The 72,089-nt window shown below is 32.5% G+C and overlaps 2 protein-coding genes and 1 pseudogene across 3 annotated transcripts; 2 read left to right on the plus strand and 1 right to left on the minus strand.

Annotated features, from left to right (window-relative positions):
- The first annotated feature begins 8,758 nt into the window (after positions 1-8,758).
- Positions 8,759-11,742, plus strand: LOC107959769 (transcription factor TCP5). Of its 2 annotated transcripts, XR_001700927.2 has the most exons (3): positions 8,759-9,014; positions 9,357-10,454; positions 11,467-11,742. XR_001700927.2 is itself a non-coding variant. In XM_016895906.2 (2 exons), the coding sequence occupies exon 2, from the start codon at positions 9,472-9,474 to the stop codon at positions 10,399-10,401; it is 930 nt and encodes a 309-aa protein (XP_016751395.1). In that variant the 5' UTR covers positions 8,759-9,014; positions 9,357-9,471; the 3' UTR covers positions 10,402-10,663. The 2 variants fall into 2 exon arrangements, 1 of the variants encoding a protein (XP_016751395.1); XM_016895906.2 differs by lacking the exon at positions 11,467-11,742 and having other exon boundaries at positions 9,357-10,663.
- A 10,120-nt stretch (positions 11,743-21,862) lies between these two features.
- On the plus strand, positions 21,863-23,513 carry LOC107959770 (transcription initiation factor TFIID subunit 8-like; annotated as a pseudogene).
- Positions 23,514-24,608: 1,095 nt separating this feature from the next.
- On the minus strand, positions 24,609-30,963 carry LOC107959772 (protein LONGIFOLIA 1). The gene is made up of 6 exons (XM_041114335.1): positions 30,677-30,963; positions 30,193-30,575; positions 29,681-29,733; positions 27,623-29,596; positions 27,396-27,546; positions 24,609-25,535 (listed from the first exon to the last, which is right to left on the minus strand). The coding sequence occupies exons 2-6, from the start codon at positions 30,344-30,346 to the stop codon at positions 24,745-24,747; spliced, it is 3,123 nt and encodes a 1,040-aa protein (XP_040970269.1). The 5' UTR covers positions 30,347-30,575; positions 30,677-30,963; the 3' UTR covers positions 24,609-24,744.
- Between the last annotated feature and the right edge of the window lie 41,126 nt (positions 30,964-72,089).

The following is a 72,089-nucleotide window of genomic DNA, read 5'->3' on the forward strand; positions in this document are numbered from 1 at the left end:
TTGAATTTATTAAAATATTTGTATGTGAAGGATCTTCCATTGACCTTCCGAATTCATGATATATTGAGTCCTTCTAAGTACAGTAATCCCTGCCTCCTCTATTCCCTTATCAGTCAAGGCTTGGACTACTTTAGGGCAATCAGTCTGAATTATGGCCCGTCTATAACCTTTATTAAGTAACAAAAAGATCCCATCTAGGATGCTTCAAACTTCAGCCTCAAATGGTGAACAAACACCTAAATAGCGACCGAATCCCATAATTCAATTTCCATCCCTGTCTCGTACCACGCCTCCTGTAGCTGCATGACCAGAATCTCTCGCCACCGCACCATCAGTAGATAAAAGCACCCGTGTACTCTCGAAAATATTAGCATGGTTCAAGTAGGAAACATTGCTCTTGTATCCACTAAGGTATAATTCAAATTGACGAGCCCAACTAATAGAGACTTTCACCACTTCAGTTGTCGACCAAGAGATATTTTGAAAAGTAAAAAGCTTCCTATTCTTCTAGATACGCCAAGCAATTAATCCAAAAAGGCACGACCAAGTGACTCCACTATCCTACAATCTCACATGACAACAAAGATTAGATGAAATCCAAACCTGGAATGAGTCAAAAAAGAACCTTTGCTTAAGTTGATTTGAAAACACGTGCATCCACACATCCTTTGCCGCTGGACAATCACGAAGAACATGGACCATGTCCTTAAACTCATGATCACATATAGTGCATGAATTACTTTGACCGATTCCCCTCCTCGTACGCTACGAATTTGTAAGAAGTTTCTGTTTAAAGATAAGCCAGAGAAAAAATCTCACTCTCTGTGGACCCTGATATTTCCAAATAGTCTTTTAATTCTTGTCCCGAGAACTCCAAGTGTCTTCTTTTAAAGTCCATAAAGCACTACGAACCAAAAAAGTGCCTGATGTCAATCAAGCTTATATCACTTTGTCCGATCCTGAGTCAGGATGAGGAGGAGGGATACTAATGATCATATTAATCACATCTTCAGGCAACCAGACACGAAACAAATCCAAATTCCAGCTACATCAGAGTTGACCAACTCCCTAACAAAACAATCCAAATCAAGGTTGGAAGAAGATGAAATTTTCAAAAGTAGAGGACCCATACCTAAGATCTAAGAGTCCTTCCAACAACGAACACTTGTACCATCTCCAATGGCCAAAGCTAAGTTTTCACGGAGTAATAGCCATATCTTAGCAAGAGACCACCATAAATGCGAGCACTAACTCCTATTAATAGATTCTGAGATCTACTTTTTCCATCCATACTTAGCTTGAAGGATGCGAACCCATAAGGCATTACTCTTTGAAACTAAACTGAATCCAATCTTCATGAGAAAAGACATGTTCTTGTCACTCAAATGCTAAAAACCAAGCCCATCTCGAGACCGTGGTTGACATATAGAGTCCCAACCCACTAACAAAATTTTTGGTCGACTATCAACACAACCCCAAATAAACTGTCTGACCAATCTTTCAATTTCTGCACGAACACCTTTAGGTATCAGTATCGACTGCATAAAATAAGTAGGAATAGAAAGAAGAACAGACTGGGCCAAGGTGATTCTCCCTACTATGGACAACTTTCTCGCATCCCAATTATGAAGCTTACATCTTGCCTTATCAACCACAAAACTAAAGGTACTTTTAGTTACCCTATTATGCAGGAGAGGGATGCCTAAATAATAGCCAAGATTCTGAAATTCCTGAAAGCCGAACATTTGAACAATCTTGTTACGCTTATTATTAATACCTTTAGAAAAGTAAATATTACTTTTCTTAGTGCTAATTCTATGACCCAGAACTTCATAAAACCGATTAAAAATGCTCTTCAGTAAACGCGCTTGATCAAATTGAGCTTTACAAAAAGTCACCAAGTCATCGGTAAAAAAAAAGATGGGAGATTACTGGACCTACTATTGAAAACTATTACTGAACCTGCTCTTGAAAGCTGAATAGGTTTCCACCTACCACTATCAATACCGACCTAATAAGATACCCCAACCAATCCATGCATAGCACAAAAAGGTAAAGTGATAAAGGACACCCTTGACGGATTCCTCTAGCTGGCTTAAACTTATGGGTAGGCACACCGTGCCAAAAAATTTGCATAGAAGAAAAAGGTATAGCCGACATAATCACTTTTTGCAAGAACTCAGGCATCCCAACAGCCGTCAACGAAGCACTTATAAAGTCTCAACTAACTCTATCATACGCTTTCTCCAAGTCCAACTTGATAGCCATCTAATTTTTCCCATTCCACTTGCAACACATAGAATGTATGACTTTTTGTGCTAGAATGATATTATCAGATATGTTCCAGCCAGCTATGAACCCAGCCTGTTCCTAAGAAATAAGGTTAGGGAAAACTAACTTAAGTCGATTAGCAATCACTTTCATAACCAATTTATACATAACAGAACACAAACTAATAGGCCGAAACTGACTAAAATTATTGGGACAGTCCTTTTTTGGAATTAAGACGATCATCGTATTATTCAAGTTCTGCTCAATCGGTTGCCAATGAAAACTCCCTTCACCTAGTTGCAAATATCATTACCAAGAATATCTCACTGGCTTTGAAAGAAATAAGCATGATAGCCATCACTTTCGGGAGCTTTTAAAGGTGCCATATCAAATAAAGCCTTTTTGATCTCATCATTTGTGATTAACTCCTTCAAAAAAGTAATCTCTGAAGGATTCAAACGAGGAAAACTAATATTGGGTAAGTTCCACAAGGCTTGAGGTACTTCACCATAAAGTTTCTCAAAGAACCCCACTGCTTCAGTTTGTAAAATATACTGATTAAAACACCACTCCCCATTGTTGATACGTAAGACTGTAATACGGTTAAATTTCCTTCTCTTAATCGCACGAATATGAAAAAATTTAGTATTTTTATCTTTCAAATTAATCCAGTCACACCGAGCCTTTTGTCTCTAAAGTAAATCTTCATGATTAAAAATGTTTTCCAACTCATCCTGAACTTTCATCTCTTGTTTAGCTAAAAACTTGAGTCGGACTTGTCTAGGGCGTTTTGAATGTTGTTGAGTGATCTCATGAGATGTCACTACGAGAACCTAAGAAACCATAGACGTTCTTGTTCCAATCTTTGACATAAGAGGTAATATTATTCAAAGAATCTGACATATTGCCGCAAAGTTCCACTTTCTTTGACAAAGGCAAGAAAATTATTATACTTAGTCCAACTAACTGAAAACCTGAAAGGTCTACCTTTAGCCAAATTCAAATCTGGTCTTGTAAACAGAAGAAGAGGCCGATGGTAAAATTTAATGCGTAGAAGATACGAGACTAAACACTGTGGAAAAAATATCATCCATGCATCATTCGCTAGAGCTCGATCAAGTCTGACAAAGGACCGCAAAATCCCAAATCCTACAATTCACAAGAGTCAACAAAATTACCAAATAAACCACATCTCTTATCCATGGTACAAGGACTTTGCTTATCCTTAGAAGATAAGATGGAATTAAAATCACCCATCAATAACCAAAGGATCGATTAAAGAGGTATTGTAGATTTTAGCCCACCCCAAATGAGCTTTCGTTTTGACCTATCTAGACTGCTATAAACAAAGGAAATAAGAAATGAATTATTGGGAACTTGGAACACGAAGAATAATAAATTGAGAGTGATTTCGAAGGATTTGAATTCACATAGAATCTTTCCATCCTACTCAGATACCACTTGAAAAACCAATTGCCTCAACTCGGTGAGAAAAATTAAAACCCAATTAATCAATAATATAATTTGCTTTTTTATCGCTCACTTTTGGTTCTAATAAGCAAACAATGTCAAGATGGTGCTCCACATTATACTCTCGAAAAACTCAGATAAAATTCCTACTAGTGCACCCTTGACAGTTCCAAGTAAAAATATTCAAATTTGAATTCATATCAATTATAAAATAATATATAATAAAACTTATAAAAAATAACTCAACCACCAAATAGCAAATAAAAACATAAACATGCGAAAACTAATAAACTCATCTTTACTATCCAAGGAGTTCACCTCCCCTTTGCTGTTCTCCACCTCCGGGAGATCCATTTGAACTAGGTTTTTCCTTTATTAAATTTGAAATACTTTTAGCCAATTGAACCATAGAGTCCTTTAGCAACACACGTTGGCTGCCATTAATTTTGAATCTGCTACTGCTACTTGAATACATTTTATTTAATTTCTTTGTGAAACCCCTACCTCTGGCTTTCACAACGCTCTCACGATCGGATAACGTCACTTGATTCAAGACCATATCGACCTTTGAGGACGGGGGAGTGTTGCTATTTTTCTTGTTTTTCGAAAAGACCATCGTCGAATATTTGTCTGAGTCAAGGCTACCCACCTCCACAACCACTTCATCAGTCGAGAGTCCTTCCATAGTTGAACCAAGAACTGCAAGATTCACCGAAGGCCTATTGTTAACAGGGATTGAATCCCAAATTTCTTGGCCACTCAAATCTCCTACCACCGTTGGTTTACCAGTGCTACTGGTTGTACCAACCATCAACTTTTGGGCCATCATATCTTGTCATAAATGATCCAACGTAGATCGAGCCTAGTCAGATGAAGAATTACCAATACCCAAACTTTTATTAGCCAAGCTAGACACGACATTCGGCCCAGCATTATCAAGTTCTTTAGTGACTGAACCCAAACCATTTTTAGAGCCCAGCACTTTAGACTTCCCTTTGTTCTTTGAATCCATTACTTGCCGACTGTTAGCAGAATATAAACTTTCCTTGCTTTGTTGATTTTTAATAGTAATATCTTTTCCTTTATTGCTCCTATAAGCTGTTATATTTCTGTCATTTATTTCTTAATTTAAATCCCTATTATTCAGTGCCCTAAATCGAGAACCTTCCTTTTCCCTCTCTGAATTTCCATAAGAGTGTTGCACATTATACCTAAATTTCTGCCTTGGTCTCCTTTCAACTATCATCCACAGCCCGTAATTTTCTTCTTCCTTCACCTGTCTACCCTCGACCATGCTGTGATTTTCCGATGGCTTTTCCTATGAAGCTGTTTCCTTTTCCATGATGATTACAATATAAAAGAGCAATTATCCTTCACATGACCATACCTCTCGCAGTGAAAGCAAATGGTCGGAAGAGATCCATACTCTACCCTTTGTGAACGCCCGTTGATTAAAATTTGGGACACCAATGGCCTCTCCAAATTAATAAAGACTGTCATTCGAGCAAACTCCACCTCTCACCCTGCTATCAGTGTTCATATATAACTTGACAACGTTTCCAACCATTTCTCCTATCTCTGCCAAAATTTTATGCTTATACAGATATCCAAGTAACTCAGGAAATCTGATCCACATTATAACCACATTTGGATAAGCCTGGAAAGGTTCAAAAGCCATCGTCTAGGGTTGCACAGTTAAGTATTGGCAAAATATGGTCCAAGGACCTTCAGAGAGAGCCTTCTCACAATCTAGCTTGTTCTGGAATTTAACAAGGAAATACCCATTTTCAATATCCATCATGTGCAGAGGTGCCGAGGGCTTCCACAAGCTATAAATTTTATTCTACAAAATCGAAAATCCAATATTACAACCCAAAAGTTTTAAAACTACTGTGTTATCTATACCTTGAATGAGGATTTGATTGATCTTTTTCGAGAAAGAGATAGAAAACACTCCATTCACAAAGGATTTATGGATATCCCCTTCCAAAATATCAAAATCCTTCTTTCCATCCGATTCTTTATAACCAAATTTGGAAGAATGGCCTACAAGTTTATCTCTCCAAGAGATTGGTTGATCCATTGACTGATCGACCATGATATCATTGTGCATATTATCATATTTATCCTTGAATCGAACCTTTTTGGGGATCAATTCTTCCACAAGATTAGTTTTAGAATTCTTGTTTTCACAGAGAGAAAACATTGTTGTTAAGTTATTTTGATAATACAAGTTGTATTTCATTTTAAAGTATAATGATTTATTTGGCCCTACAACTTAAAAAAAAAGAAGTTTTTTTAGCCCTCTATTTAATTTTTCGCCTTTTTTACCCCTTGAACTTGCATTTTTTTGTCAAATCACCCAAAATAGATGGAAAAATTAATGTTTGTTACCAGGTTTGTTAACTTTGCTGCCACACGTGGATTATCACATAGTTGACATGTCATCATTTAATTAAATTTTAAAATATTAAAAAATATTTTTTATAATTTTTATACATTTTTAATAATTTTAATGATTTTAAATTTTTAAAAAAAATTAAATTTTTGAAATTTTCCATAATTGTGTGATAGCTAGTATGCGAACTTAGATAAGGATCATTCAATCGATTCATGTGACAAGGAGGTAGCATTTAGGAATGACTTGCAACGCAAGTGATCCTCACACAATTGTTCGCTCAATCTAGTTATCTTATATACTTGATTAGACTATATTATTTTAATCATCATCTTCTTCAATATTCGTTTTGCCTTGGTCCAGTCTATAAAGTAAGGATCTTTGGCATTCTGATTGGTCTGCTTGTTGAACAAAAAATTGGGTAAACTATAGATGGGAGTAGATAAGGAAGTTGTTGGTGTTGAGTCTGTTTTGGTTGTTATGATGTGATTGTTATTGTTATTGTCATGTTATATGAGAAGTATATGTCCTACTAATAATGAAGTTGCTTATGTTTCCAAAAGATGTTGTTGATATTGAAGATGAATCAAACCTTATTGTGATGATGACTTCTTTTTCATTTGAATTCTTATTTGATCTAGTCTGTATAATTGAGATGATGGTACTCAGTTGATGATGTTGATACTGATTTTGTTGTGATATTGGAATTGATTTGGAACTATGATATTATGTTATGGTGTATGCTTTATTTTGATGCACTTTACTTTATTTGTTGTTTACTTAGTTATAATTTAGTATTTTTATTGTTGGTGCGAAACTTAGACATAACATTGATAGTTAAAACTACTATATTATGTTCTAAGTTGAACTAAGTAGAGTAAGGATTGTGCTGAGGAAGAGTTATTGTTGATTATGGTAGTTAGCTTCCTATATTGTTTGGTTTTCTTCAATAAATTGCCAAATTGGGAGATTGGTGAGGTAAGATAAGTTGATTGATGTTGAGTGACACTCGACAATGCCAACCGCAGACTACCACTGAGGTGGTGTAAATACTTGTCTTATTTCATTTGGTAATTTAATAAAGAAAATCTTTTGAACCTGTTAATGTGTTGTGTTATTGAAGATGTTTTGGTCCATCTATGGAAATCAATCATTAGCTTTTGAAGATTGGATTGGATTTGAGTGAATTAAATCAACCCTTGGAACATGGTGGATCAATCGAGACTGTGTTGCTATTTAGGAAATCATATCTTCGATTGATTGTACTTTTGATAGTTGTAATTGTAATAGCTATTTTTAAGGAGTTACTTTGTATTCATTAGATTCTATGTTAACAAGTCGAAATTGAATATATGCTTTGAGGCTTGTCTGAGTTTTGTATGAGAGATTATTGAGTGCATTCTAATATGTTCATTGTGGAATTGCTTTGTGAGAGAGTGCAAACCGTTATTGTAAATATTATTGATTGTTTACTATCCAAATTGTTAAGGGAATGATTTGGAGGTGAGTCTTCTAGTTTTTAGATACAAATGTGAGATCTCTATTATTGGGGAGTGATAGAGTGTGAACCACTTGTATTTATGAACAAAGATAGTATAATTACTCCCTGAGCTAGACTCCGTTTGTATTTTTGCTTACATAATTTTTATAGTGCCAAACCGTAATGACCACAACAGTTTAACACTTCCACTGTAATTTTCATTTTAAACAAACAATCAACTTTAAGTTAACAACAAAAATATATATCCAAATTCTATTATTATTCATTTATAAAATAAACAACAAAATTATAAAATCTCAAACTTATTAAACACCATTTTCTTAAAAATGACCATATCAACCCCGTTTGATTTGAAGACAGCCTTAGATATCAATTTTACTGATATATGTCGATCATTAACTATGTGACAGCGATTCAACGACTTTGCTTCTTTTCTTTTTCCCCAAGTGTTTTTAATATTTTAAAAAAAATTCAGTTAATTTAGCTTCTACTTCTGACACATTTCGCAATCGATTGCAAGAAATGGGAAGTGGCAAACCTGACAAACAAAACCTTAAATTAAAGCATGCTTAATTTCTTTTTCTTTAAAAAAACCTTTCCCTTTTCGACTATTTAAGAACAAAGAAATCAAGTCGAATTTTAAGCCTAACATCTATTTTTTTCTATTCATTCAAATCATATTATTAGATCCAACAAACATTAGTCCACTTGAAAATAAAAATAAAAAACCTTCCATAAAAGAGTAGGCGTGCATTGATTCAACCCCATGTGGTAGAGAGATTCAGTCACCAATGTCCTTTTGTAGTTGTCGATAAAAGCATGCCTCATCGAAATGTACAGCATGGTCCCCTATTACATACTTGCATTAATATTATAGATTTTGTTTTTTGGCATTTGAATTGTAAATTGCAATCATTGCTGATGTTGTTCGGTATATGATCCACTCACACTAAGAGCATTAGAGGAATCACTTTGATGCAATCATTTCATTAAGCCTCCAATATAATATATATTGAATTTACAAAGCTTTTGGTTAAAGCTCTTATGAATCTTATTGACGCAATGATTGCTTAAAATATGCTTAAGTGTAGGAAATGATAAGATATGGACTTTAGCATACTTGTTTGACAGATATGGCAAAATTAGTCCACGCGGCAACCCTACTGCCTTTGCTTTATTTTTTTTTTCTCCTATTCTTCCATTCCATGGACAATGGTCGGTTCAACTCCAGCATCTTCCTTTTTTTCTCTCTAATGAATGAACTTCATCAATAATAACTTATATTCTCTTGCAAGGCAATATATATACATATCTTTCAATATATATGTATATATACAGGAGGGTTGATTGAATCTAGAAATCAAAAGTTTCAAGGTGTGCATTCATCTTTCAATATATATGTATATATGAATTTAAGTTAGGAAATACCTAATATTTCAAAGAATATTTGGTCTTTCTTCTTCTGTATATAATTACCCTATAGATCTTCCTTAGATCCTTATATCTGTTTTCTGTTTTCTCTACTAAAGCAACCCATATTTGAGCTGAATCAGCTTCTATATGATTAGCGTATAGAATTTAAGGTTTTGCTTGTTTCTCAAGAAGAAAAATGGGATCTGTTTTGTTTTAGTGTGGGATTATTTGCTTTGTTCATATGTGGTTTAATTGATCAACTTTCCGTCTTTGTTTGTTCTTTGTTTTCATGCAATTTTGAAGCTTTTTTTGGAAAGCGAATTAAAGGAAAAAGATTCACTTCAAGTGGTGAAAAGGATCGATCCAATACTGGGTTTTTTTAAGCTGCTGCTTATGCTTCAATAATGAGCGACATAAGATGATTCCAGGTTCAGAAGAAGCGGGTTCTCCCATACAAGAAGGCAAAGAAGATGAAAGCAGCAATAAGGTGCGTAAAGGTGCATCGACTTCTTCGCCATTGTTGAGACTGAAAGATCCTCGAATCGTACGTGTTTCGCGAGCCTTTGGTGGAAAAGACAGGCACAGTAAAGTTTTCACCATTAGAGGATTGAGGGACCGGAGGGTGAGGCTTTCAGTCCCTACTGCAATTCAATTGTATGATCTTCAAGACAGACTTGGACTTAACCAGCCAAGTAAAGTTGTCGATTGGTTGCTTAATGAAGCTAAACATGAAATTGAGGAACTCCCACCACTCCCAATACCACAAGGTAACTTTGCCCTTAACCCTCAAATGCCCCTAAATGCTTCTCAGCAACCAAACAAACAAGATCCTACGGGAGGGTTTTGGAGAGCTAAATCCAAAGATATTGTGAGGGAATCAAGCAAAGGGAGCAAAAGAGATGAAGATGCAAGTGAAGGTCATCAAGTTCAAACAGATTATGGTTTACAAAGATCCAATCATTCTCCTATGCCAGCGCTGTTAAACAATGCAGTGTCAATGCCAATGCCAATGCCGATGCCATATGGTTCTTATTATCATTTTGAACCTTCCAATTTTCCTTTACCACATTTAGGAAGCCATGGATTTGTAGCACCCCAGACTGAAGAAGTACACAATTTCAATGTTGTGCCATTGTCATCCACCTTATCTCTATCATCTGGTTCTCAAAACCATTTCCAAATGCTGAGCTCAGGTGCTCAAAACCCTTTTGCTAACCCTCCACAATACTCAATCACCCAACCTGATCTCAGACCCTTTCATTTGAGTATCGCTCCAAGGCTTCTTCCCCATTCTCTCAACATCAATGGAAGTCAGCCTGGTAAAGAAGATGAGTTTCCTTCTAAGTGACAAGAAAGGAGGAACCCCTTGGCTTGCCTGAGGATATTTATATGAAGAAAAAGGTACTGTTTGAATCCATATATTTACATATAATTTCAAAGAAATTCTACTTCCTGGAAATGAGAAGCAGACAATTGAGTTTTATAGGTTTGATTTCATTTAACTTTTTTTTTTTTTGGGGTGATTGGAAAAGATCATATCTTCATATATTTGAAAGCAAATGTTAAAAATAATTTAACTATAAATATGAGCTGTATGTGTAGTTTGATAATATATATTGGGATATAATTAACGCCCCAAAGTGTTCATATAGTTCTTGATTTGATTTTGGGACTGAATGATGAATGAAATGCAATAGAATTATGTTGAAATGTTGCACAAGATGTATGCATGTCACAAATATATTGTCAAAAGAGAGATCAGCTATTTTCTTATTATCTTTGGCAAATTTAAGATATATTTTCATTTTTATAGGAAGGATTGGTAATTAAACCTTTTATATCATTCTTCTTCATATTCTATATATGTATAGTGAGATTATGTATAAAACTATCCAAAAATTAGATTATGTTACATCATTTAGTTCATTTAGATAGATGAAGGGATTTTAGGCAGTACTTCTTTGCACAAGATCTAATTACATTAAGGTAAAAGTAGGGTTGATAAGGACCACATTTGAGGGACTGTCACGAAATGGAAAGATAGGTTGTGATCCTTAATTAACACAGATATAAGAGAAAATACATTGAAAGAAATAAAAAATAAGAAAAGCTAAACATTTAGTAGTTTCAGAAACCAGAAAGTTAATTTATTCTCTGGTCCTTCATTGACCTTGAAACAAAAAATAAAAGCCTGATATGGATGTATACTAACCAGCTGCCCTCACATCTAATTCAAGTCAAAAGTTGCTCTATTGCGACATTTACCTTGGACTAGCTATATTATTCTGATTTTTTTTTTGAAGAATTATATTTTGTATCTGTGTTTTCTTATGTGTTTATATCCAACACATATATGTATCTGGAACTTACACTCAGTTCAAATTTCTGAAATTGCTGGCGGTGCTGCTTACAGCTTGCTTTCTAGGGTTTTGTACAGTGAAATGGAAAGCTGCAGATAGCTCAGCATATAATATGGCAGGAGAAATTGAAATTTTAGCTATAGATTAATGCTTTATTGGTCTCTTTCAGTTCTAATAAAGAAGATGACTTAAGATTAAGGCTTTTGCTAATGCTAATGTAATTAAGTAAGATGATGGTGATATTTGGAATGTTCATAGTTTTGGAACATATAGATATGTATGGTAAAAGTGGTTCTTGAAAAAGATTAATAAAAAAAGATTTATTTCCAATTAACGAAGAATAGCAATTGAGATATTCATATCTTTTCAGTTCAGTTGTGACTTGTGAGTGTTTGAGTATGTTTGCATGCAGTATCTTTGATTAGCTCTTTCGTTATATTACTATAAACAGTCCTTTTGTCTTTTTTTTCATTATTTATATAATATAATTTATTACAGAAAAGTGAAAATAAGATTATCACAAAAATATATATTATTTATCTTTAGGGTTTTAATTTTAAAGGATATTAGTTTTTAAGTAGTAGGTTAGAGATCAGGGGCAAAGTTAGAAATTTTTTTTTAGGGAGCTAAAATTAAATTGTAATTTTTTCAATAGTAAAAATACAATTTCATCATTTTAATAGGGTTTATTTTTATGATTTTTAAAGGATTAAATCAATTTTTTATCATATTTAAGGGGCCAAAGTGTAATTTTACTTTTATTAATTTAAAATTTTAAAAATTTTAAAGAGCTTGAATAGAAAATTTTCCATTTTAGGGGGGTCGGGCCCCTGCCAACCCCCTGGTTTAGCCCCCTGCTAGAGATCACTCCTATTTCTTTTAAGATTTTATATCTATGCTATATTTAAAACTTTTTATTATTTATTACAAAAAAAGTATTGAGTTTGTGTCACGAGTTACTCAAGTATAACCTTTTTTATCGAAACTCAAGCACCAATTTAATTAGAAAATAATAATAGAGTAAAATCCGAGCAACAAATACAATTAGCGAGACTCAAACCTAAGTAACATCTAAAGCAGTGAATATCCTAACTATCATGCCATCATATAAGATTCAACTAAAATTACTATTGATTTTTATATAAATTTTCAATAAATATATTTTCTATTTAATTTTTTTCACAAATTGTGTCTATCTAGTAAACTATTAAAAGAATAAACATGCTTATAACAACATTTTATTTTTTAAAATAATTTTTAAAATTTTTATAATTGAATTAGTTTCCAATACTAATTTAATAAACATTTTACTATTAATATTGATAAGAAAGTATTATACATTATTACTTTGAATAAAAACTTATCATATATATTTATACATATATATATATATAGGGGTAGAGTTAAGGGGTGTTGGCAGGGGCATCGAACCCCTTAACACTTTTAATTCTTTTATAATTTTAAAATTTTGAAATTAGTATATGATAAAATTATACTTTGACCTCTCCAAAAATAAGAAAATATTAATTTAATCCTTTAAAAATTTTAAAGATATAGGCTATTAAAATGATGAATTTTCACTTTTACTGTCATAAAAATATACAACTTAATTCCGATACCCTCAAAAAAAATTTTCTAACTTTACTACTCTATATATATAAAAAAAATTATATTTTTAGATTCAAAAAATATACAAAGTAGTTTTTGGGCTGAAATAAACTATTAAGAAATATATGTAGAATGATTATGATTTATGATTCTACAAGTTTTTTTTTTCTTCATGCAACATTTTCTTTAATGAATATGTAGTCTTGTTTGTGTCTTTTCCATCAAAATAATAATTTTATTAAAGATAAATCATTACCAAATTTATTTACAAGTTATTGGAAAAAGGGGAAGAAAATTAGATTCAAACTATAAACAAAGGAAGATAACCTAAGTGCCCTGCAATTCAGCCTCAAACATAACCCACTATCACAAATCTTTAGCTTGTTAATGTCACCTTAACTATGAGAACTTGAATTATATCATAATTCCAAGGGAATAAAGAAGGCAACACATCAAAGTCCCTTTTTTTTCTATAAAAAATCAATTTTATTAGAAGTAACCATAAATTCGTTAAAGTTTCCTGTGAAAAACATAAATATTCCCTTCATTCCAACCAAACATTAAAAAAAGGAAACTTTACTAACACGTAGTTTGTATTTGGTTCTTACATAACTACTACGGTATATATATATATATATCCTTAAGGTCTATCAATAATATTGAGGAGATTACCCTATTATTATCAAGTTTAGCCAGGAACCGAAATCCTCGCCTCCAAAACCCTGCCCCCTTCAAATTTACACCATGTTTTTTTTTGTTAAAATATCCCATAGGTCCCTATATTTGTTCACAAATTTAGAATTTAATTTCTATACTTTTATTTCTAAGAATTTAGTTTTTCTATATTTTAGATTTCAAAATGCATGTTAATACTCTTAACTTTTTTTTGTTAAATTTGTTAGTATGACATTTTGAAATTAAAAAAAAAAACACTCACTTTGAGGTGTTACCGGACTTAAACTCAACCAACTACATAAAATCGAGCAGTAAAATTTTGATCAATTTAAAACTTTTCATTTCACATACATTTTGTCCCTTAAACAGGCTCACGAGGCCCAAAACATGCATTAGAGACTGTTCGGGACTAAATCGAGAACTTAAGAAAAACTTGGAAAAATTTCATGCTTTAAGGCTCCACACACCCTTGTGAGTATAGAGCACACACCCGTGTGCTAGGGACACGCCCGTGTCCTGAACCTGTATCCAAAAACCTAGACATTCTGCCAATTTGGTCATGAACAAATTGAAGCCACACGGCCAAGGCACACGCCCGTGTCCTTCACACGACTGAGACATATGGTCGTTTCTCTTGCCCGTGTGCATACTACCATGCATACTGACTTGAAAAACTTAGGTGCAGGGGACACACGGCTGGACAACACGCCCATGGGGGCAGACCATGTGTCACAAACGGCCTAGACACATGCCGTCCTTTTGGCTCTATCTCACACAACTTCAGATATCTTATTATAGAAAATTCTTTTGCTTACATGGTTTCTTTTATAAGAAAATAAACTCAATAAGCTTTAACTCCATATTTTATTCAGCCTCTAATTCACTTTTTGGTGTATTTTCAAATTTACACCACTGTAGTAGCCCAAAACTGTCCAGGCTAATTTACTCTTCCACAATTATTGTTCACCAAATTAATACATCATCATTTCATCTATCATGGTAAGAACACATAGCTATGCATCATAAGCATGGACCCATAATCTCAAGGTCATTACAAAATCATTCTCATAAACATGACTTACTTATTTGCAACCTTACCAAAGGTGCATCATAGACCGAATCATTTCTCATGAGTTTTGCGTACATACCTGTACTACTTCATAACATAACCATTCCTTATCACAACTTTGTTAAAATCTTTGAATTTCCCATTGAACCACTTGGAATACAAAAGCGTATTCGAGGAAATTCGTACACATAGTAAGATGCCAATGCCATATCCCAGATATGGTCTTACATGGGTTCACACACATCGATGCCAATGCCATGTCCCAGACATGGTCTTACATGGAATCTCATAGCGAAACTTTATCGAATGTCATCGAGACATCATGAATCCATTTCATAAAGAAAAATACATGTAAATATACATTTTATGCAATATTTGAACATTAGACATATAATAATAACAGCATGTTGCATTATTTTCATACAACTTACCTCGATACCAAATTGGTAAAAAAGGCCTAAACATCAATTGGTAACAAAAAAATGATGTTGTAATTAACTTAAATTTATAACAAAATAATTTAACAATTATCATTTGGTGAGGACTAAAATTTTATAATTCGAAAAGTATAGGAATTAATAATTGACAATTTAAAGTATAGAGATTAAATCCACAATAACTAATAATATAATTTAACCTTATAACTATTTTGTTAATAAAATAAAAGTGTTTTTCTTAAAATCTTGTTAAAATTGTAATTAAAATTTCAAATTAAATATTGATGGGAGAAAATTTAAAATAAATAAAAGAAGAGTTGAAAGAAGCATATCCGACCTCCCCGTCCATATGATCGTCCACCAAATCATCATCATCAAGAGGGTCATCTTCCTTTAATCCGAGCGTCTACCCCTCAATTGTTAGAATGAGATTAGAGGTATTGAGAGGCTAGGTAGGTTGAGTTCGGATTAGACCTATTAATGTATTTTATATTTGTCTAAACTTGGTCCGACCTAAAATTTTATCTAAATTCGCTCATATTTGTAAAAAGTTAATCCAAACCTATTTAAGCCTGACTATATTATTTTTTAATTTCTTTTAAAAATATTTATATTATTTTAATTTAATATTTAATATTTTTATATATTATTTTATTTATTAAAAATTTTTATATAGTCATCTTAACATGATTTTAATGTTTACATTAGAGTGATATTATATATTTAGTATATATTTATTTTTTTATCTGTTATATGTTACATAATATAAAGTATTATAAACTTTAAAACGGATCGTGATGCAGTCGTAAATCAACTAAAAATTCGACAAAGGCAAGTGCACCTATCAATTAATAGTATAGCTATGGTGAGCAAAGATATTGTTCTCACGAAGACTAAAAGTGCTAGTAATTACTGTATTTATACTATTTAACTGATAAATTGGAGTGATTATTTAAAACTAAAGTTAACTAAAGAACATGTCAAAAAACAAATCAGGAAACTAAATTATTAACAACCAATGAGGGAGACAATACCTAAGAAAGTAGCCACCTAGACTTCATCTGTCATTATCGATCTAAATTACACTTAATCCTTAAAAATCCCTAAATTATGCTAATATCTCTCTTCAAGGCTAAAAATAACTAAGCTAATATCTCTCTTCAAGGTTAAAAATAACTAACTCTAGGTTGATTAATTGAAATTTCTTTCTAATTAAAACTCTTATTGTCACATTAATTCGATCTATGGATTCTATTCTTAGAATATTTGACTCTAATTCGGTAGATTTATGCCGTCCTATTTTTAGGATTACATGCAACTCCAATCAATTATGCTAGATCTACTCTTAAATAAGGTCTATTCCTCCTTTTATTTAAGTACATCAAACATGGATTACTAATCTAGAATTATCAAACCAAGAATTAAGCACACATAATTGAGAACAAGATCCAATTATTTATTATGTAAAAATAGAGATCAAATAACAGAATTCATCCTAAGGTTTATCTCCCTAGGTATTTAGAAAATTAGTTCATGATGGCAAATAAAAACATCCCAAAGGCAATATAACCACAAGAAATAAAGAAACTCATAATAAATTTCAAAGAAATCAAAAGGAGATATTCAATCTTGATGGAAATCTGTTTCAGATTAGGCTTCAATGATGTTTTCCGAGTTGTTTTCTTGAGTATTCTATGACGATTCACACCCCTCTTCTTATCTTTATTATATATAGGTCTTAGAATGCCTGAAAAACCAAAAAAATGCGTTTTCCCACAGGTTTAGAGTGTGATTCATGATTTTCACACGGTTTGGCACATGGCCGTGTGTCCAACCCATGTGGCTCACACGGTTGTGTGTCTAGCCTGTGTGGCTCCTGAAACTTGTTCCGACGTTTGCTCCTTTTGCTCCCAAATGCTCTCCTAAGTATAAAAACATGAATTTAAAGGATTAGGAGTATAAAATTCACCATTTTACATCAAATAATCATCCAAAAACTTATTAAAAAAATGAGATTAAAACATGTTACTTTTAAAACTTATCAGATCAGGTTAAGCCAAGCTCAAACCTTAAATTTTCAAGCCCGAGCTTTACCTATATTTTAAACGGGCCTAATTTTTTTGTCTAAACCCATTTTTTAAGTCTAATATTTTTGCCCAATTTCGAACGGATCTTTGAACCTAGATGAATAGTCCAACCCATGAACAAATCTAGATCAAACGAATCAGTGGCATTACCGCTAGTGTAGGCGAAAGATAACATCTTTTTTAAAAGAACTAGACCTTTTTTCTTAATTCCCCTCTCATTTGATTATAATTTATTTAATAATTTTTATTCGTTGAATAAATTAGGGAGTAGCAAGTGGCTAATAACCTTTGGTCAGGTATATTTAAAAATTTTCAATTAATATGAATATGCTAAAAGAAAAATTAATTTAGAAACCACGCTGATTTTTTAAAAATTTACTAATCTACGCTGTTTTTGAAGAGAGAAAGGAAAATGTGTCCTATAAAGCGTGTTTTCACTATCATATCAATGAAAACACTAGTGAAAACATACCTTGTAAGATGCATTTTTTTAGGAGAAGAATAAAAACGCTCCCTATAGAACATGTTTTCTGGCCAACGGTAACAATTCCCCAATGAGCAGAATTCCACTGGGTATAAAATACCAACAACCATATTATTTCCTATATAAACCCCTCCAAACCTCATTCTTTTCAACTTAATTATAAATTCTAAATTCTCACTTTTTGATTCTCAATTGTCAATTCTTGATTTTTTATTCTAAATTCTCATTTTCTTTTAATTTTTTTTAGTCCTCCGATTTTATTTTATTCCTTATAATTTGTTATACCACAAATCAGCTTATTCGTTTAGACGACTAGTACATCTTCGACGTTCAATTACAAATGGCAAAAAAATATTATTAAATTATTTAATTTTAAATAGTTAATTATTATGTTGTTTTGATTATTAATTTTTAATGTTTATATACTTAGCCCGACGATCAGATTTTGGAGACATACATAAACAATTTAAGTGAAAGTGCATCAAATGTCATTCATGGACACTTGCAAGATGTAAGATTTTTATATGTGGCTCAAATGCTCGGGCGGACTAAATTGATCCCCTACTTATCAATGTTTTGATTGAAAGATAAAGACATGAGACACACACATTCCATCTTCCCTACGACAAGTGTACAATTACCCTCGAGGACATTAGTTTACAGCTTAGTTTACCGGTCGATGGGGATGTCGTTACAGGGCCATCTATTAGTGTCGATTAGAGTGCAACATGCAAACAACTTCTAGGGAAGGTGTCAAACAAGTTTAGGGGTAGCCAGATCGATATGAGATGGTTGGAGGACAACTTTCAAACTATTGAGGCTTCTGTGAGTGATGTTGAAAATAACCAATTCACGCACGCATTCATCTTGAAGTTGATCAGGGGTCTGCTAATGCCAGATAAATCTCGTAATTTGATACATTTAAGGTGGCTACTACTACTAAACGACTTGAAAGAATCAGGACGATTTAGTTAAGGATCAGCGGTGCTAACAACATTGTATCGAAAAATGTGTCAAGCGACTATACTGGATAAAGTTAAAATCGACAGTTGCATGCTCCTTCTTCAATCGTGGACATGGTATCGACTACCATTTTTACTCCCTCGAGTGGAACTCCCTTATGAATTCTCACTCGTCATTTGGTAAAATTCATTTGATAATATTATTACCGTTTTTATTTTAGATTTAATGTAATTTTGAAATAACATATTATTTGAATAGGTGGAATAACTCCACGAGGCACAGCAGTACACCGACTGAGCTCGAGGATATTCGACGAGATTTAGATCAAGAAACCGAAAAGAAGGTTAGTTTATGAATTTCAAAGTTACATAATATGTATTACGACACTTGAAATTAAATATTATGCACGTGCTAAAAATTATAAATTCGTACTACAGTTTATATGGATGCCATATGTGGATACAAGGATTCAAGAATGCGTCCCGGTCAAATTTTGGCCAATCGCAACATCTGGCACGTCAAAGTGCTATTGGTCATTTTGTAATTATCAAGATTCACAAATCCGACCGAGTGATGCGACAGTTCAGGTGTACACAACGTATTCCGCCGCCATCCCAGGAGCTCGATGGCCTGCACAAGATCGACTTGCGGGGGAGACTCGAAGGAAATTAGCCAACATTCCATAAAAAGTATATTGATATGTGGTAGCGTAGGTATGGTTACTTGCCAACGTGTGAACCATTTCTCACACCATATTTGACGACATCTCCAGATTACATGGATTGGTTCAAACATAACGACAAGTTGTATCTACTGCCAACTTCAGAAAGAAGTAGGCAACATTGTCGTAGAAGGCCAAGACAAGGGCCCATTAATCCTAGGTCAGAGAAAATGTCGCAGCGAGATCAACATCTGCGATATCTGCACCGAAAGACCCGATTGTCATGCAACCTCCCGGTCAGTATGGTTTATTTATTTTTTTTCTTCTAAGCTAATTTTTTTGTCACAAACATCACAGCACACACACTTATTCCCCACATCATCACCTTCACATCCGATTTATTTTACACAACCACCACAGCACACACAATCATTCCTTGCATCAACACATTTAGTACCAGTTTATTTTACACAAGCACCACAACACGCACAATCATTCCTTACATTAACACCTTCTCTAAAGATATATTTTGCACGACTGCCACCCATTATGCTATATTACATGCTAATTCTGCCAACAACATGGACGCATCTGCATCACTAACAATTCCTACCTTCTATCCGCAATCAAGCAATTCGACACCATATAATGGCCTGTCGATAGTGTCGCAAACACTCTCAGCATTGTTGTTCTACCGAGGTGGGTCATCCTCGCAATTGCCAACTCAAATAGGGGAGATTTACGATGGGCACTAGGACATGGTTGTAGTCAACCACAGAGGACGAAGATGAAGTCAGCGATCAACCCCGATGTACACATCAAGATGAAGCTGAAGTCAACGAGGAGTCGCCAAACCAAATAGTGCAACGGAACCCTAAGTGTGCCCGATACCCATCCGGTTATGACACACATTCGGAATGTCGATGATTGTGTTATTTTTTAATTTTGTAATTTTTTGTATACTTTGTTTTACATCCTAAATGTACACTTATTTACAATATACGAAACAAATTTACTAAATTGGTTTAATTTGTACACAATCGTATTGTGAGTTTAAATTTTACAATTATTTATGTTACTCTTTCATTTAAGTTTTTATCCGTCCATTTGTTAAGTACAATATTTTCAAAATTCAAAGAATTGCTCAAAAGGTTCGAAAAAAATTAAAACTTTGACTTGCGTATTGTATTATATCTTACTTTAATAATTACTATTAACTTACCCTTTACAAAAAAAATTAATGAATGAATATGTTACTGTTTTCACTGCATGAGTTACTGTTTTAATTAGCTATTCTACACTTGAATAATTAATATTAACTTTGGCATGCGAATTCTACACGTCCGTTTTCTACATTTTCCCCAAATTTTTTTCTTAGGAATCCCAAATTGCAAGGGCACAAAAGCAATAAAGTTTGGTGGGTGAAACACCTAGAGAATGCTCCTTACAGGGAGCGTTGTCTCTCTGACCATTTTAACTAACCCAACTTGATTGCTTCTGAGCCCTGCAACCTGGGATTCCCAAGAAAAAAATTTTCCTTTATACCCAGTCCCATGCCTTATATAAATGCTCATTCTTCATCCCCTATTCACCCACATCTCAGACTCCTCTAAATTGTTTTTTTCTTTTTCTTGCATGTTGAAATTTTCTGGTTTAAAGATTTATTTCTCTCTCACTTTGATAGAGACATAGTCATAGTTTTAAGTTGTATTTAGATTCACGATGATGTCATGAAGCTCAGTAACCTACAAATTTCACCTATTGTGTGAGTATGGAGCCAACACTTGAGAAGCTAGGATTGCTTTGCAACTTGAGGTCAAAGTTGGCAATGATTATACCGTCTTGGGTTAAATTGTAACTAAAGCTTCAAATTTACAAAGGTTATGCTGTCAAAGGATGGGGCATAACCGGGGTTGTAGTTGATGGTCATTGCATTTTTCTTCCTCGTGTTTATGTTTGAGTTTTATAAAGCATCATTTCTGGTGAGAAGAACTCGTTGTCGTGCCCTTCTAACCACTGTCAACTACGATCCCATTTATGTTTCATCCATTGACATTATAACCTTTGTAAACTTAAAACCCTAGTTACACATCAACCCCAAACTGTATAATTACCATCAACTGGATCTTGAGTTGCAACACGATCCAGCTCCCTAGGTGATGGCTTCATACTCAAATGGCAGATGAAATTTGTAGGTCACCCAGCTCCACGGAACCACCACTGTAAAACTTTTAATTTCTAACCGTAAAAAAAATAATTTTTAACAAAATAAAAACACATCTTATAGGAGGCCTTTTTTTCTGTTTGTGACAGTGAAAATGCGTCCCACAATCTTCAAGAAAGAGAAAAAAAAAAGAACATATATTGATAAATTTTTAAAAAATCAACATAATTTCTCTTTTTTTTTCAGGACAACAGTATTCATATAACAATTGCGGTTTTGAGTTTTCAATTTATGGGGAAGAATACGAAAGCCGTAATAGGCGAGATATCGAATATGCTACAAATAATTTTTAACCATTTATTCTTAAAATTTTACTTAGGCAAGTGGGAGCGTAACATTTCCCTTATTCAAAGTAAGGCTTTCCATCGATGTAACTAACTCACCAGTTGAAGATTTATCTAGGGTTTAAATCAAATCTAAAGTTTCCCAATTTTCAGAACTCTGGATTTAGAATTTCTCCAAATCTCCAATCCTAATTCCCTTATTTCTTCCTCAAATGCTTGCATCCGTTCTTCAACCGCAATAAAAGAAGGTAAGTTTTCAGCCTTCAATTCTCTCTGTTCTTTTCTATTGATATGAAGAGCAATTGAACATGAAAGATGGTGGTTTCGAGAATAAAAAAGAACTAGAAAATTCGAAAAATCAATCAAAGTCTTCCAAATTCTATATCAAAAGTGATGACTTTGCCCTTGCAATCGCGAAGGTTGCCGTTGCACAAGTATGCGAAAGCGTCGGGTTTCAGAGTTTCCAACACTCTGCTTTAGAAGCATTATCAGACATTATTGTTTGGTACATTTATAACCTAGGGAAAACTTCGAATTTTAATGCTAATTTGGCCGGGAGAGTGGAAGCGAATGTGTTTGATGTTATTCAAGGGTTGGAAGAGTTAGAATCAGGTTTAGGATTTGCTGGTGCATCTGATGTTAATCGTTGTGTTGCCAATTTGGGGATTGTTAGGGATATTGTTCACTTTTTCGGTGATGGGGGTGATATAACATTTGCTTATGAAGTTCCGTGGTTTCCGGTTGTTAAAGAGTGGAAGAGAATTGGGAGTTTTTGGGAAAAAGGGGAAGACCCTCATGGGGAGCATATTCCTAGTTGGTTGCCAGCCTTTCCTGATCCTGATACTTATGCTACTCAATCGAGTGTAGGGAATGGTACAATGAGTGCTTCCAATGAAGTGAAGAATGGGAGGGTTGAGAGGAAGATAGAGCGACCATTGCTGAATTTTCAGCAGCAATTTGCTCATAATGGTAACGAAGGGGGTTCTTCTCATGTTGGTGGAGGTAAAGGGTAAAGCAAAGGAAGCTTCTAATAGCAATCCTTATCTTGCTGCACCTCTGCACTTTGGGGAAAAAGAAGTACATGTATCACCAGTTCTTCTTCCGGCTAAGCTTTCAAATGAAGTGAATTTGAGAAACCTTGTTCCAGAAAATTGTTTTGTAGGAAATCAAGTTTCTGTGCTGGAGACATTTGCTCCTGCTATTGAAGCAATGAAGAGTGGGATATGTGAATATGGCAATGGACAGAAAAATGTCCTTTATAGCCAGAGGCCTATGGTGCATTTTAAAATTGGAATTGGAAAGAAGCCTTTAGGCACTGCACCAGATTTCAATTCCAAGAACAAGGATCTTGAGAAGATCGTTTGAAAATGATAATGAAAAGGAAGACAGGAAGAGAAGAGCAGAAAAAATTCTGAAAGAATCTATAGAATTCTCTCACGAACTAGGTCAGTTGTAGCTTTAAAATAGGTTTGTTACCATTCTCTGTTGACTTTCCAAAGCTGGATAAGTCTCCTACTTTGGCAACTTTCTTGAGTATGCTCGGAAAGTAGCCAGGATAGAAATTTGTGAGGGCATGAATTTTTTTTTAATTGAAATTCTTGTTTCTTCTTTTGTTGTCTTAAACTGATCGTGGATTTATCAGTTTCTGTTTCAATGTCAACTCTATATGTACACTATGCTCACCATTGTTGAAGCTTTACAATATTGTATCAACATTTGTTATTAATGAAGTCAGGTTAATTTCAAATCACATGCATATCTACATTTGTTATTAATGAAGTCAGGTTAATTTCAAGTCACATGCTTTCTATCCTGGCATCTTTTAAGGCCAAACTTGGAGAACAAGTATGATTTGCTGTGACCTACCATTATGAATAATATTGAAACAATATTTATTGGTTGACAATTTGATTTAAATGGTATATACTCTAGGATTGATCTCTATTCCATGTTCAATGACCTCAATAGGAATTAGCTTCATGTAACATAGGATTATAATGCGCGAAAACAACTGTCTTGGATTTTCAAATTGAAATATAAATTATTTAACATTTAAAGTTCACTAACTGAAAATAGAGTTGAAAGTAACTTCTAGTCTATTGCAGAAATTGTTAGCAGTAACAATATGTAAAGATCAGTTACTGCTCCCATTTTCGGTTTCATCCTTCTATGTTAAATGCTCCCCTCCCCTTCCCCTCCTTCCCTTAGCTTAGCATTTAGATATACCTGTTGATGTTTTTCCTTTTATTGCTGATTGAAGATGTATTTGCATGACAGTTTTCATCCCTAAACTGAAGTTCTTTACCCAGAGCCTATCTTCCTCTCTCCATGGGAGTCGGAATTTATGGTGTTCACTAAGAACCTTAAATCAAATTTGAAGGAGCAAAAATCTTGCAAATATATCATTGCTAGGAGGGTATACAAATAAATAAATAAATTGTTTTTTTGTGTGCTGCTTTTATTTTGGGTTGATGGGATCTTGTTTAACAGTGAACTCTTATATAACCACTCAAAATGATGTATGAATTGTCGTTTTGGTGCTAATGGTAAGCTGTGCCATAGAGTCAATGTATGCTATACTATACCTCTGGACCAACTCTTACGACTGGAAGCTTATTAAATTCTTTGCTGGCAGTTGAACAATGAATGTTATATGTACACCCTAAACGAAAACTTCAAAGTGGAGAACACTTATATCAAGTATATGCATAAGATTGCAATTTACGTGTATTTCACAGGCTTTTTAATTTACAACGTGTCATTAAGGTAAGTTTCATTCAAGGTTTATTTGCAACCATAGCCCTTCATCCATTGACAAATTATTAATACATATCAGATCCTACTTCAAAAACAGTCGCCTGCAATGCCCTCGATGCTGCTGTTGTAGAGTTGTTACTTCACCACTGATAACTTCACATATTAAGTCTTTGAAGATCAACCTCTCCACATCTAGAGCTATCCATGGAATTTCGCTCTTGAATTCTGTCCAGTCCATTGATCCAAGCATCAAATCTCCGCATACGATGCTGTTGAGATTTTTATCCTCTATATTTGATGTAGTTTGCATTTTATCTATATCTGAACATAAATCCCTTACCACCTGATGTCTTTTTTGTCTTGTATCCTCCACTGTACTCGGTAAGATCCAGTGCTTGTAAGAGCCTTTCTTCACTGATTTTATGATTAGAATTTCATTAATTGCATCAAATATTAGCAGCCTATGGTTCTTCTCGATGGGGTCCAGCTGGCTGACCTTTCTGCCGTTGTGTTTTCTATTTAGAAGCCAAATGCTTGCTCTGATCTGTTCTAGGGCAGGGAACAAGTTAGGGTTGATTAGATGTCCTGATGGATGAAGCTGGCAGGCCATGAAGCTGGAGTCAAGGTCGCTGAGGAGGCCTGATGCCAACATTACTTCTGCAATGTATTCATGGTCTGGATTTGGAAGAATTTCATTTGTAATGGCCCACTCATCGATAGAATCCAAATTCATGAATTTCTGGACCAAGCGCTGGATGTTTTCTGCTTTCCTGCTGTCTGTCTTGAACCTTGGACTGGTTTCTCTGCAGGTGGGTAAGTGATTTAGACCTATGGAACTCCAGTCTGCACCATTAGGGGTAAGACCCTCATCACCTGTTATAGAAAAATGTGACCTCAATAATTAACTGGAAGAGCCTTCTGTAACAAATAGTACCTTCCTCAGATTCTTGTTTCATATAGATTCTATCCTTACGCAATGTTTAAATTGTTACATTATGGTCCCCACATGTATTATGTGATTACTAGTAAGTATGAGTTAATTTACTGGTTCTTTTGGTGGATATATAGTTTTTGAAGCTTTCATGCTGATCATGGATAAACCTTACTTCAAAGTTTCTTAATGAATTTTCTTGACTTTCTAAACTTGGAGTGCGCAATACAGAATTGGCATAACATCCCCCATTGATCCTTGAGGGGACTATTACTTTGAGTGCAGCAGGTTGTTAATCTCGTAATAGATTTTGAAAAATTGAAGGTGGAAGATGGTGAACAGTTATGCAGTATTCATCGAGTATCATGACTATTGCCAACAGCATCAGGTTGCTTGGAAATGCATTCTCATCCAAGAGGATTCTAAAGAAAGTTATTATCACTTCCTAAAAAATGAGTCTAAAGTTTCATCCTTCGAAGATTAAAATACTTGTTTACGATATCTTCATTAGAAAGCAGAGAAGATTAAGCTAACAAGAAGAAGTTACTGGGGGTGCTTTTCAAGCCAAGAACAAAGAAAAGACTGATTTAGGTGTAAGAGCTGAAACTTTGGTGGCAAAAGAGAGAAGGAAAGACAGGGAAAGAAGTAAAGCTGGTGGAAAAGTAGTTATCCAGCATGCTCAACACTATAAGAAAAAAACTCTTTTGGAAATTTACTGTTGGTAAAGAGCTAACATTCAGTTTAGATCATGCAAGCAAATGGAGCATATTGAACACCAATGTGGTGCATAAACTCAGATTGCTGAAAACGGTCAACTACTAGAGGGGCATATGCCTGCTGCAACATGTTATGCAAGCATCAACAACCACAGACTCCATTAGTTTGATAAACAGTGGTTGCATATATAACATGGTTTCTGATGAAGACATATTTGAGGTTCTTAATAGAACCTACACTTCAAAAATCGAAATTGGCCGTGGAGATTTTGTGGAGGACAACTTACTTGACAGAAGAAACACACGTGGAGAAACCTAAAGTTTTGCTTCAAAAGGCAAAGAAGATAAGGTTTACCAAGCCAAGAAGCCCTTGTATGGATTGAAGCAGGCGTTTTGAAGACTAGCGTGGTAGAATTGACAAATGCTTGGACTCAAAAGTCTTATTGAACTAACTTTGTTTGTGAAGAAATCTAAAAATGAGGATATGTTCATTCTTTTTCTATATTTGGATGATTTACTTGTATTAGAGCAGCCTAATCTTGGTGTAAGAAATAAAGAAGATTTTTTAGACGACATATTTCTTTGGATACAAATTCTTCAATCTTAGTTTGGTATTTTAATTGGGCTGCAGAAGTACTCAATAGAAGTGCTAAAGAAGCATTATATGGAGAGTGAGCAAACCAATGCTCAAGGTAGAAAACTTGTCAAAGATGTTTTCAAGAAATTTGGTGCAAGACTTATAGAAGCTTGGTTGATCGTCTGTTGTATCTGACAGCAACAAGGCTTAACATTATACATGCTATTAGTTTCCTCCCTAGATTCATGCATTGTGGAAGTGTGATGCACTTTTGAGTTAAGAGGGTGCTTAGGTATGTCAAAGACTTAGATGCTTTGAATGAAAACTTACTGAGCATGAACTTGTAAGCTTTCCAGCTCCCTCTCCTAGTGTTAAATGTACATTTTTGTGTTTGGGTTGATTTAAGATCAACATATAATTTGTTTTCATAATGAAATGATTATAGAACCCATTTTAATTTGAAGTTTCAGTTGAGCACAATTAATGCATAAAGGATACATGAATTTTACCTTCAAAAGCTTTTGATGTTTTCTTCACAGGAGACGGTGATTCATCTCCGTAAAATGCAGCATCTAGAACAGAGACAGGACTAGGCTGTTCCGGGGCAGTTCTTGGAGGTTCTGCTTTTGGATCACCTTCAATTAACCTTGCTGCTGGATTCTGAATGACAGAATTTTAAGCTGGTTTAGAACATTGTCAAAATACTATATGAATGAAATGAAGGAAGAAGGCTTACTTTCTGCTTCGTTTCCTGTTCTTGGGAGAATGTACCCTCTATCTTGCCATAACTTTGAGCAGTGACTTCAGTGTCACCATAGGAGGCCATGCTCATATTGCTCTCAGATTGCATCGAACTATCATCTCCTTGGTGATTCAAATCTCTCATGTCACTACTGATATCACTCAATTGGTCATCACTTTGCCTCAAATTGTGAGATTTATGCCTGGGCTTCTGACGTGGCAAGCCTGATTCTGCTTGTAGACTGCTTGATTGTCTTCTGCTTTTTCTCTGGTCTGATGCTGGATCGGTGCGACGAGACTGTTTTTCCATTTCAAGCTTCTTCTGGTGCAGTTTAAGGCATGTGGTCTCTGAGCTTACTGCAATGTTAGTATTTTCTTGAGCAGTAGGTGATGGCACTTTTGAAATTTGGTTGTCTCTTAGAGTTCTGGCAGTATTTTTATCCCTTGAATGGAGTCGATTGGAAGGATCCTTGGGAGTTTTAGGTTTCGGAATTGAATCTTTATAGGATTGCTTGTCAGCCTTTTCACTTCTCGTATTTGCATGGCTGCTAGTGCGAAGCCTTCTTAAACTGCTGGTTGCAACTACTATTGAAGTAGAATTGCTGCCATTTTCCATAACTTTTTCTTCTTTTATAATCTTGATTGGCAATTTAAGGCATGTTGGAGAACTAGTTTCCTTGATCGTGGCTGAAACTGCATTTTTACCATGTAGCTTTCTCAAATTTGGTGCTTCTGAGCTCTGGCCAAGGATGCTGCTTGTGTGAGATATCAAACTTGAAGCTTGCTCTTCTTTTCTGGTATTTGACATCTGCTTAGACATCTGCATTTCTTCAAGTGTTTGTTTAAGGGCTCCAATATCTTTTCCCGACTTCATGAACTCAAGTGCTGCCAAACTTTTCTCAATTTCACTGTAAACATTTAGAAAGGAGTTTGGGGCTTTCATTGGAGTTTCTCGACTCTTCAAAGCTCCCTTGTTTCCATCAAGCTGCCTCCATGGGGCAGATTCAATTGGGCATCTAGTTGCAACAGGTTTCTTTGACTCTACATTTGTCATGCGATTGCAGGGTGACCTTGGTTCCTTTCCTGAATTTCTTGAACAACCAGAAATCGAACTTTTCTTTTTCTCATTAATTCTTGATGAGGGTGAGGCGGGATTGCTTTTGAAAGCTTGACAGGTTTCGATATCTTGACTTCGATTTCCATTGGTTAGCATGGGATTTAGCAATGCTTCCACCCCCATCAACTTGGCTACAACACTAGATGGTCCTTTGTAGCTTCCAGGTTCTTGCTCTTGGTTTCTTATATCATTTGATTTCATTCTACTTCTGTTTATCTCTCCTAGAAGAAAATCCGATCTCATACTATCGACGGAACCCTTTATGGAGCTTTCCCTACTATCTAGTGATAGCCTTGGGAGATCTTTGGGCTTAATTTTATGTGATTCTTTTGCCCCCCTCCCATCATAAGAGAGCCGAGGAGCATCCTGTCGTGCAAAAGTGAGAGAACCATCCTCGCATTCATTGTACATTTTAGGAGTCCCTTTAAGCTTAAGAAGGGCATGACTTGATTCATTGAGACTGGTGTTCCTCGTCTTTGAAGGTTTTGGTGACTGCAAAGGCCTTGGGGAATCTATATACTTCAAGGTTTGGTGCTGCCCCGCTTCCACTTTTGTTGCAATTTTAATCGGTAATCCACAGGCTTCTCTATAGATTGAATCTTTAACCACATCTCGGAGGTTAAGGGAGTTTTGGCTTGATTGCAAAGAAGCATTTGATCGATGACTGGATATTTCCTTCCTCGGGGTTTCGTGGAAGGCAGTTTGGCTTGATGAAGATCGGTCTACTAGAGATTCTTTTCTGCAGTCAGCAGGTGAGAAACTGGATGAACAAGAGGAAGAAGACAACAAGGTTCGGGGTGATTCAAAGGAGTATCTTTGTTTCTCCTTCATAGTCTTCTTCAGATTATTTCCCTGCAGGTGCAATGTAAGTTACATTAACCTTAATTATTTTTGTCAATTCCTCCATAGACCTAAGTGACCAGTATTTTTTCTTACTTTTATCTTGTCTGAACCAGTCTTGGCTTCTGTTCCATGCTTGCCATTTTGACCTAGTCAAACACTGAATGTCAGCCATAGAAGGAAGAAATCTGGATGATTTTAGACATTAGAAGGTTAGCAATTACAAGCACATTACTGAAACAACAAATTCTGGTTACTGCATAGAAAGTGTTCCAACTCCAATCTAATCCACTATGTTAGTGTTTTCAAATTGGAGTTAAAACATGTTTCTGAAATTAGCAGAACCTGGAAACCTCTTAAAACTCACAAGTTCTCTAGGCCTAAAATCCGTGTTACGTCTAACGCATATTCAAACATAACTATGAGGTATAGAATCTTCTAAATATATGAAAAGACATAAGAAGAAATTAAAGATACGCACTTACCCTTGAGTCAAGTAACATAGCCTATAACATTCATGATGGAAATTCAGAAACATTAACCTGAGGGTGATCTTTCTTTACAACCTTGAACACTCTTGAAAAAAAAGTAAATATAATTAAAAGTACCTGAGGGAAGCCTTTTGCGGTTTGGACTGGCAATGTGCCGGTTACCATAGAAATGGTGGCAATCGAAGAGCTGGAATAGTCCATTCATGCACCCAATCTGCTTCTGCAAATCTGGGTTTTCATCTGACAAAGAATACATAAACTTTGATGACATCCTAAACTTTTAGCAGAACCAAACCTGAACTTTCTTAGCTCCCAAACAAAACTTCTGGGTACTTTCAACGTCTCTTCACAAGGTTAAAATGCCACATGCATTGCCAAAAACCTTGTAAAGGGTTCTTTTCCAAGTATGTTCTAGCTACTTAAACATCCTAGGATTCTGAAACCTTGTAAAGGATTTTTTTTTTCTACCCCTGCAACTAGGATATTTCTTTCTTTTGGAACTGTATGTGAGGTTTCAGAGAATTATGTTAGTAAATAACAGAGAAGACTGAAAGGGACAAATTTAAAGATACACAGAGAGATTGGTATAGCCCCACATTACCATTCTTTGCATTTGGAATGAGATTAAAAACGTTTTCTTCGGGGCTTCCCTGAACAAGGCAGACAATAACCCAAAGGGTCCCCAGTGACCACCTTCTATGGACTTAGCTAACCTATCAAACACCGCAATGGAACCTCTTACTGCACAAACAGATGTTAAGTTCTAGCATATGTAGGCAATGGGAATGTGAAAAATCTTACTTCTTTTCCTCTAATATTATAACATTTAATGTATGCCTAAGAAGCGGATACTTCAGATTTGGAATGTAGGACTTCAACAAACTACCTCAATAATTGGAAAATAAAGACAGTTCGCTGTGTGAATTTAGATTTATCATAGGGTAGAGTCGTGCATCCTAATATTAAGATTAAAAATAGTCTTCCATAGAAAATTAAACTTCCAATATACTAAGGGCTTGTTTAGTGGGGGTTAAAAAAAAATACTTTTGGCTCCAAAAATATTTTTGGAAGAAAACTTGTACTAAACAAACTGTTTTTAGTTGAAATTTTTACCTTTTCAAAAGTACTTTCTGAAAAGAAGCATTAATTAAAAATAAAAATATTTTTTAAAATAATAAAAATGTGTTAATATCTAATTGTAAATATTTAATGGTTATATTTAAATATTTAAAATATAATTCATATATATTCTAATTAAATTTTATAAAAAATAATATTTATTGCTTAAAAATATTTAAAATTTATATTTCATATATTAAAATATTAACGACTTATAATAATTTTTTTATTCTTACTAAAATATAATAATATTAACTAATTTGAACATTATTTAAATACATATTTGTTACTTGATAATAACAAGTTTAAAAATGAACATTTTATTTATTAAAAGCACTTTTTGACCGTAATTCTAAACACTTAAATCTTAAACTAAACTTTTCAAAAGCACTTTTCAACCGCACTTTTCTACAATACTTTTTAAATGCATTACTAAACTAGTCTTATGTCCAACTTGGCTCAACCCTTTTAATTTTATAATATTTTTATATGTTATGTAGTTTATATCACATAAAATATTAATATATAATAGTATAATGTAATAAAATTATTATACAAGAGCCATTAGCTAAAGGGAGTAGTAGTTAAGACACTTTGTTAGCATTCAAATTTTTTTTATTCATTATATATGTTTAAAAATAATTTTAAACAAAATTTAAGCATTAGACTTAACTTATCAAATATATATAATGTTAAGTGCAAGAATTCAATCCAGTTATAGACATTTCTAGTGTGATTATGTGAAGAACCATAGGTAGATCAAATTGTTATAAATTTGAAACATTCTAATCGTGTTTAAAAGTTATATAATATTTTGAATTATTAGTGTACAAACTTATTAGGTTAAGGGTGGGTCAAATGCGCTTTGGGAATTTTCTCCCACTTTCATGTGAACAAAATAATGTGGGTGGGTCTGCAATTTAGACCTCTTCCCCCCATGACCATGTGGAGTTTGTCAGACAGTGGCAACCAGCTTCACCATCTTGCTAGAAAGTGGATTTATGTACTGCAATCATCATTCCCCTCTCTTTTTTTTTTTTTGCAAATACTCAAATTTTGAGTGGTTTGAAGTTTTACTTGAATAATTTATAAATTTAATTATTTTTTTATTTTTAATTATTATTGAAGAAATTTAAATTTCAACATATGACATTAGGTGTGAAAATCGAGCTCATTTTTTTTTATGTAATACTCTTACAAAACTTTATTTATTCTAATATATATTTAGAATTGGAGTTATTTACGAATCAATGAAGTTGAAATTTGGGAAAATGGATGATCATATTTTCCTCATATGCATTTTAGTTTAATTTGTCTATACTAAATTAAGGGATGACATCCAGATGCTGTTCATTGGTGAATATGGCTTCGTAACCAAGAAACCATTTTTTTTCTATTTAAAATATTGACCTAAAATGAAAAATTACGGTGCCTTGCCATATATATAAAGATGGATTTGAGAAATAATTAAAATACAACACATAATAAACACGATATAAATATAAAAATATATTATTTATACAAAACTTGAATTATGCATATATATATATAAAGTTTAGAATTATTCATAATTTTTTTAAATTTTAAATGCGAATATAAATATACTTCAACAAATTCGAATCAACATCCTCTTTATATAAATATAATACAAATAATAATTACTAAAAAAATTAACATTAATACAAATGTGGAGTACTATGAAGCAATTCAACCACAAAAGAGATTAGTGATTTTGAATCCAAATTTGGAGATTATATTAAAGCTTAATGATTGCAATGATTGAAAAAGGGGTCTATCAAATTGACAGTTCATTAGTTGCAAGAGTTTTACCTACACTGCACATGCATTTCCTACTGTTACTATTATTATCATTATTGGCCTGACATCCTCATGCATCCCATAGCCACTGATTAAACCAAAGTTATTATTTCAAATTCCTAATTTTATTTAAAATACTCAAATTTTAAACTTTATTTAAAAATATCTACCTTTTTATCAACTTGACCCAAGCAGTCATATCTTTGATAAAATCAGAAATGGTTAGGAAGGCCTAATCTTACACAATTGAAACTTGGTTTGATGGAGCCTTCAAAAGAAAGATTCCTAAAATAGGGAGGGTTCATAGGGACCTTCCTGTTGGTGGGTTCAAATGAGTTGATATGTCACTATTGTAGTTGTCATACTATGTGTATGACATTTATCTCCCCCTTTGAAATGTGGTATCATCATATTTGGGATTCTGATTGATTTTAATTTTATAATTTCACGTTGTTTGTAATTGACAATGATAGTGTGTCTGGTACGTGTTTGTTAAAGTAGGTTTTGCAGGGAATGGGAAATGGGCCATAAAAGGTAGTAAGGTCAATAGCAAAATTTTGAGCAAGAGAAAATGATGCTGTATGACACAAAGTCGTGAATATGCCAGCTTTATTCAATTCCTTCATACCTACTAATTGTTTGTTATATATACATATTTAAAAGTGCCTTCATCTTTCTTGGTTATCGGAAATTGAATTAGTGATTCAACTTGTTAAATTATTTATTTTTAATTTTATAGATTTAATTAAAATAATTATTAGAAGAATAGAAAGAAATTGGTCCAATTAGTTCAATTACTGATTCAACCAATTTGTTGTTCAGCTGGTCTAATTTCTTATTTCAAATCAGTTTCTCAACTGATCTATTCCAATTCAAAAAGCTGTGGTTATGGGCATTACTTTGTTTTTCATATAATTTAAGAGAAAAGGAGAACTTTTTTTATATATATATGAATAATTATTTGATACATAAGCAACGAACGTTTTTAACTTTAAAAATTAAATCAAGAAGTCATCTCGTGCCCTTAACTGATATTTAAAATAAATAAATTAGGCATATGGTAACCTGTTAACTTCATTTGTAGAGTTAAAAAATTCTACCACTAATGTATTAAATATATATATATGTATGTAAAACATTATATTTTATGAATTTTTTTATAAATTTAAAAAGAAAAAAATTATAACACTAGTAGTAAATTGAATATTCGTAATTTTTAAATTTTTAACTCAAATCTAATTAATTTTAATTACATTCAATTTTATTTATAATCTACTTTTTATTTACATTTTATTATTCAAGATAATTATATTTTTTTAGATTATTACAATTTGTTAAACATTTAGTTCTTAATAATTAATTATTGCACATTCACTATTAGTACAAATTTCTGATGGGGAAAATCTTGAACACATGAATGAAACTCAAACATAAAATGAAGAAATAAGACAAGGCTCCAAGGCATGTATCAAGCCATTATCTTTAATGTTCTATTCGCCCCCACTTATATTCGGTGTGAAAAAAGAAAATGAACCTCTAGGGTACAATGAAGCCGATGACTATTTGCGTTTTGCACTGACGAGAATAGTCCACTAAGCTCTGAGCAATGTATAAAAAGAAAATCAATTTCTATAAAGAATTTCTGCAGTAACTCTTTATAGAACAATCTAATAATATTAAAAGATGGAGGAAAGATAGAAAGAATTTTTAAAACTTGTTATGATTTCCAAAAGAAATCTCATTCCTATTTATAGGAATTTTCTTGTCTCTTCACAAAGACATCTTTCAATAGGTATCTTTTATGAATAATAACATATTTAAAAAGACACATAATTATTCATCTAATATTATAACTATTCAAGTAATATTGTTTGAATAGTTATAATTCTTTGTCAAAAATCAAGTGATATAACTCTTAACCAATAACCAAAAGATTTAACTTTTGATTAATTACTCTTTCATTTATAGTTACTGGAACACTGTAAATATTTGAAAATGTTCCAATAATCTCCCCCCAATTTCAAAATATTTTAGATTTTGATATTCTTGGAAATCAATTTGTATAAATGAAGGTGCCTCACTTAGTGAAAACATGTTAAAGTTAACTGAAACAGCATGGTAGACTATGCTTTGAACCAGCTATTCCATTTGACTTTTCGAACACATTTCACGCAATGATTTCAACATCGGTCAATGCATAGTATCCAGGGACACTATTATGGCCATGTGTTTGTGTCATCTTTTCATGAGTGTTGTCAAAGCCAAGCCCTTGAGCTTTTAGAAGATGTCACACTTCCACTCACATAGGTAGATCTTATTAAGAGTGTTCCTATAATTATAACACTCTAACATATTTATGTTATGGGTCCATTAAGAGTACATTACTCATCATTCTTATCCTTCCCTTATCATTACAGGTATCTAGCATTTTAATCTTAGGATGGATTTATTTATAGTGCTAGCAGTCACATGCTAATGATGTATTTTGTTTTATTGAACTCAATACTTGACGTTATACTAAGCATTGAGTTGAGTTTCCATCACGGGTGACTCTAATTAATGGGCTTGAGTCTCATCCCTTTTGAGGTCTTGTTGACTACATCTTTAGCCAGACATTTTGTCAAAAAATCCGTCAAATTTTCACTTGACCTCACACAACTAATAGTGATCACTCCATTAGAGATTAATTGTCAGACATGGCTATGTCTTAATCTAATATGTCTAGACTTTCCATCATATACTTGGCTATATGCCTTTGCTGAAGTAGCCTATTATCACAACGGATAGAAATAGGTAATATTGGTTTAGGCTATAGAGGTACATCAAAAACCAAATTTCTTAACCATTCTGCTTCTTTAGATACAGCAACTAATGCAATAATTTCGGCTGCTATGGTGGAATCAGTAATACATATTTGTTTATTAGTACTCCAAGAAATGACTCTTCCACTAAGAATGCAGATCCATCCACTAGTAGAAGCATGATCTTCCAAACTTGTTATCCAATTAGCATCCGAATACACTTTTAAAACTGAAAGATATCCATTATAGCACAACTTATAATTAATAATTTTCTTTAAGTATCTAAGTACTTTATTCAAAGCTTACCAATGCAAATTACTTATATTACTTGTGTAACTACTTAATTTCCCAACAACATATGCAATATCTAGTCTTGTACAAGACATTATGTACATAAGACAACCAATTAAACATGCATATTTCAATTGATCAATTTTCCTACCAGCATTATATACTAATTTTATTTGAAGATCCATGGGTGTAGATTCTGGTATATGATTTGTCACAAATTGATGTAACAAATTAGGCTTTCTCAGCATACTTAAGGAGCTTATTCTCAAGCAAAATAGTGTATTTTGCATAGTTTTTCGTTATTTTTAGATTTTAAGTTAATAAGTGAAAATGTCTCATTTTTCCCATTTTGTGACCCAATTTGGCCAATTGTGTCATTAGGAGACGTAACATGTCACTCAGTGGTGTAGGGACGTGTTGGAGGTCGAAAACGAGTGAGAATGACACCAAAGGCAAGGGTATCACGACACCTTCAATAGGATGGAAGATTAGAGACACCTTTCAATGGTATTGCGATATCCTTTTTGGATATCGTAATATCCTCTTTAGGTATTGTGATATCCACCCTTCAAAGAGGACCTCAAGGTTCAACATTGATTCAAAGAGGACCCTAAGGCTCAACATTGATCGAGGTATCGTGATACCCACTTCTAAGTATTGCGACATTACGTTCTTCAAGGGACAAAATTGGACAAAAAGGGTAGTCTTTGTCCACTCGTCCACCAATCACCCAAGGCCCGTGTAAGGGGCATGTTTGACAAGGAAATCTCATCAGAAGATAGCCTAAAACAACACAAATTGGCTGAGGAGGAGACACACACACATTTGCTTAGTTTTAGGTTTAGTTTTCTCTAGATTCTCTTTTAGTTTTTCTGCACTTTTTCTAGGGTTTTTATTTTCTTATTCTTTTTCTTCCTTAGTTTAGAGTTTATTTTTTTTGCATTTACTTCTTATTCTTGATGTTCTTAGTGCTAGTTTAGTTATTACTGTACCCTAGGTTTATTTGCACTTTCAGTTCTTATGCCTTGGTTGTAAGACTTTTCTAGCTTTAGTTTAATGTATTTCATTTCTTTTACTTTAAATCCATCAAATTTTGTTCCTTTTATGTTTATTGCTTTAAATTTTCTTGTTGAATGCTTTTATTTTCATGTTCTTTAAGTTTTTTAGCATAAAAATTCAAACTTTTATGTTTTTCTTAAGCTTTACTTTAGTGGCTACTTTGTTTTCCATTTTCATGTTCATTTCCTTTACTTTCAACATGAATAGTTAAACCTCAAAAGGGGATTGATAGATGGAGGTGTGGGTAAGCTAAAATCTTTGGACAAATAACTAAATCGTAACAAATTAGGCTAAATTGAATAGATCTAAAAACTTAGGAAGTGACACCCTTAAGGGAATATCTAGGCAAGTGAGACCAAAAGGTAATCTTGTTGCACATTCATTTGTTAGTCTCAGATTAACCAATGAGATTAGAAGATAAACCAGAGCTAATTCGTCTAAGTTGGTAAAATTGAGATCAGAAGATAACATGGAGCCACTCAGTAGTTTATGCTATTTGTGTCCCTTATTCGAGGATCGGTGAACCACATCGAAATCAACCAACCACCATTAGTCATTTATCAATTTAATTTTTTAGTTTCGTATTCTTTGCAATTTAGTCCTTAGATTAGCATATTTAATTTTCTTACAAAATTTCCTTGTTATGATTTGTCGTACTATAAAATTGTATCAGTATCCATTTATACTCTATTGTGTATGCTAGTTATCGCTTAATCGCCATCTCCTTTAGGTTCGATATTTGGAATACTCCAGTGTTCCATTGTAACACTATAAATATGACAACTAACCTGTACACTTGTAGTAAAATCGTGCTTTAAAAATTATTTTATAAATTCGTTGTTTTATATGCACATGTGTGATGTCGGTCAGTATATAATTGAAAAGATCAAATTTTTTAGGCACATTTTCAATGTAATGTGATTGTAATAAAGCTATAGTGCTTTCCTCTCGGATTATTTTAATCCCAAGAAAAACATCTGCTACACCCATATCCTTTATAGCAAAGCTGTTTAATAGAATTTCATTGTGTTTTCTATTTGTTTCAAATCCGTGCCAAATATGAGCATGTCATTTACATATAAGCAATTTATGACACCTTTTCATTTTCAAATTTACTATATATGCACTTATCAGATTCATTTATTTTATAGCCATTAACTAGAACAACCTTGTCAAACTTTTGGTGTCATTGCTTTGGTGCTAGTTTAAGTCCATATAAAGATTTAACAAGCTTACATACCTTATGTTCCTGTACTGGAATAACAAATCCTTTTGGTTGTTCCATGTACACTTCCTCTTCCAATTCACCATTTAAAAATATAGTTTTAACATCCATTTGGTGAACAACCAAATTATACATTGAGGTAAGTGATATTATGAGTCTAATCATAGCAATTCTTGCTATTGGAGCATAGGTATCAAAATAATTGTTAGAATATGCCCAAAAACCAATCATGAGATGGTTGTAATTACAAACTCATTTTACCTTGTTTATTAATATAAGGCAATGTCGTTGTTATTTCAGTTTCTTTTTCTGTGTATAAATAAACTAATTAATAATAAAGTCTTGAGAATAATATGATTATTCTTAAAAGGTCCTTAGTTAAGTATTATTATGGGCTTAGACAATGATAGTACTTTGAGACTAATGTATAGTTGATTGATAACAAAGTATTGTCATTGACAGAGGGATGTCAAAATCAATACATGAGTATGTGTTAGAGAACAACATACTAGATTAACCCCCCATGAGTATGTTTCTTGGATTATTATGTAATAGTCACAAACATTACTCATAGTGATAACTATGTATATGATCCTCAAACTTGAGATCATTATTGTCTCAACATCGTGAGTTTTATATTTTGATACAGTCAAATGTCTACCTAACATGTTGTACTAAAAAGACTAATGTTGGATATACCATAATCCATGTAGTGGGATATGATCGATCAAGATAGGATTTATCCTTCTTACGTAATAGAAATAATATCTTTGGTCACTTGATGGAGTAAGACAAAATGCATGGTCATACTCAAATAAGTTGATAAAGATATCACACTTATTTGTTTATTGCAATCTACTAAGAATATCAAGAAATATGAGATTGGACTATACAAGTGTGACTATATCATGACTTGTATCCAATTTAGATATTAAGGATAAAAGGATATAATACATGAAAATTTTATCATAGAAATATTATGTCGAATCACGACTTCTTGTAACTTAAGTAGCGATGATGCATTGCTAGATGCCACACATTGTTTGTAACATTAGAAATGTTCTAGTATTACTACTAATGTTACAAGAACCTATAAGATCTCACCCATGATTAAAGTGGACAGACTTCACACAAAAATGTTGGGCATATACCCTCCTACATACATCTTTGTCGGACAATATCGCCTAGTGGATAGTGTCATCTGGAGAACTGTATCGCCTAACAGACAATTTCACTTGGAAAATGGTATAACCTAGTGAATATGGTTCACAATTATTTTATAAAGTAAATATTTATAGAAGTTAATATTCTTTTAAAAAGAATATAATCTTTAATACCTTTCATAATTTTCTCTAAAAGGTAAAATGGAATTAGTCCATTTTAAATATATGATATTAATAAAAGGAATAGAATCCTTTATTGAAAGAGGGTAAGTGAAAAAAAATAAAAAATAAAAATGTCTAGCAGCAAATTTTGAATTCTCTCTGAAAAAGTGCAAAGAGTTTTGCTGTTCGTGCTTGACTAGGTGGACTATGTAGAGACCGAGATACTTTCTTGTAGCTAGGATTGACATCGTGCAAAGTAATCCAACCAACAGTGTTGTTCGTCGTTCTTCAGCATTAAAAATGTATATCTTCAACCCGATTCGTTCCTCGTACATGGATTTGTGGTTAATGATCACTTGAAAAATCTTTTCGCTGCACCACAGGGCGTATTGGCGATCCAATTGTAACCAATACCTTGTTTTTGTGTAAAACTTTTGACTACCAACCTTGCTTTAAATTTATAAATGGTTCCATTGACCTTCATTTTCTTTTTGAAGATCCATTTACAACCTATTAGTTTGGAACCCGGTGGAAGGTCAACTAAGATCCAAATATAATTTCTCATTATTGAATCCATCTCATCATTTATTTCTTCTTTCCAAAAAGAAGAGCCTTGAGATTTCATTACCTCTTCAAATGTAATAGTATTAGATTTTTTATTATAATAATAAGGTATCCTATTGCCTATACTTTCACATTTTCCTTCTACAAGGAACATAATGAAATCTGATAAAAAAATCTTTGACTTTTTTAATCCTTTTACTTCTTAGTTCTTGAAAGTATTCATCATTATTATCAATTTGTTCCAATGGAATCTCATTCTGATTTGAAGAATGAATTAATTGTTATGGTTGTAATTGTCTTGAAATATAATTAAATCTATTTCATCAAAAATAGCATCTTTTGATTCAATAATAGTATTAATTGAAATTAAATAATTTGGTGGTTCAATTATCATGAACCTATATGCCTTCCTATATTGTGCATATCCTATAAATATGCATTAAATTCTTCTTTCACCTATTTTTTTACATTTAGTTGTTAGAACTTTGACAATAGCTTTACAGCCCCAAAACTTCAAATACTTAAGGTTTGGTTTCCTTTTCTTCCATTATTCATAAGGGGTTATTTTAGCTTCATTATTAGGAACTCTATTCAATATATGACAAGACATTAGAACCGCTCCTCCCCAAAAACCTTGTCCAATACTTGAATATGATAACATTGAATTTTCTATTTCAGTCAAGACTCAATTTTTCCTTTCAGCTACGCTGTTTTGTCGTGGTGTGTAAGGGGTTGAAATTTGATGGATAATTCCAATTGATTCAAAATAACTCGGATTATAGTATTCTCCACCTCTATCTGATCTTAAGCACTTAATAAATGATTCACACTAAAGTTCAACTTCAGATTTGTAAACTTTAAATTTATCAAGTGTTTCATCATTTGAATGCAACAAATATACGTAGCAATATCTAGAACAACCATTAATGAAAGCAACAAATCATTTCTTTTTAGAACCCCATGTGATGGCCTGATGGTCAAAGGTGTTCACCACCCCAGGTGTGGTCTGGGTTCGAGTCGCGCTAATTATGTTTGTTGTTCAGGCTTTGCCCTGTATTGCCCTGTTATTGTAATTCACCAAAAAAAAATTCTTTCAACCTAATGTAGGAGTATTATGCATGTCACATAAATCACTATGTATTAAATCAAGTAACTTTATTTTCCTTTTAACCTTAAGGAAAATTTTCTAGTAATTTTAATCAACATACATGTATTACATTTTTCAATATTATTATTAAAAAATAGGAATTAAATCTAACTTGTGGATGTCATTCAATTTTCTATAATTCAAATGACCTAAACTATAATTCCATAAACAAGAAGATTCAACTATATAAGCAGAAATAACATTTTTATTCTTATTAATAATATTGAGTTTGAACATACCCTCATACATATACTTTTTCCCTACAAAAATTCTTCACTTTAATAGAATAAACTTACTTGTCTCAAAAACAAGTTTGAAACCAAACTTATTCAACAGACTTCCAAATACTAAATTCTTCCTGACTTCTGGTACAAAATATACATAATTCAAGATTAAAACCTTTCTAGAAGTGAATTGTAGTTCAACAGATCTTTTGCCTTTGATTACTACGGTGGAAGAATTTCCTATGTACAAGTCATTGTCATATTCACATTTTGTGAACTTTGTGAACATGCTTTTACCTATGCACACATGTTTGGTTGTTCTAGTATCAACCCACCATGTATTATCATCTTGTACCATATTAATTTCAGAAATCATGGCAACAAACTTTTTATTATTATCAGCCTTAAAAGAAGATTTCTTCTTTAAGAATCGACATTCATTCTTGAAATGTCCCAGCTTGCCACAATGGTAACATGAGCCATTTTTTTCTTTTTAAACTTAGGTGCTCTCCCAGATTGTATGAACTTTCTTTTCGATGGTTTAGTAGTTTGTATCTTCCATAACATGCATTTTGGCATTTTCTGAATCTAGGTTCTAATCTTGCTTTCAATATTCTTCTTCAATACGAAGATGATTTGGCAAAGCCTCAAGAGCTATCTCCTCTTCTTATGTTTTATACTTCTTTTAAAGTCTTTCCAATATAAAGGAAGATTGTCTATTATGAAGGATACAACAATCATTTCTTCCATTTTCATATCATATTACTTAAACTGATTCAACATTTTTTTCAATATCACGAAATTGTTGCAGAACAAAACGACCATCAATCATTTGACAATTATTGAAACGACTAACAAGAAATTTCTTACTTGTAGCATCTTCGGCTATGTATCCTGCCTCCAATTTGTCCCATAATTCCTTAGCAGTGACTTCATTTTGGTAGGTGTCAAACAAACCATCGGATAAACCATTCAATATGTGGCCTATGCACATGTAATTAATATTGTCCCATTTTTGCCTTTATCAGGTTGCAACAACAGATTTGTTCTCATTCTCTTCCCGTCTTAGAGTATCCAAACATAGGCAATCTTCAAAGTTAACAATAAGAAGTGCATATTTTTCTGCCATCGTCGAAAATTGCCACAATCAAACCGATCAAGTTTGACAAAGTTGGAAGCCAACTCCCTAATGCTCCACTTTCATGTATTGTAATAGTCATTATGAAAATAGAACCTTAAAATTGTTAGTACAAATCTCTGGTGAGAAAAATCTTGAACACATGAATGAAACTTGAACATAAAATGAAGAAAAAAAGACAAGGCTCCAAGGTATGTATCAAGCCACTATCTTTAATGTTCTATTCGCCCCCACCTAGATTCAATGTGCAAAAGATTTTCAAGCAAATGAACCTCAAAGATACAATGAAGTCTATGACTATTTGCATTTTGAACTGACGAGAATAGTCTACTAAGCACTGAGCAATGTATAATAAGACAGTCAATTTCTATGAAGAATTTCTACAGTAACTCTTTATAGAACAATCTAATAATATTAGAAGATGAAGGAAAGATAAAAAGAATTTTTAGAACTTGTTGGTATGATTTTCAACTATTTATAGAAATTTTCATGTCTCTTCATAGAGACATCTTTCAATAAGTGTATTTTATGAATAATATTATGTTTAAAAAGACACATAATTATTCATCTAATATTATAACCGTTCAAGTAATATTGCTTGAATAGTTATAATTTTTTGTCAAAAATCAAGTTATAGAACTCTTGACCAATAACCAAAAGATTTAACTTTTGATTAATTACACTAATTCATTTATAGTTATTGGAACACTATAAATATTTGAAAATGTTCCAACACTCACAATGTAAGTGAAAATATTCATTATGAAAATTAAATGTGACTTGCTGAAATGGTAAAATTAAATTGTTCAAAAACCTTGTGTTCAAATCCTATTATTTCTATTATTTTTGTATTTATTTTTTTTCTAGATTTATCAAAATACAAAAAGATATAATTACTTTCAAAATAATTTTTTTATTTTATAAAAAAACTTTTAATAATTTTTCGAGTTAAAATTTAATTACGAGTAACACCAATTTAGTTATCCCTATAAATAATGATTTAGATGGTGAGATATGAATTCTTACACAAGTATAAGCTTTTCTTTCGATCTCATCTAAATTTGTTCCAATTTTATAAGGAATACAAATTTAATATCTGAATTTAAAAAGAAAAAAAATAAAATAATTGGACACACAAGATCAAGACTTGAAAGTAGAAACGATGTAGTTTTAGCTAGCTACTTTTCAGATTTTGACTTACTGTTGAAGGAAAGAATAAAAGGAATTGCTTAGTTAAATTGGGCTAAAGTCCAGTCCAATAAATCATTCTAACCTAGTAATTTTGGGTCTAGATCCCAAATACGAATAAAGTTCTTTTTAGTACTTATCTTTTATAATTACATCATTATACTAGATTTAGTGGATGCATTTTTTTTTATGGAGAGAATATTTAAAATACTCTGATTGAATTTTTTCTTTTTTTTTGGTATTCAAAATGAATGAATTTTTTTTCATATATAAAATATTTAAAATAGAAAAAGTAAAAGGAAAGGATTGAAGTTTTTTATTGATAAAAGTTTACTTAAAAAATCATTATTTTTACTAATATTATTTATAATATTTGAGATAAATACATTTATGAAAAAAGAGATTTTTTTTGGGTTAAATACTCATTTATCCCTTGTAGTCCACTTCACTCAATTTGGTAATTAAAAAAAGCAAAATTGGTGTGGTAGCTATCGATTGAGTCTTAGTTTGATTGTCATCGGCATTGTTGTCAGTGTAAGAGGATGTGTTTAACACCCCTAACCTGTCCTCAAAGCCAAAATCGAGTTTCGAGATGCTACAACAAATAATTGAACATTTACATGAAATTTTAAATAAAAAATTCATTTAATATTCAATAAATCTCATACAACATACTAGTCATGCTTTACAAACAAAATCGGGCTTAAATCGAGCTTACAAAAGCTCTAAAACCAACCCCAAAACAATCAAGGACAGAATTGAAACATTTCAAAAAAAATGGGTAAAAGTGTAAAATAGAAATGACACGACTGTGTAACAGGCTGAGATCGTGTGGATCATAGCATAAAAGTTCAATAAATGTCATACAGCCATGTGGCTGGACCGTGTAACTGACCGTGACTGTGTGATCTAAAAGTAACCAAAAATCATATTTCACACTGCTGTGTCAACAACCTCTATGTAACACACGGTCGTTTGGTAAATCGTGTTACCCAAAAATGTACCTCATTATGCAAGCTATCAACCCAAACCTTCATCTATGTGAAGAATATGCATATAACCATTCTTTAAACCTGTTCAAAATACACAATAATCATGCCAAAACATAACATTTCTATTTCTAACTGTAGCGACGTAAAATTTTTGCTTTGGTCGCTAGTTGAAGCGATTATTTGAAAATTTGAAAATGGAATTTCGGTTTTAAAAAAGAAAAGGAGTCGCCACCGATCTTTTTTCTTAGGTGTGATCGGACGCCTAATAAATCCTCCTTTTTTAAGAAAATTTATTTTTGAATACAAAAGAAGGCCAAGTTTAGGTCTACGTCAAAATCCAGAGAAAAAGTAGGGTTTGGGAGTCGGTTACGCGCGGGGAAGGTATTAGCACCTCCGCGGCGCCCAAAATTGGTATCTCATTAAACACGCCTTGTCTTAATTCTCAAAAATACGAGTTCAATTTAAATTTTAATCGTGATCCGATCAAAAGACGAGAATTTTTAAAATTTCGGTTTCTTTTGAGAAGGGCGTTCCGTTTTTAGCACGAGCCGATGATATTCACCCAACATAGCGATGAAATCGACGACTTAATGTTAAATCGGTACATTACGTTATTTATTGAAATTAAAAAACATGAATGAAAATATTTTAAAATAAGAATAAAAAGAAAAAGAAAACTAATATCGATGTTGAAATAAGATGTGATCTAATATGCTAAATTCGGCACAGGCAAATAATAATGAAAAGTTAAGAATATACGAAGCAAATAATAAATAAAACATTAACAATGTATATATGATAATAATAGTAATAATACAAATATGAAATAATAGTGAACATATATATATAAAACATATAATACTAGATTTTAAAAAATATATATATACATATACAATATATATTGAAAATAGTAATAATATATAAAAAAAATAACTAATAATAACGATATATAAATATATACGATATCTATTAAAATATATACGTAATAATAAGAATAAAAAGTATATACATAGTATTAGAAATATGTACATAATATAGCGTTAAAAATACATACATAATATAGTTATTAAAAAATATATACATAAGATAATATGTAAGAAAAAATATATAAATAATATAGTATTAAAATATTTACATAATATATACATATTAGAAATAAAAAAACGACTATTAATAATACTACATAAATATATATATTAAAGATATATACATATATAATAAAACATATACTAATAATAATAATAATATAAATAATAGTAAATATAATAATAGTAAATAATATTAAAAGTAATTAATTTAATAATAAAGAAATGAAAATAAACCAAAAAGGACTAAAATTGAATGAAAAACAGAATTCTAGGGCAGATTTAAAAAGAAATAAAGAGAAAAGGGCTTATTTGAACGCGCGTAAAACATAGGGGAACCGAAACAGCAATTATTCCTTCCCATCAAAACGCAGCGCATCAGCGGGGACTAAATTGAAAAGCGCAACAAATTTCAGGGCCAAATTAAAAATAAAAAATGACTTGATTGCAGAAGCATGAAAAAGCGGAAGGACCAAATGCGAAAATTTCCCCTACGCTCAAAAACACGCGAATCTTGGCGGGTTAAGGTCGGGTCGGATCGAGTCTTAATCAAAACGACGTCGTTTTGGGGTTAAAAGGCAACCCCCAAAGCAACGTCGTTTTGGGAGGCTATAAAAGGGCCTTTTTTCAGAAAAAAATCATTTGTGCGGCTGGAGAGAAAAAAAAGAGAGAAGGGAGGGGTGAGGCGATTTCCGGCCTCAAGGCCATTCGCCGTCTAGTTGCCGAACCGCAGTCGGCCGCCACCGCCGGCCACCATACACGGTGGCCGGAAAAGGTAATTTTTTTTTATTTTTTTATTTTTGAATGTATATATATTTGTATATGTTTATGAGTAGGAAGAAAAAAAAGAGAAATCGATTCAAAAAAAAATCACCTTTGTTTCTGATTTTGATTTTTTTTGTTTTTTGATTCTCTGATTTTGGGTTCGTTCTTCTGGTTTGGTAATACTCTATCACTGTTTTTGTGTTTTGAAAATAGAATGTATGTATTTTCAATTGCCGAAAAAAATCCCCCTTTTACAAAGTTTTTGTTCGGCTTATATGGCCGTTTTACAGAGTGTTTTTCTATTATTTTTGTCACTTCCTTTCTTTTCTTGCAGGTGCAACTTGCTGATGGGACAAAGGCGGTGCTGCAGAGCTGGTAGAGGCAAGTGGGGAGGCTGATTCAACTAGGTGGTTAGGGTTTAGGTTGGTTTAGGCTTTAGTGGGCCATTCGGGTTTGGGTAAAATTGGGCTTAAAATTGGGTCTGCTGTAAATGAGGGTTTTGGTTTGTAAATGTATAGGTTTAAATATAAACGGGACAAAATTGGCCTACAACACTAACCAATATGCTTCAAGGCACCATTATATACATAAATCAAAACTAAAGTTATATTCCATTTCATACCAAATTAGAAACTAACCATGCATATGTCTTATATGCCATAAAATTCCAATTTTTCTATAACCTAATATTGACTATAATGCCAAACCAACTACCTATAAGATTAATACCAAAATCATGTTACATATCATACTTACAACATTTCAAATAGGCATCAAACTATTGTATCATGTCATCCAACAGAACTTCACCTACTCAAACATTTCATATCACCTTAAAGCATATCAATATTTCATATGTACCATCACATTTCCCGTATTTAACAACCACATTCAAAACTACAATTTCAAGCCATAAGTTAACATATCAACTTGCCAAAAAATACAAGCATTATAGACATAAATCATTCCCTCATCTAAAATAAACATTTAATCACATTTAAACCTAGACACATGCCACATAATCTGGTCTAAAACGTTTAAAACTACCAAATTTAAGGCTTGATAGCGTGAACTTTGAGGTGATCCGATCACCATGTTCCACAAAAGACAACTACAAAATAGAAATGTAAGTGAGTAAGCATTTTATATGCTTAGTAAGTTCATACGAACTAAAACAATAAACTCACCTTATAGCACAATTAACATATCGAACTAACTAATTAAACAATATTTTTGTCATCACATTTCATAAATACAATGTGAGTATATCTCGATCAATCATATAACACTTCATTTCATTTCCTGCTATACAATTCAATACCAATTTCATTATAATATTCATTTATATTTACAATATATATATATCACCAATCAGTCATCCTTTTTATTATAAAACCATTTGGTTCCATTCAATACCATTTAACCAATATTGTCCATTTTTGTCTACTACAATTACATTATTCAAACATTAAATAACATTTCAATCCACAACACATATAATCCTTTCAGTCATATGAAATTTTCCATTTATACAATATCGAACAGTCGATTTATTTTAACTCTAACCATTTATCAATCATCATTATCCATTGGCAACAATAATTTATCCCAATGAACTATAAAGAATAGATACGGATACACGATATTTACCCAAAACAAGCATGATTGCTCAAACAAGATTTACCATCCAAGAACACGTCTGGGCACTAAATGACAAGCCTATAGGCTAAACATCCCTCCAAAAGCACGCCTAGACATTAAGTGCCAAGCCCATAGGCTACACATCATCCTTTAGAATTGTGCCTGAATCATTGTGGATATAACTCAGTAATCCACAAAAAATGTTGGATTCAGGTACAATCAGTGAATATACAGTACATCATCATCTCATCTCATGTCAAACCTATACAGCGTGCAAAATAACCCTATTGGCATGCCAATTGTATCCTATCCTATGTTCATCCAGGCTCAATACACATATCGAAACATTTAATACATTTCATTTCATTTCTCACATTTTATATTATTCCAATCATTCAAGGTATAATCACATGCTATTAATTTAGCCCACTTGACATCAAAACAATATATATACTGTTAGAATTAAGTGACCCGAATCATTATTTAAATAAAATACAATGATAAAATAAAATAAAAGAAGAATCCATATAGAATTACACTTCTTTTATTTTATTTTAGAATAAGGTTTTTTAAACCTTATTAAATTCTATCTATTTGATATTGATTAGAATAAGGTATTTCAGTCTTACTAGAATATGGCTTTACAAGCCTATAAATAGACATAGTCTATTCATCTTGTAATTATTCGAATTCGACATAGTGAATTTTCTTCTCTTCTGCCAGTGGTTTTCTTCCCGAAAGGGTTTCCACGTAAAAATCTATGTGTTTTTTATTTTATTTTATTTTATTTTATTTTTCATAAATTAGTATTAGAGCTTCCGAGTTGTTCATCTCGATCACGATAATGGCGTCTTTGAAGTATGAAATTTCACTGTTGGATCGCAACACTAGATTTACATTGTAGCAAATTAAGATGCAAGCATTTCTTGCATAGATGGATCCAGAGGATGCCCTGCTAGGGATAGATAAGATACCTTCGACATTAACAGATGAAGAGAAGAAGCGTAAGGATCGAAATGCGTTAACACAATTACATTTGCATTTTTCCAACAAAATTTTGCAGGATGTGATGAAAGAGAAGACAACCAGAAAATTTCGGTGAAGCTGATGTTGTAGAAGACTACATCGATGGTGAACTTCTAGTCGCTTCTATCAATGATTCTAAAATAAGCGAGAAGTGGATACATGATTCAGGCTACACTTTCCACATGAGTACCAATCGGGATTGGTTTACAACTTACGAAACAGTGTCTGAAGGTGTTGTTTTGATGGGCAATAATGCTTCGTGTAAAATTGCATGTGTTGGAACAATTAAAGTTAAGATGTTTGATGGAGTTGTCAGAACACTTAGTAACGTACGACATGTTCCAGAATTGAAAAGAAATTTAATTTCATTGAGTACTCTTTATTTAAAATGATACAGATACACAGCTGAAAGTAGGGTTTTAAATATTTCCAAAGGTTCCCTTATTGTGATGAACGATAGAGAAAGACTGCCAAGTTATATGTTTTGCAGGGTTCTACTGTTACTGGTGATGCAGCTGTTGTTTCCTCTTCCTTGTCAGATGATGATATTACTAAACTTTGGCATATGTGCCTAGGGCATATGAGTGAGAATGGGATGGCAGAATTAAGCAAAAGAGGACTTCTTGATGGGCAAAGAATTTTGCAAACTGAATTTCTGTGAGCACTGTGTTTTTGGGAAGCAAAAGAGAGTTCGATTCACCAGATGAATCCATAACACAAAGGGAACATTGGAGTATATTCATTTTGATTTGTAGGGGCCAACTAGAGTGCCTTCGATAGGTGGAGCTAATTATATGCTAACCTTTATTGATAATTTTTCCAGAAAAGTTTGGGCATTCTTCTTGAAGCAAAAAAGCGATGTATTTTTCACATTTAAGTCTTGGAAAATTATGATTAAAAAACAGACAGGAAAACAAATAAAATACCTCCGTACAGACAATGGCTTCGAGTTCTGTTCTAATGAGTTTAATAGATTGTGCAAGTCAGAAGGGATCGTGAGACACTTGACATTTCGCCATACTCCACAATAACGAATGAAAAGAATGATCATGGAGAAGGTTCGATGTATGTTGTCAAATGCCAACTTACCAAAGTCATTTTGGGCCGAAGTAGCCTCTACTGCATGTTTTTTGATCAATCGATCTCCACCCATTGCCATTGAGAAAAAGACTCCACAAGAGGTATAGTCTGGTAATCCTGCTAATTATTCTGACTTAAAGATCTTTGGGTGTCCTGCGTATGCTGATGTTGATAATGGAAAATTGGAACCGAGATCCATTAAATGTGTTTTTCTTGGTTATAAAGCTGGTGTAAAAGGGTATAAGTTATGGTGTCCTGAAAATAGAAAGTTGTGATTAGCAGAGATGTTTTTGATGAAACTGCTATGCTGCCTAACTTATCTCTTAAAAACTCTTCCAATAAAGAAAATCAAAAGCAAGTGGAGCATCATATTAATACAGAGTCGACTCCTTAAGCCAGTACAAAAATTGATAATAGAGTTGCTTCTTCACCGCAATACTCTATCGCCAAAAACAAAACTAGAAGGGAAATTAAACCTTTAAATAAGTATGCTGAGGCTGATCTAGTTTCTTATGCTTTAAATGTGGCTAAAGATATAGATGCGAATCAAGAGCCATCTAATTATTCTGAGGCGGTTAGCCGTGAAGAATCAGAAAAGTGGATGTTTTCTATGCAAGAGGAGATGGAATCACTCCGCAAAAACAGAACATGGAATCTTGTGAAACTTCCTAAAGGTAAAAAGGTTGTTCATTGTAAATAGGTGTTTAAAAAGAAAGAAGGGACTCCAGAAGTTGAAGAACCCAGATATAAAGCAAGGCTTGCTGCAAAGGGTTACAGTCAAATTCCAAGAGTGGATTTCACAGATTTTTTCTCCCCAGTTGTTAAGCATAATTCGATTCGAGCTGTAACGGCCTAATTTTCAGTGGTGTCGGAAATGGTGATTTGAGATCACTAAATCCGACAAATAAGATTGAACAAGATAGTAATTTAATATTTATGAGTCAAGTAAGAATTTAGAAGAATTTGTGAAATGTTGAAATTAGTGAATTAAAAGAATTTATAAAGTCAAACGGGTCAAAAACGAGGTATCGATACCTCAAATTTGAAAATCAAGCTATAAATATTTTTATAAATATTTATGAAGTTTCATTTAGCTAGTATTAAAGTTTGGTTGAGAAATTTTAATGATTAGGTAGTCAATTAAATAAAAATGACTAAATTGTAATAAAAATAAATTTTGCTAAAAGGATTAAATAGCTCAAGTGTTAAAAGAAGGAAGATTTAAAGGGAAATTAAGCCTAAAAGTGAATAGGCTGGACGGCAAAGGCAAGAAAATCAGCAGAAAAATAAGGGAAATAAGGGCAAAATTGGAAATTTTACAACTTTAACATATAAAATAAGAACAAAATTGAAGAATCTAGAGATCTCTTCATATTTTATCAGCCAAAACGCCGTAGAAGGTCTGGAGAAAGCTGGTTTTTCATATTTTTACATCATATCAAGAAAACGAACTGAATCGTGGAAAGGAAAAAATTCAAGAATAGTCCCTGAATTTCTACGACTTTTGCAAATTAGCCCAGGTAAGTTCATATGGCAAAGTTCAATGTTTTGTTATGAAAATCTTATGATTGTTAAAGTATTTTATTGTTGATGAATACTATCAATTTGCATTAACTAATAAATAATGTGTAACTAAAAGTACAAATTAGTAGGAACAATGGATTTGAGTGCTTCTATTCTGTGACCCTGATGAATTGACGAAAAATATGTGATAAGTGCACCCGTTTAAGACCATAGCTGGGCTATGGCATCGGTGCAATGTGATAATGTGACTCCGTATAAGACCATAGCTGGGCTATGGCATCGGTATAATGTGATAATGTGATTCCGTATAAGACCATGTCTGGGATATGGCTTCGGTATGATATGTGAACCGTGTAAGACCATGGCAAGGCTATGGCTTCGGTGTGTGATGCGTAACAATGTGAAAGTCCATAGTTTACTATGGCAATGTGATAATGGAGCACTCAATTCCCTTATTGTTCCCTAATTTGACAATGAAGTAAATGAGAAATGGGCCTAAGGGAGTTAAATTATGAGTAGCCTTATGGAAATTATTCAAATGAGTTATTAATGAAATTGTGATTTGGAGGATGAAATAGTTAAACTAATAGATATATGATTGTGTACAATATTTGATAAGATTTGTGTTTTTATGCCTATGAGTTTACTAAGCTTCAATAAGCTTACTTGTGCGTGTTTGATAATTTCTTTTGTAGATTGAATTAAAGAGAAGTTGGTAGATCGGATCAACACAACAAGGCACACTATTCAGATCAATTCCGGTAGTTTTCTGTTTTATGTTTAAAGATTTATATGGCATGTATAGAGTTTGAATGAATTGAAGAAAAGATGTTATAAACTAGTTAACAATATTTGTACTAAAACAGTTTTTGGTAAGTAGCAGTAGTTTGATTTTGAAAATTCACCATAAATTGTGGAAATTGAGTTAAGGCCTGAGAAAAAAATGAGATTAAATCCTAATAAGTCTAGTTTCATATAGAGGAAACGGTGCATGCAATTGGATTTTATGTTATGAGATATTTAAATTGTTGTGAGACAAAGTCTGAATGACTTCGAGTTCCCTTATTCTAATTTGTAAAAATCATTAAAAATTGTACAAAAATAATTATGAGTCATACTGTATATGTATGGATTTCTCATTGGGTCTATTTCTAAGAGAAACAAACAGAATGGTTATTTGAATTCTGTACAGGGAGAAATTTGGTTCGTAGTGCACAGGGGTCAAAGTAGCCAAACCCTGAAACAGGGGAGAATTTAACTAATAAACTGTACTAATTGGACCAACCAAAAATTATATAAAAAAAATTGTAAGTAGATATATGAGTCTAAATTCGGGGAAAATTTACGAATTTGAATTTCGAGATTTATAACTCAAGATATGATTTTTTTTAGCAACTATGACGCAGTTGGACAGCTTGTCTGAAAAGTATGATATAAATTATCTGAATTTGGTTAAGTGCTAAAACAAGTTTAGTAGTGCCTTGTGCTCGACTCCGGCGACAGTCTCGGGTAAGGGGCGTTACATTTATTGGTATCAGAGCTTTGGTTTAGCCGATTCTCGGAATATGTATGATGTGAAAAGTGTCTAGAATTACATGCCATATAAATCTGTGATAGTGTGCTGTGTATGATCCGATCTAATCCTTGTTTTTATTATAGATTATCTTCGATTTGAAAAGATGTCAGATAGACCAGAACAAACTGAGCAAGAAAAAGTTAACAGTAGAGTACAAATCTCTGAACAAGGAACAAGTAGTGAAGTTCCGATTTCATTGATGCGAGAACAAGAACTCAAAAATATGATTTATGGATTCATGAATCAGTGGTATAATGAGAATGTGCGAGAAAAAAATTAGACTCCGCAACCTCCTCCCCTATCTCAACATCGGTAGTACCCCCGGTTGCTCCTCCACCTCCTCCAACAACTGAATCTGGCAAACGTTCTCCATTTGAAAAGCTCAGAAAACATGGGGCTGAAGAATTTCGGGAAAGAACAGATGATGACCCCGTTAAAGCTGAATATTGGTTACAAAGTATAATGAGGGTTTTTAAGCAAATGACATGCTCACCAGATGATTACTTAATATGTGCCGTATCATTATTGAAAGAAGAAGCTTATAACTGATGGGAAACAATAGAAGCTATTGTACCGGCTGAGAAGATCACTTGTGAATTTTTTCAAAATGAATTTAAGAAGAAATATGTCGGTAGAAGATATCTGGATAAGAAGAAAAGAGAATTTCTCGACTTGCGACAGGGAAACAAGTCAGTGGCTGAATATGAAAGAGAATTTGTCTATCTGAGCAAATATGCTCGAGATATAGTATCCACTGAAGAAGAAATGTGTATCAGATTTGAAGAAGGGCTTAATGATGAGATTAAAATGATGATAGGGGGCATTGAGATACGAGAATTTGTTGTTCTATCAGATCATGCTCAGAAGCTTGAATAAGTATATAATAGAAAGATGCAACAAGATAGAAGAAGTAAAGAATCTTTCAAAAGAAGTGCATCTAAGTCATTTTCGGCTTTACCAGTGAAGAAATCTAAAGAGGAATTCAGTCGAGCCACTTCAGCACCAGAAAGATCAGGAAAAAGTAGGCCAAGACAATTTGATTACAAAGCATCTGACAGACCTGCTGTTAGTGTGGGTAGTGTACAAAATACCCAAAGGCCTAAGTGTCAATATTGTGGAAGAAGTCACCCCGGTGAATGTAGAAGTAAGTTAGGGGCTTGTTATAAATGTGGGGCCACTGATCACTTTATTCGTGATTGTCCCCAATTACAAGTAGAAGAAGTGGAACAGAGGGAGAAACAGAAAATTCCTCTTCAAAAAGGAAGACGCTCTGGTCAGAGCAGTGCTACAGGGGCTACTCGTTCGGGTATGAAAGATACTGCTAGCCGATCAGAAGTTAGGGCCCCTGCTCTTACTTATGCCATTCAAGCAAGAGAAGAAGCAACAGCTCCAGATGTAATTGCTGGTACTTTCTACCTTTATGATATTCCTGTGTATGCTTTAATAGACCCTAGGTCTACTCATTCATATATTTGAACTATGTTAGCATCTGAAAAGAATTTATTTGTTGAGCCTACTGATTATGATGTACAAGTTACAAATCCGTTAGGTCAAAGTGTGGTAGTTAATTTAATATGTCATAACTGTCCATTGAAAGTTAAGGGCTGTGATTTCCCCGCTGATTTGATGCTGCTACCCTTTCGTGAATTTGATATTATCTTGGGCATGGACTGGTTAATGAAACATAACGAGATAGTGAATTGTCGAGAAAAATGAATTAGCTTGAAATGTCAAACAGGAGATATTATTTTGGTTGAGTCTGGAAATTTGGATGATATGGTTAGAATGATTTCCTTTATGTCTGCTCAGAAATTGTTGCGTAAAGGAAATGAGGCTTATTTAGCCTATATTCTTGATACTCGAAGTTCTGAATCAAAGTTAGAGCAACTATCTGTTGTAAATGAATTCATGGATGTATTTCCTGAAGAATTACCAGGTTTACCACCCGATAGAGAAGTTGAGTTCGTGATAGATGTGTTTCCGGGAACAGCTCCCATATCGGTGACACCGTATAGAATGGCTCTAGCAGAATTAAGAGAGTTAAAAACACAGTTGCAAGAGCTGTTAGACAAAGGGTTTATCAGACCGAGTATGTCGCCATGGGGTGCACCTGTCTTATTTGTGAAAAAGAATGATGGTTCATTGAGGCTGTGTATAGATTACAGGCAACTAAATAAGGTAACAATTAAAAATAAATATCATTTGCCTCGTATTGATGATTTATTCGATCAGCTTAAAGATGCTGCAGTGTTTTCAAAAATAGATCTCAGATCTGGGTATTATCAGTTAAAGGTAAAGGAATGTGATGTGCCGAAAACAGCTTTTAGAACTCGGTATGGTCATTATGAGTTCTTAGTTATGCCATTCGGTTTGACAAATGCTCCTGCTGCTTTTATGGATTTAATGAATCGAATTTTCTAGTCTTACCTGGATAGATTTTTGGTTGTGTTTATTGACGATATACTGATCTATTCAAAGACAGAATCCGAGCATGCTCAGCACTTGAGAATTGTACTGCAGATATTAAGGGAAAAACAGTTATATGCAAAATTTAGTAAATGTGAATTTTGGCTTCATGAAGTGGGATTCTTGGGTCACATTGTGTCAGTTGATGGTATACGGGTAGATCCGAGTAAGGTGTCAGCGGTGATTAATTGGAAAACTCCAAAGAATGTTACGGAAGTGCGAAGTTTCCTTGGATTAGCTGGTTACTATCGTCGATTTGTGAAAGACTTTTCACTGATTGCTTCACTGATAACTAAATTATTACAGAAGAATGTTGAGTTTGTATGGTCTGATGAGTGCCAACGAAGTTTTGATCAATTAAAGAAATTGTTGATAGAGGCTCCAGTGTTAACTCAGCCTGAATCAGGTGTGCCATATGTAGTATATAGTGATGCGTCTCTGAATGGTTTAGGTTGTGTATTGATGCAGTCAGGAAAAGTTGTAGCATATGCTTCTCGACAGTTGAAACCACATGAGAGGAACTACCCTACACATGATCTTGAATTAGCTACTATAGTATTTGCTTTAAAAATTTGGAGTCACTACCTATATGGAGAGAAATGTTATGTGTATACAGACCATAAAAGTTTGAAATATTTAATGTCGCAGAAAGAGCTGAATTTGAGACAGAGGCGATGGTTAGAGCTGTTGAAAGATTATGATCTTATCATTGATTATCATCCGGGTAAGGCAAATGTAGTGGCAGATGCACTTAGTCAGAAATCATCATTATTTGCTCTTCGGGCGTTAAATGCTCATTTGTCTATTAATGAAAATGGTTCTATATTAGCTGAATTAAAGACAAAACCAGTATTCTTTCAACGAATTCGGGAATTGCAAGATGAAGATCCGAAGTTGGTGTTGAAACGACAAATGGTTCGGGATAATTTGAACTTAGATTACTCTATTGATAATAGTGGTATGTTATACCATCGTAATAGAATTTGTGTCCCGAATAATCTAGAATTGAAGAAGGATATCTTATCAGAGGCTCATAATAGTATGTACTCGATTCATCCGGGTAGTACGAAGATGTTTGTGATTTGAAAAAAAATGTATTGGTGGCCTGGTATGAAACGGGAAATTTTTGAATTTGTGGCAAAATGTTTAATCTGTCAACAGGTAAAAGCTGAACATCAAGTGCCTACAGGTTTGTTACAACCCGTAATGATTCCAGAATGGAAGTGGGAACATGTGACGATGGATTTTGTATCTGGATTACCAGTGACTCCGAAGAAGAAAGATTCAATTTGGGTGATAGTAAACAGATTAACTAAGTCGGCACATTTTATTCCGGTCAGAATAGATTTCTCGCTTGATAAGTTAGCGGAATTATATGTGTCAGAAATTGTGAGATTACATGGGGTACCGACATCAATTATTTCTGATCAAGATCCGAGGTTTACTTCGAGATTTTGGAATAAACTACAGGAAGCTTTAGGTACTAAGTTAAAATTTAGTACAGCTTTTCACCCTCAGACAGACGGACAATCAGAGCGAGTGATTCAAATTTTGGAAGATATGTTAAGGTGCTGTATACTCGAGTTCAGTGGCAACTGGGAAAGGTACTTACCTTTAGCTGAATTTGCTTATAATAACAGTTATCAAGCTAGTATCAAAATGGCACCGTTTGAAGCTCTGTATGGAAGGAAGTGCAGAACCCCGTTGTATTGGTCAGAATTAAGTGAATCGAAATTAGTCGGAGTGGATTTAATTCGGGAAACTGAAGAAAAAGTTCAGATTATTCAAGAAAGTTTGAAAGCTGCTTCCAATCGTCAAAAGTCGTATGCGGATTTGAAAAGAAGAGATATAGAGTTCAATATGGGTGATCATGTGTTCTTGAAAGTTTCTCCGTGGAAGAAAGTTTTACGATTTGGTAGAAAAGGAAAGCTTAGTCCACGATTTATCGGACCATACAAAATCATTGAGAGGATCGGTCCGGTAGCTTATAGATTGGCCTTGCCTCCAGAACTTGAGAAGATCCATAATGTATTTCATGTATCTATGTTAAGACGATATAGATCAGACCCTTCACATGTGATTCCTCATACTGAGATAGAGCTACAATCAGATATGACTTATTCGGAGGAACTAGTGAAAATATTAGCTCGGGAAGTTAAAGAACTACGGAATAAACGAGTACCGTTAGTAAAAGTGTTATGGCATCGACATCGATTGGAGGAGGCAACTTGGGAAACGGAAGAATCTATGAGATCACAATTTCCGCATTTATTTTCAGGTACAAAATTTCGAGGACGAAATTTCCTAAGGGGGGAGAGTTGTAACGGCCTAATTTTCAGTGGTGTCGGAAATAGTGATTTGAGATCACTAAATCCGACAAATAAGATTGAACAAGATAGTAATTTAATATTTATGAGTCAAGTAAGAATTTAGAAGAATTTGTGAAATGGTGAAATTAGTGAATTAAAAGAATTTATTAGGTCAAACAGGTCAAAAATGAGGTATCGAGACCTCGAATTTGAAAATCAAGCTATAAATATTTTTATAAATATTTATGAAGTTTCATTTAGCTAGTATTAAAGTTTGGTTGAGAAGTTTTAACGATTAGGTAGTCAATTAAATAAAAAGGACTAAATTATAATAAAAATAAATTTTGCTAAAAGGATTAAATAGCTCAAGTGTTAAAAGAAGGAAGATTTAAAGGGAAATTAAGCCTAAAAGTGAATAGGCTGGACGGCAAAGGCAAGAAAATCAGCAGAAAAATAAAGGAAATAAGGGCAAAATTGAAAATTTTACAACTTTAACATATAAAATAAGAACAAAATTGAAGAATCTAGAGATCTCTTCATATTTTATCAGCCAAAACGCCGTAGAAGGTCTGGAGAAAGCTGGCTTTTCATATTTTTACATCATATCAAGAAAACGAACTGAATCGTGGAAAGGAAAAAATTCAAGAATAGTCCCTGAATTTCTACGACTTTTGCAAATTAGCCCAGGTAAGTTCATATGGCAAAGTTCAATGTTTTGTTATGAAAATCTTATGATTGTTAAAGTATTTTATTGTTGATGAATACTATCAATTTGCATTAACTAATAAATAATGTGTAACTAAAAGTACAAATTAGTAGGAACAATGGATTTGAGTGCTTCTATTCTGTGACCCTGATGAATTAACGAAAAATACGTGATAAGTGCGTCCGTTTAAGACCATAGCTGGGATATGGCATCGGTGCAATGTGATAATGTGACTCCGTATAAGACCATAGCTGGGCTATGGCATCGGTAAAATGTGATAATGTGATTCCGTATAAGACCATGTCTGGGATATGGCTTCGGTATGATATGTGAACAATGTGAAAGTCTATAGTTTACTATGGCAATGTGATTATGGAGCACTCAATTCCCTTATTGTTCCCTAATTTGACAATGAAGTAAATGAGAAATGGGCCTAAGAGAGTTAAATTGTGAGTAGTCATATGGAAATTATTCAAATGAGTTATTAATGAAATTGTGATTTGGAGGATGAAATAGTTAAACTAATAGATATATGATTATGTACAATATTTGATAAGATTTGTGTTTTTATGCCTATGAGCTTATTAAGCTTCAATAAGCTTACTTGTGTGTGTTTGATAATTTCTTTTGTAGATTGAATTAAAGAGAAGTTGGTAGATCGGATCAACACAACAAGGCACACTATTCAGATCAATTCCAGTAGTTTTTGTTTTATGTTTAAAGATTTATATGGCATGTATAGAGTTTGAATGGATTGAAGAAAAGATGTTATAAACTAGTTAACAATATTTGTACTAAAACAGTTTTTGGTAAGTAGCAGTAGTTTGACTTTGAAAATTCACCATAAATTGTGGAAATTGAGTTAAGGCCTGAGAAAAAAATGAGATTAAATCCTAATAAGTCTAGTTTCATATAGAGGAAACGATGCATGCAATTGGATTTTATGTTATGAGATATTTAAATTGTTGTGAGACAGAGTCTGAATGACTTTGAGTTCCCTTGTTCTAATTTGTAAAAATCATTAAAAATTTCACAAAAATAATTATGAGTCATACTGTATATGTATGGATTCCTCATTGGGTCTATTTCTAAGAGAAATAAACGGCATGGTTATTTGAATTCTGTACAGGGATAAATTTGGTTCGTAGTGCACAGGGGTCAAAGTAGCCAAACCCTGGAACAGGGGAGAATTTAACTAATAAATTGTACTAATTGGACCAACCAAAAATTATATAAAAAAAATTGGTAAGTAGATATATGAGTCTAAATTCGGGGAAAATTTACGGATTTGAATTTTGAGTTTTATAACTCAAGATATGATTTTTTTTAGCAACTATGACGCAGTTGGACAGCTTGTCTGAAAAGTATGATATAAATTATCTGAATTTGGCTAAGTGCTCAAATAAGTTTAGTAGTGCCTTGTGCTCGACTCCGGCGACGGTCTTGGGTAAGGGGCGTTACACGAGCTTTGCTTGGTATTGTGGCCATGCATGGTTTGGAGCTTGAGCAGTTAGATATAAAAACTGCATTTTTGCATAGAGAACTTGAGGAGGATATTTACATGCAACAACCAGAGGGTTTTACAGTCTCAAAAAAAGAGGACTATGTTTGCTTGCAGAAAAAGTCCCTTTACGGTTTAAAACAGTCACCAAGACAGTGGTATAAGAGGTTTGATTCCTTTATGACTTCTCATGATTTCAAAAGAAGTAGTTTTGACAGTTGTGTTTACTTTAAGAAAAATAGTGATAGTTCTTTTGTGTATCTACTTCTTTATGTTGATGACATGTGGATAGCAGCAAAAGATAAAGGAGAGATAAGAAAGGTCAAAGCCCAACTAAGTAAAGAATTTGAGATGAAAGATTTAGGACCAGCAAAGAAGATACTTGGAATGGAGATTCTCAAAGAAAGAAAAGCAAGTAAATTGCAGGTTCAATATGCAGAGTGTTAAGCCTGTTAGTACTCCTTTAGCAGCCCATTTCAGACTTTCATCGGTTTTGTCTCCACAATCAGATGATGAGATTGAGTACATGTCACATGTTCCATACTCTAGTGCAGTGGGATCTCTCATGTATGCTATGGTTTGTTCACTTCCAGATTTATCATATGTAGTCAGTGCAGTTAACAGATACATGGCGAATCCCAGTAAAGAACACTGGAAAGTAGTTCAGTGGATTTTAAGATACTTACAAGGTATTACTGATGTTTGCTTACAGTTTGGAAGAACTAGAGATGGAGTCATTGGGTATGTTGATGCTGATTTTGCTGGAGACCTTGATAGAAGAAGATCTCTCACATGTTATGTCTTTATAATTGGAGGTTGTGCAATCAGTTGGAAAGCCACTTTGCAATCTACAGTCGCTTTGTCTACCACTGAAGCTGAGTACATGGCGATTACTAAGGCTTGTAAAGAAGCTATTTGGTTGAAGGGACTCTTTAGTGAATTCAATGAAGACCTTCAAATCAGCACAGTATTTTGTGACAGTCAGAGTGCCATCTTTCTTACAAAAGATCAAATGTTTCATAAGAGAACAAAACATATTGATGTTCGGTATCATTTTGTTCGTGATATTATTGCTCGTGCTGATATTGTTGTGAGCAAAATTAGTACTCATGAAAATCCTGTAGATATGATGACTAATTCACTTCCTATAACTAAGTTTGAGCATTGCTTAGACTTGGTTGGTGTTCATTGTTGAAGTTAAACCCTTAAGAGGTTTTATGGAAGAGGTGGAGAATTTGTTTATTGAGAGTTCGCGATGAAGAACTTGTTCATTGAGAATTCGTGTCAAGGTGGAGATTGTTAGAATTAAGTGACCCGAATCCTTATTTAAATAAAATACAGTGATAAAATAAAATAAAAGAAGAATCCATATAGAATTACACTTCTTTTATTTTATTTTAGAATAAGGTTTTTTAAACCTTATTAAATTCCATCTATTTGATATTGATTAGAATAAGGTATTTCAGTCTTACTAGAATATGGCTTTACAAGCCTATAAATAGATATAGTCTACTCATCTTGTAATTATTCGAATTCGACATAGTGAATTTTCCTCTCCTCTGCCCGTGGTTTTTTTCCCGAAAGGGTTTCCACGTAAAAATATGTGTGTTCTTTATTTTATTTTCACATATACATATGTCTTTTAGAGATCTAACATCACCATGTATAAATCATGTACTTGTATAATAAATTTTACATTAATTCAATACTATATATCTATCTCTAACCATATTTTCCCATTGTAGCCATTTTCTCACCTTTTTGTACCAATTTCTAAACAATTTTAAAATGGATTCAAAAATATTATAATTTTACAATCTAGCCACAAACATTAAATTAATATATTTAACTATATCGTATGAACTTACCAAGAGCAAACAACAAAAATAAGAGTGTCAAGGACTAATTTGTAATTTGTAATTTTCTATTTTCCTCGATTATCTACTAGTTCTTGATCTATATAGTAATTTATTTCTAATTATCAGCTATAAATACCTTATAAAAACTTATTTAATACATATAACATCTTATTATCATTTTTCACAATTTCCCTAAACTTTTTCATTTTATTCAATTTAGTCCATAAAACCGAAACTATTACATCTTTTACAATTAAGCTTCAATTTCAATTTGATTTCAATTTTACTCTTATAAAGTCATTTACAACCAAAATTTATAGAAATTTCATGTCAAAATCAATAGTTTTAGATTTTAATCCCTACACTCAAAACTAACCAAAAATTACTTTACAAATTAGTCATTAAACACATTTAAGCTTATAATCAAACTATTAAACATCATGAGCTTCCAATTTAATCGATGAAAACTTTTAAAATCTTTAACAGTTTTGAAAATGGAGATACTGATTAACTAGACCTCATTGTAATGATCTAAAAATATAAAATTTACGAAAAACGGATAACCTAAGGACTTACATGCATAAGAAAAAGCTTGACCGAAACTTTTTCTTGGTGAAAACGGCAATGAAGGAAGAAGAAAGATTATATGATTTTCATGGTTTTCTTTTTCTTTAATGTTTAATATACATATATCATTAATTAATAAAATTTTAACATATAAAAATTAAATAAAAGTCAAGCTTAAACCGTCCATGTTATAGGATTATGGTCTAAATACCATATAAGTCCTCTCAAATTTACTAAATAAGCCTTTAATTAATAAAATCAATAGTGACTAACTTTTATAACTTTTATGATTTAGTCATTTTTTCTTAATTAACTATCAATTAATCATCAAAGTTTCCTGACCAAACTTCAATTCACTTATAAAACAACTCCATAAATATTTAAGAAAAGTATTTACAAGCTCGGTTTATGAAAATGAGATCTCGATATCTCATTTTCCTAAATTACTGACTTTCGGTACGAGCCACTTATACTTTGACTAACTGGCTAATTAATAAAATCTATCAAATCAAAATTAACAATAACACTATATTTAACTCGTAAATATTAAATAATAATATTTACAGACTCACTTATCGAAATTTCAGTATCGAAACCACTATTTTGACACCATTAAAAAATAGATTGTTACAATGTGGGTTTAAGTGCGCTAAAGTGCATTGTCCTCCTATTTAAAAGTTGGGAAAGGGCTATGGGTAGTTCTAGGCATTATATAAAAAAAGCTAAAAATTTATAATGAGATTAATATTAAAAAAAAATAGTGTAGTAGCTATACTTGCCTAAGTAATTTTTTTTGTTTGCTTCATTCTCTCTCTACTCTCTCTCACGACCCCCGAACATGTGATTTGTGGCTGTTGGTTACTCTAACCCAAGTAAATTAAACCACGAATCTAGATTGAGAGCCTAAGCATTCGGGAAAACTTTTAAGTTACACTAGAAGGAATTCTCGCATTTGCTGATGTTTTAGGAAATTTTATATTAGCTAAATATTTTAAAATTTTAATACTTTATATTGTTGTAATTATATAATCTCCATTCATTGCTCCCTTTACCACATTATGAGAACTTATAGGAGATCCCGTACGCTTGTCCGAAAAGGTTGCTAAACCATAATTGTTTACACAGCTTATGTTCTACATTTTTTTGTTCTTCTTCCCAGTAACTTCTACATGTAGGAAAGATATCATTCATATCAAATACTTGAAATTACTATTGGTAATGCGAAAGAAAAGTACAATCTCACATTGATCGGGTAAAAACTTTTAAGAGGATTTAAATATAACATTTCTTCTTATCTTTATTGAGTAATTGAGGCTAAGACCCAACACATGCACGTCGTCAACCGACAGACCGTACATGTTTCTTTTGATTTTTTTCTGTTTTTAAACAAAAATATATTTCTTTTGGATTTATATGCCACTAAATCTTCATTCAATTATTGAATTTCACCATATGTTAGTTCCCCTACTATTGCATTCAATTTCTGTTTAGGTTGCTCGACCTAAAATTTGTTTGTTTTTTATAAGCTTCTTTTCTTTAATTGTGGCTAAATTTAGATATATTAAATATGAAAGATTGAATACAAAGAGTCAACACAAGTGATAAAAATGGAAGGAAGGCACCAATTAAAGATAAAAATGGACTAGTTTTTATTCTTTTAGCTTTACTTTACTTCTATTTTTGGTCTAGTTATGGTATTGTAGGGAGTTTTGTCTGTTTCATTTGATTATGTAGTTGTAGATGATATACTTAGATTGTTGAAGTAAATTTGTTTTTTGACTTTTCAAAAAAAAAGAAGGCACCAACTCAAGATCGGACCAGACCACATAGCAGAGCAAGAAAAATAAAACCAAAAAGAAGCATACAACAAAAGGAAAAATAACACAAGTCAACCAAAGACAAAATACAAAGCAAAGAAGAGCAAGCAAACATACTACAAAATATTGTAAAAACATATAAAAAGAAGTAATCTTCAACAGCAAAATACAAAAACAAAAATGGGCAAACGAGAAAGGGATAAATGAGAGCTAGGCTCTCCAAAAGAAAGAAATAAAGTTGGTTTTCATATTATTTTAACTTTCAAGGATAAAAAGGTAAAATAAATATAAAAATGAAAACAAGCTAGTCTTTTTCATCACATAGCAGTTCAATTGCTTATGAGCAAGGCACTAAAACTATCCAAACACTGACCATCAGTGCAGTTAGATGAAAAAAGTGTCCAACTCAACCTCACTCGTAGCCACTGGCCAACCAAAGGAGACCTTAAGGTTTCGTTTGGATGTGTCGCAGCTTCAGTGCGATTGACATCCCAAGGCAAAACTGCCTTCACTTTATACGCACAACAATTAATGGTGTGTGCAAGCAGGTATGGAAATCACATTGGTAGCCCAAAATTTGAAACCGGTACCTTCAATGATGGAGACAATTACTCTTTTAACCTCCTTCCCATCATTATTATTTGGGATAAATCTCAAAATTATACATGAGTTTTGATTCAATGTACAATTTGATATAAGAATTTTAATTTGGTGCAATTATACACATGAAATTTAGATTGTGGTTCAAATGTATATATGAAAGTTTAATTTTGATTCAATCATGCGCATTTAAAGAAATAAATACATCAACTTATTTTTATTTTTATATTGGATAAATATAACTATATGTGTATGTAATATATAAACATAAAATGATACTATATCAATAATTGTGTTAATAATTTATGAGAATTTGACCAAATCAAAATACATGTAGAGAATTGCACATTAAACTAAAGTTTATGTATAGTTTTGAGATTTATCCCTTATTATTTTCATTATTTGTTTATTATATTTTAAATATAAATATGATTTTAATTACTATTTAGTATATTATTTTTAACATAAATCTATACAATTTAATTTAAGAGAATAAACTATATTAGGATGATCCTAAAAAGCATAGTTTTTAAGTACCAATAAAATAGTGACACGTCATAAAATTTTAAAGATAACAAAGTATTATTATACACTCATCTATATCTAATATATTCTCCAACTTAATTCAACTTTAATTAAATTTCTTAAAATAATTAATTTTTTAAATTATAAACAAATATCTTTTCTTCTTTTGCAGATTTTAATCATTCTATTTTTTTCATAAGTTAATAATTTTATTTTTGTGCAACCAATTTTTTTATAAAAAAAAGTAAGTATTTTTGGTGCAATTTTTTCTCTGTCATTAACACATAATTTTGGTGATTATTTTACCATAAACCTCGAACCCAAAATCCCAAAGCTTGAACTAAAACTTTGGACCGCAAGGTTTAGGGTTTGTGATTTAATATTTAGGGTTTATGTTTGAGTTTGAGGTTTTGGGTTTAAGGTTTAGGTTTGTCATGTTTAAGGTTTAAGAGTTTGTGGTTATGAGTTTGGTGTTTAAGGTTTAGGTTCATGGTTAAAAGTGTTTAGAGTTATAGGTTTGAGTTTATGGTTTGGTTTGAGGGTTTATGGTTTAAGGTTTAGGATTTGTGATTCTAGATTTATGGTTTATGGTTTAGGTTATGTTTAAGTTTAAAGTTTGGGCTTCTATGTTTTGAGTTTAGGGTTCTATACTCTAGATTTATAGTTTATGGTTTAAGTGTTTATGAGTATGGTTTTGAGTTTAATGTTTAAGCTTATGGGCTTGAATTTAAGGTTTAAGCTTATGGGCTCGAATTTAGGGTTTAAAAGTTTAGATTTAAGGTTTATGGTTCAATGTTTAGAGTTTTGTTTTCAATGTTATGGGTTCGAGTTTAAATTTTGTTTAAGGTGTTAGTGTTTAGGGTTATGGTTAAAATTATTTAAGGTTATGTCCTCAAGTTTAGGTTTATATATTAGGGTTTAGAGTTTAAGATTTGTGATATATGCTTCATGGTTTAGTGTTTAAAGTTTTGGATTCAATGTTATGGGTTTCAGTTTAAGGTTGGTGCTTATGGTTTAATATTCTAGATTTATAATTTAGGGTTTATGGTTATTAGTTTAAGTTTTAAGGTTTGGACTTTTATGTTTTGGGTTTAGGGTTTAAGATGCTATATTTAGGGTTTATAGTTATGGCTTTGAGTTTATGATTTAGTTTTATATGTTTGAGTTTAGGGTTTTTGGTTATGAGTTTGAGTTTAGAATTTATATATTAATGTTTAAGGTTTAAGATTTTAGATTTAGGGTTTGTGGTTAAATGTTTAGAGTTTTAGATTTAATGTTATCTGTTTGAGTTTAGGGTTTATGGTTTAAGTGTTTATGGATATGTGTTGGAGTTTAAGGTTTAAGGTTTAAGGTTACAGGTTCGAGTTTAGGGTTTTTATTTATATGTTTATGGTTTAGGATTTAGGACTTAGGGTTTATGGTTTAAAGCTTAGGGTTTATGGTTTATGATTTTATATTTTAGGGTTGAGATTTTAGATTTAAGGTTTATGATTTATAGTTTATGGTTTGAGATTCATGGTTATATGGTTTATTATTTATATTTATTAATTTTAGGGTTTATGGTTTAGATTTTAAGGGTTTAATATTTAGTGTTTATATTTATTATCAAAGTGACGACCCGATGGTCCAGTCTAGCCATCGGTTGGACCGTCGGCCTTGTTTTACACACTAGGCCCAGTTCATCTAGTTTTTTGGTTATTGATCTTGGTTTTGGACTCCCTGGCCCAATTACGATATCAAGCCCAATTTTCAAATTTAACTACCATTGGGCCAATTGTGTGACTTGTAAATTAATTTTCCAAAATTCACTTAGGTTTTTCAAATTAAATTTTTAGGAAAATTCTTTAATCAAATTTTCTAGTTGAGCAATTCTCACGACCACCTAATTTAATTCTACATCGAATAAATCGACTCAATTAAATTATTTTCAAAGTCGTAGAATTTTCTTCTGATTCAAATGCAGTCTGATCGATCTTTTTTTGATCCAGCGGAATGACAAACCAGGCATATACAATTAAACTCTAGTGATTGCAATTATGTCCAGAAGTATCGTTCCGATAATTCGTAATTACTTAATCATGGAGTCAGACCATAAGAAGTATCATGATTGAAAACTCATTATTGTATACTCTTTACAAAAGCAATTCATCCAACTGCTTTGTTCAATGACCTCGTCGTGTGTGTGTTACCCTCATATGATATCCTTGATTCCTTTGAGTTAAATCCGTTGACTTAATACAATCTTATTTTATTTCATTGTCACCATTGTGTCTTCTTAATGATTAATATGATCACTATCAACAAATGATTGTGATAAATTGCTCATTCGAGAATAAGCAACCCGTGGCCACGTTTCATATTTATCAATTCGCACAAAGCCAATGAAAGGATATCATTAACTTTTTAATTGAGCTATGAATTCCACTGTTGCTAGGAAAGCCATGCTATACACAAGTCATGTACCCAACATACCGACTATGAGTTCGATCATCTTTAGAGTATAAGCCTCCACTTATATCAAAGCACATGAGTTGTATACGCATGGTCAGTGACTAACTCAGGAATTAGGTAAATCGTACCATGAACGTCAGAAGTTAATTAACTCACAAACGGATTCAAAATTAATTCATCTTGGGTCCAGCCCAATGTATCATTCTACCAATGAATACATCTATGTCTCTACCCGTGGAGTCAACTACTCCGGTAGCCAAGACTAGTTATCTCCCCAACTAGAATTGTAGACGACATAATAATCCTTCTCAGTATTTGAATCAAATGCTCACTTTAATTCTTTTACGAGATTACAAACTCATTTAGATTATCTACTAAAGTAAGTTATTTTTCTCGCAATGTAAACGTTCTTCCAATGCCACTTATCTTCAGTTTGAACTTTAGACAATCAATAAGCTAATATTTTCTTGTCACAATTTCGCTATGAATACAAAATATAAAAGACAAAAAATACAAAAGACATAATAGTGAAATGTGAAATTAACTTTATTTATTTTTCATCATTCAAATAAATAAAAAATAGTTGCATGATTACTACAATATGGGCACATTTCTCAACACATGGTTCATAGTTTAGGGTTTAAGATTCATGGTTATGGGATTAAGTGTTTAGTGTTTATATTTATTAATTTTAGGTTTTAGTTTTAAGGTTTAGTGGTTAGGTCCATGATTAGCAGTTCCAAATTTAAGGCTTAGTATTTTAATTTAGGGTTTATGATTATAGTGTTTAAGGTTATATATCTGAGTTTAAGGTTTAGATTATATAGTTTTTAGTTTAGGGTTTAATATTTTATAAGATTTAGTGTTTAAGGTTTAGGATTTTATATTTAAAGTTTATGGTTAAGTATTTAGGGTTTATGATTCAATGTTATGAGTTTGAGTTTAAGGTTTTATGGTTTGTGATTTTAGGTTTTTAGTTTAGGGTTTAAGTTTGGGATTTTATACTTAAGGTTCATGCTATGTGGTTTAGGGTTTAAGATTCATGGTTATTAGTTTAAGGGTTTTGTATTTATACTTATTAAATTTAAGGTTAGAGTTTATAGTTTAAAGGTTTAGTTTTTTTTATATTTGAGTTTTGTGGTTTATGGTTAAGTTAGAGTTTAAGGTTATATGTTTTAGTTTAGAGTTTGGGCTTTTAGGTTTTTGGGTCATAGTTATGGGTTCAAAATTAAGTTTGGGTTTAAGGTTTTAAAGTTTAGGGTTTAGGATCATGGTTGAAAGTGTTCTTGGTTATGGGTTTAAGTTTTGGTGTTTGGGATTAGTGTTTAGCGTTTGAGATTATATATTTATTATTTATGTGTTTGGGTTTAAGGTTTAAGATTTCAGGTTTAAGGTTTAGAGTTTTATGTTTTATGTTTCTAATTCAATATTTTAAATTTAAGGTTTATATTTTAAAGGTTTATGGTTATGGGTTTGAGTTTAAGGTGATATATTTGAGTTTAGAGTTTAGTATTTACTATTTATAGTAAAGGTATAGTGTTTAAGGGTCTAGGGCTTAAGGTTAGGGTTTATGGTTCTAGGTTTTGGGTTTGAAATTCTAGATTTTAGTTTATGGTTTAAGGTTTAGGATTTATGATTATAAGTTTAAAGGTTTAGTGCTTATATTTATTAAGTTTAAGGTTTGGGTTCAGTTTTTGAAGTGTTTATGGTTATATGTTTGAGTTTAGGGTTTACATTTAAAGTTTAGGGTTTAGGTTGATTATTTATGATTCTAATTTAAGGTTTAATGTTTAGTGTTATGGGCATGAGTTTAAGGTTTAAGGTTATGTGATTTATGGTTACATGTTTGAGTTTATTATTTAGTGTTTATGTTTAGGGTTTAGGGTTTATGGTTTATAGTTTGGGTTGATGATTTATGATTCTAGGTTTAGGGTTTATGGTTTAAGTTTTAGTGTTATGTTATGAGTTTAGGGCTTAAGGTCTGGGTTTTTTGGTTTTAGTTTATGGTTAAAGATTCTAATTTTTAAGGCTTAGGGTTTATGGTTTGAGTTTAAGATTTAGAATTTAAGTGTAGGGTTTAAGCTTTATGTTTATGGTTTAGAGTTTGTAATTCTAGATTTATGGTTTATATTTAGGGTGTAAGGTTTAAGATTTATGATTTAATTGTAGTTTTTATGGTTTATATTTAGGGTTTATAGTTTATGGTTTTGGTTTTGGTATTATGTTTAGGGTTTAAAGTTTGTTATTTTAGATTTAGGGTTTAAGTTTAGTGTTTATATTTATGGTTTATGGTTTATGTTTAAGGTTTAGGGTTTTATGGTTTATGGTTTAAATTCAGAGTTTATTATTTCATTATAATATTTAGGGTTTATGTTTATAGTTTATGGTTTTAATTTTGTTTTAGGGTTTAAGGTTTAAAATTTAAGATTTATGGTTTATATATAGGTTTTAAGGTTTTTGGTTTGAGTTTAGGGTTTAATTTTAGTGTTTATAATTTAGGGTTTAGCGTTTATTATTTAAGGTTATGGTTTAAGATATAATTAGGGTTTATGCTTAGGTTTTATGGTTTTTATTCTAGTATTATGGTTTATATTTATGGTTTAGTGTTTTTATTTGGGTTTAGGGTCTAATTTTTTAAGATTTATGGCTTATATTTAGGGTTTATAGTTTGAGTTTAAGGTTTATAGTTTAGGGTTTAGAGTTTAGTGTTTGAGTTTAGGGTTTAGGATTTGTTATTTTAGTTTTAAGGTTTTAAAATTTAGTGTTTATGATATAATTATAGTATTTAAGGTTTATATTTAGGGTTTATAATTTATAGTTTGTGTTTAAGGTTTAGTGTTTGAGTTTAGGTTTATGGGTTATGGTTTATAGTTTATGGTTTGTGGTTTATATATAGGTTTTAGTGTTTTGGTTTGATTTTAGGGTTTAATATTTAGTGTTTGATGTTATAGTTTAGGATATGATTAGGGTTTATGCTTAGGGTTTATGATTAGTAATTTTACTTTTAGGGTTTATGTTTATAGTTTAGTATTTGTGACCAGGGTTTAGTATTTAAGGTTTATTTTTTAGGATTTAGGATTTATGATTTATATTTAGGTTAATGGTTTGAGCTTAGGGTTTATAATTTATCATTTAAGGTTTAGCATTTAGTGTTTGAGTTTAAAGTTTAGGGTTTAAAGTTTAATCATAAGGTTTAAGATTTATATTTAGGGTTTAAGATTTGTTATTCTAGTTTTAAGGTTTTAAGATTTAAGGTTTAGGATATAATTCTAATGGTTAGGGTTATACTTAGGGTTTAAGGTTTATAATTTAATGTTTAGGTTTAAGGTTTAAGGTTTAAGGTTTAAGGTTTATAATTTATATTTAACGTTTAAGGTTTATGTTTAGGGTTTAGGGTTTATGGTTTATGGTTTATGTTTAAGGTATAAGGTTTATAGTTTATAGTTTAGGGTTTATAGTTTAGGGTTTATGATTCTAGTTTTAAGGTTTATGGTTTAAGGTTTATATTTAAGGTTTAGGGTTTATGATTTAATTGTAAGGTTTTTGGTTTGTGATTCAATTAAATATCATTATTAAATCTTGAAAATCTGTTCAAATATCAATGTTAAATATTGTTTGCTGACCC

This window comes from Gossypium hirsutum, chromosome A05 (genome assembly GCF_007990345.1).
Source record: "Gossypium hirsutum isolate 1008001.06 chromosome A05, Gossypium_hirsutum_v2.1, whole genome shotgun sequence".
Taxonomy (NCBI): Eukaryota; Viridiplantae; Streptophyta; class Magnoliopsida; order Malvales; family Malvaceae; genus Gossypium; species Gossypium hirsutum.

Coding starts and splice junctions, on each gene's coding strand:
- LOC107959769 (XM_016895906.2), top strand. CDS start 9,472: ATGATTCCAGGTTCAGAAGAAGCGGGTTCTCCCATACAAGAAGGCAAA.
- LOC107959772 (XM_041114335.1), bottom strand. CDS start 30,346: ATGTCATCAAAGTTTATGTATTCTTTGTCAGATGAAAACCCAGATTTG. Junction 29,597..29,680: donor CTGGTTCAGACAAGATAAAA/GTAAGAAAAAAT, acceptor TTGCACCTGCAG/GGAAATAATCTGAAGAAGAC. Junction 25,536..27,395: donor AACATCAAAAGCTTTTGAAG/GTAAAATTCATG, acceptor TTTCTATAACAG/GTGATGAGGGTCTTACCCCT.